The following is a 72089-nucleotide window of genomic DNA, read 5'->3' on the forward strand; positions in this document are numbered from 1 at the left end:
GTCATGCATGATCCCAGGGTCCTGGGATCAAGTACTGCAACAGGTTCCCTGCTCAGTGGGGAGCCTGCTTCCCCCTCTGCCTGCTGTTCCCCCTGCTTGTATGTGCTCTCTCTCTCTCTCTGACAAATAAATAAATAAAATCCTAAAAATAAAATAGAAAGTTAATAAATATTCAAACCTGAATAAGGTTATTTACGTCTATTTTCTCTGTGTAGTGGGAATACCAAAAAAAAATTAGATTATTACATTTTCCTCCCAATTCTGCATTTGGTAATAGCACCAAAGAAAAAATCTTCATGATCTTGGACTTGGCAATGGATTCTTAGGGATGACACCAAATGCACAAGCAACAAAAGACAAAAAATTGATAAATTGGACTTTTTCACAATTAAAAAATTTTTCATCATAGCACACCATCAAGAAAGTGAAATGATAACCCACAAAATGAGAGAAAGTATTGGCAAAGCATATATTTGAAATGGGCTTGGTATCCAGAATCTATAAAGAACTTTTACGACTCAACCACAAAAAGACAACCCTATTAAAAATGAGTAAAGAACTTGAATACATATTTCTCCAAAGAAGATATAAAAATGGTCAATAAACATATGGGAAATGCAACTCAAAATCGCAATGAGATACCACTTCACACCCACTAAGATGGTTATAATAAAAAGCAAGAAAGAAAGATAAAAAAGTACTGGCAAGGATATGGAGAAATTGTAACTCTCATACATTGCTGGTGGGAATGTAAAATGGTGCGATTATTATACAAAAACAGTTTGGCGGTTCCTCAAAAATTAAACGTAGAATTTCTATATTGAATAGCACTTGTACTCTTAGGTAAGTACATACTCAGCAGAAATGAAACAAGTGTTCATACAAAAACTTGTACATGAATATTCAAAGCAACATTATTCGTAAGAAACTCTACGCATGTCCATCAACTATTAAAAGGATAAACAAAATATGGTATATCCCTATAATGGAATATTAATGAAGCATAAAAAGAAATGAAGTTCAGATACATGCAATAATATGGATGAATCATTCAAAATGTTCTAAGTGAAGAAGCCAGTCAGTCATAAATGGTCCCACATTTCATGATTCCATTGATATGAACTGCCCAGCAGAATAGACAACTTCATAGAAACAGCAAGCAGATCAGCGTTTGTGGGGAGCTAGGGCTACATGGTGTGGGAGTAACTGCTTAATGGGGATGGTTTCTTTTTGGGGGGGGACAGTGATGAAGATGTTCTGGAACTATATAGTGGTGATAGTTATCCAATGTTGTTAATATAATAAAAGCTGCTGAATTGAATGCTTTAAAATAGCTAAAATGGTGAATATTACATTATGTTAGTTTTATCCTCAATAAAATAAAATAAAAAATAGAGGTGGGAGTATCATGTTCATTACTGATGGAGGAGACTGGAGGGTGTCGGAGGACTTGGCTTGGCATGAGAGCCAGATCTGTTCAATAAACCCCGAATTAGGCAGATTTACCTCACCCAGTCCCAGGCAATCCTGGGACTGGGAGGATTTAGAAGAGGGAAGAACAGAGAGGAACTCATCTAATGGCTCCTTCCCCAGAGGAGGAGGGAACTGCTTAGCCCAGAATGCTGTGTTTTTTTCCCCCCCCAAATTATCGATCATATACAAAACTGTCATGCCGTAAGTAAAAAAGAAAAATGGGGCAAAGAGTTGTATTCTTGGAACTCCCTACACAGAAAGGGTAACATCAGGAGAAGGGATGACTTTTCCCTCACTCAATATGCTCTCAAATGTAGAAGTAGTTTTCTTAGTTTAATACAACAGTTTATACCTTTGTGTTCTTGGGGAGACACAGTAACAGCAACATTCAGTCTTGCAGTTAAATCCATTCAAGTAAATAGTCAACCATTTAAAGTTCACCTCCCCACCAGAGCTCTTCTCCTCTTCTCATTCTTCCTCCTTCAAAATGGCGCTCTTTGCTGGGAGCTCAGTAACGTCATGGAAAGAGGGGAGAAGCTCTGGAGCTTCATGTTGGTCTATGGTCTTTGCTGGTTTCTGATGCAGCGGGATGTTTAACGTAATCTCTGGGGGTTTGGTCCTGGTTCTGCTCCTGATCAATGGAGTCTGTGGCCAGTGAAACTGGGCTTGCTTCTCTCACCATGCATGGGGAGAAGAGGTTTATCTAGCTCACCAGAGCATGCCACGGTGCTGGAGCTGTGGACCCTTGGAATCTCAGTCACATCGTTGGTCAGCCCCCTGCCTTGGGTGTCCATGGCAACCTTTGCTATGGGCACCCTGGTTATGTTTCTTTCTCCACGGGGCTGGTGGGGCATGGCAGGGGTGGGGAGTTGGAGGCAGGTGGGAGCATGTGGGGAAATATCATCATAAGATTGCGGAGAACCTAGAACCACTAACACTTTCTTAGATGTATCTATCCAGTCATATGCCTCCAAAACATTATTCTACCTCTCATGCCGTATTGGATTTGAAGGGAAGGGAAGTAGAGTACCAGCTACAATATTCTTTGACTTTCCTTGAACATATCTGGGGTCCCCATTGGATTTTGGATTATCTCATCCTGTGCCAAAATATTTTAAAAATCCATGCTCATCCTCTTGCCAAGTTTTGTTTTTTGTTTTGTTTTGTTTTTACTCTGGACCAGAACTTTTGCCACCAATTTCCTAGTCTCCCTCCCATATTTTGCTGCCTCCTCCTCCCTGTTGGGTGAGCATGACACAGAATCCACAGATCACAGTGGAGGCTGATCAGTCTGAGTGCCTATGGGCTGATGCCCATGGGCTCTCTGCTGAACCGTCGTGACAGTGCTCAATGGTCTGACTTGAAGATAGAGCTGTCACAATTCAGACATTCTGCTTCTCTTTTGATAATACCTAACTTTCAAAACAATTGTCTTACAATGGACTGAAAAGAAACTGACCTCCTGGCTGGCCTCTCACTCTTCAAATCATTGAATGCCATTATCCCAGGTATGGGGAGTCCCAGAACATCATGATTAAAGCAAATGAAAAATACATCCATTGATATTTTCCAGAAGTACGGGCCCCTGGATGGCTCAGTCGGTTAAGCGTCTGCCTTTGGCTCAGGTCATGATCTCAGGGTCCTGGGATGGAGCCCTGCATTGGGCTCCCTGCTCGATGGGCAGCCCTCTCTACCACTTGTGCTCTCTCACGCATTCTCTCTCTCAAATAAATAAAATCTTTTTATTTTTCAAAGAAACTTTCCAGAGGTAATATTTCATTATAAAGGGTCATCCTTTAAAAACCCATAGTTTTAACCCACTTTTTTTTTTTAGATTTTCATTTATTTATTTTACAGAGATCACAAGTAGTCAGAGAGGCAGGCAGAGAGAGAGAGGGGGAAGCAGGCTCCCTGTTGAGCAGAGAGCCCGATGCGGGGCTCTATCCAAGGACCCTGAGATCATGACCTGAGCCGAAGGCAGAGGCTTAACCACTGAGCCACCCAGGTGCCCCTTAACCCACTTTTATATACCCAGTTACCTTCTGCACTTGGCCTCAATTCTCTACAGGTGTTTCAAATTCAGTACATCTCTAAAGTGAGCTTGCCAAGGGCTTAACCGAATTCGCTACTCCCTCTATACTCTTCAGTTAAGTAAATTGCAATCCAAGGATCTGGTTAAGAATGTGGATTCTGGGGTGCCCTGATGGTGCAGTCCGTTAAGCATCCAACTCTTGGTTTCAGCTCAGGTCGTGATCTCAGGATTGTGAGATGGAGTCTGCTGGAGATTCTTTCTCCCTCTGCCCCTTCCTGCCCCACCCCAACTCCTGCCAATGCTCTCTCTGTCTCGCTCTCAAATAAATAAGTAAAATCTTTTAAAAAATAAAAAAATAAATACATAAAAAAAGAATGTGGATTCTGTACTCAGATTGCCTGAGTCCAAATCCTGATTCCATCACCTACTAGCTGTGTGACCTTGGATAACTTACTCGACCTCTCTGTGACTCTGGTTCCTTGTTTACAAAATGGGGATAAGAGAAATATCTCGTGTAAAAAAAAAAACAAAAACAAACAAACAAAAAAAAACCCCAGAAGGATCAATTGAATATCTATTTAAAGAGTATTCAGAACCCCCAGTTCCCTCCTTGCTTCAGCTGGGTATATGGCTGTCATGTCTGTTCTCATCCCAGCAGAAGCCTGGGGTTTTATTCTCTGGAGAGGTATCTGAACTGCAGGCTACCAGGCATATACCCTAACCCCTAACCCTAACCTAAAAACAACAAAAAAAGTATCTCACGGAGTTGTTAAGAGGATTAAATGGGCCAATTTCTGTTAAGTGCTATGTGATATTCTGTTAAGGGCTATGTGATATTAGCTCCATAAAACTGTACCACTACCCACCCAGTTACCCGGACTAGAGATTTGGAGTTATTTTCCATTTCCTGTTGTCCCATCACTAGTCACCAATGTTCATTGACTTAACACTTCTTGAGCTCATTCTGTCACTAACTCACTTGCCAGTGCCTTAGCCCAGCCCGTTATCATCTCTCATCAGTTTCCTGCAACAGCTTCCTAAGGGATCTCCCTCCCCTTTATCCTTCCCTTTCTGTCTGTTCTCCATGCTCTGGCCAGAATATCCTCTCTAAGATACAATGCTACTCATTTCCTTGATGAAAATGAATGACTGATTCCCCACTGCGCTCAGGATGGAATCTTCCACCTGAATCTTATGCCAAATCTGCTCTTCCTGCCCCTTCCCCCACAGCGCCCGCGCACATTGCCCCCCCCCCCACACCCCGAAGACTCTCTCTTCAAACTCACATCACAAGCCTCACCCTATTTAGGCTTTACTTCTTTTGTGCTGTTTACAGGCCCTTTGCTCCCTTTATCAATGATTCCTTCTCCCCCTTCTCAGCCTTCAGAACCCAGCATAGTTTTCCCTCTCCAGAAACAGCTCCCTGAACCCTGAGTCTGGCTTAAGTATCCCTCCTCGGTACCCCACAAGCCCCCAAATTTCTCTATCCTGACAGTTCTCTCACTGCACCAGAACTTTCTTTCTTTTTTAAAAAAATATTTTTATTTATTTGACAGAGATCACAAGCAGGCAGAGAGGCAGGAAGAGAGAGAGGGGGAAGGAGGCTCCCCGCTGAGCAAAGAGCCCGATGCAGGCTTGATCCCAGGACCCTGAGATCATGACCCAAGCCAAATGCAGTGGCCCAACCCACTGAGCCACCCAGGCACCCCAAAACCAGAACTTTCTTGAATGCCTCACACAATGCTTACCATATAACTGATGCTCAATAAATGTTCGATGAATGAATGGAAGTTTGTTGGGTAGACACGTAGAGGTAAGAAGAGAACTTCCAAAAAGAACAGAGATCGTTTGTTATAATGGGAGAGAATGGTGATCAGGTGAAAGGAGCATAGTCCAAATCTTCAGCTACCAACATGGCCTCTGGTCCATCAGAGGGATAGATGGGATAGAGATAAATGTCTGGAAAGGCCAGTTCTGCCTGTATGTGACTGGCAGGAGATAATTCTAGAGGGATGCCCAGGGGCCAGATTATAGAGGGTTATGTGTGTTGTAAGCTAATGTCTGAGCTTCATTCGGTCAACAAGGCAATGCCAGTGAAGGTTTTTGACGTGTCATTCAGGTTTGGTTTTAGGGAAGACTAGTCTGGCTATGGTGTGAAGGGTGAATGGAAAGTAGAAAAGGGAGTAAGACTGGAGGCGGGGAGACCCATGAAGAGGCCGACTGTGCCACCGTTGTCCTTACAACATGGTAATAGATACTGCTGGTGCTTCGTAGAGAAAACGGGATGCTGTCTCTTACTGTGGAAATCTCAAAACACAAGGACCCAGACACTCCCTCATGTGATTACCCCATGGTGAGATTAACCTTGGGGGTAAAGAGGTACACAGATACTCAGATTACCAGGGGGAACATTCCAAAAAGCAGAAGCAAAGTCTTCAATGGCCAATCTCCCTGCCATCAGTGGGCTAGCCTAGCTCTATTTGGGACAGAGTATTTAAATGAAAGCATCAAGCTATTGTGGTACGGTTTTTTAAATTTCAAGTTCCAAGTTGTTTGAATGGATGTATTTAACATCTGGGCGAAAAAGCTGTTCTGAGAGATGCATTGAAATATCTGTTTCACCCAAGAAAAAGGGCTGATACAGAGCCAACCAAGTCTCTTTTCAGACTCCCTCAGAACCATAGAACTCTTACCATTCTGTGGCTTGCCTCAGAGTTGAGACTCCCGTGAGGGAGTGAGGTAGGGTTCAGACGCGAAGTTGGTTGTTAAATCTGTAAAATAATGCCTACGCTCTCATTTCCCCAGTCGACCCTACAAGGGCGTGAATGGTTACTCTTCCACCGACAGCTGTGAGGCCTTGGCAGTCATTTAGCTTCTGTCTGCCCCTCAGTTTGTTCATTCATGAAATGGACTTAAAAGAATGGTAACTGCCTCATAGAGTTGTCATGAGGTCTTAGTGAGACACTGTGTTTAAAGTCTTGGTCACCACGTAAACAGTCATGCCGTATTATTTAATTTAGAGCGTCACTGTCATCTTGGGCAAGCCATGTATCCCCTTTGGGCCTCAATTTCTTCCTTGATAACGTGGAGATAAGGTTCACCATTGTTTCTTTAGGCCCCACCACAATGCTTGGCACATAATAGATGTTCAACCCCCGCCCCCCAAAACACATTTGTCAAATGAACAAATGAATGAATGAGGAGGAGAGCAGGAAGGAGAGGCATGTCTTCTGTAACTGTCTTAGGGATTGTCCTGAGGGTCAAGTGACATAGAGCTGAAGACAGCCTTCTGTGGACAGTGAAATGATATTCAAAGGTAAGCTGGTAATAATATTACCATTTTAGAATAAAGATGTTCCCTTGAGCAGCATGTCTTTCCAGGATTTTATTCAGTATGTCTCATATGTGGGCCATTGGTCCTTAACATTAGTCAATTAACTCTCCAAAGGTCTAACTATTTGGCCCCTGGCAACTCAGAATTCCTAGGCTGAGCTCCCTTCTGGGATATCTTTGTGGTACATGGTCGTGGGCAGTTGGGGGACCTTCCTGATCCTTAGTTATTTTCTTTATCCTACTGGGTATAGCCTTAAATGCCAAAAAGAGAACTTTACTCCTCAGTTTATTGAACAAGGGATTTGCCCTTACTGAAAAATGCCCAACCCTGAGTGAATTAGCTCATTCTTTCCCTTTCTGGAAATGGAGTTTGATACAAGGAATGCTGGAGTGCAAGAGATTTGGAGCCACAAGGAATAAAAGAAGGACAATCCACAGGGCCCAGGAATTCCTAAAGGTTTCCTATCCCACCCTCCGCTGTGTGTGCTGGTTTTTATTCTTTCCTTTCCAATGACCTTTATGGTGATATGACTATTAGGAAATAGTGTAAACTTCTAGAAGAAACAAATTAAGTCCTTACAAATTGGGTATATGATAATTAGCCCCCAACCCCACTACCCACCCAGATACAAACCCTTGTCCCCAAGTCTGAAGTTAGATAATCTGGGTTCAAATTCAGACTCTTCACTTACCAACTATGTGACTTTGGGGAAAGTTATTAAGGCTCTCTCTGCCTCCCTGCTTAATAGTAGCAGTGATCTCAAGTATGAGAAAAATGACCCATGTGAAACTAATCTATGTTGTTAGAGGTCAGAGTGGTGGTTACCCTTGGGGAGCAGATGGGGACTGGATGGGGCCATAGGGGTTTCTGGGATGGAGGTTATGTCTCTAATCTGGATGCTGGTGACATGGATATACTGTTTCTGACATTCTTCAAGCTATATGTGATATGTGCACGATTCTAGATCTACATTATTTTTAATAAGGTTTTAAAAATCCATGTAAACTACATGATTTGATCGCATGGAAGTTACTGTGAACTCATTACACTGTTAAATTTTTCTTACCTCTTGCTGAATGATTACCCTCTTAAGTCTTTAACATTATTTCCAAGCATAAAGAAAACGAATAACAGGAAGAAATACTCACAGAGGGCAGGAGTATATTTGCACTTTGGTGTTAGGGAATGATGCAAAATAGATCATTTTCTCTATCATCTCTTATGCTCTGAATGCTTCCTTCTAGAAATGCTGGAGCCCATTTAGACTCGGCCACATTTCCAGAATTTCTTAGGGGCGCATCTTATTTGGAAAGGGGAGATTAAGTGCCTGTCAGGAGCTGGGTTTACTTAGCACCTTATGTAAGATTGAGAAAGTCTCAAGGGGCCGTATTTGAATCAGGGTTGGGGTGAAGCTGGTGAGGCCGGTAGAAATAGCATTTCCTGGTGCCACCACTCTTTAGAATAAAGGTCCTGAAAACAGAGAGGAAAATTCCCTGCAAAAAGTAAACTGGCCTGGCCCAGTGTTATCATAATACCATAAGCTCAGAATGTCTTGACCCAGGGCCCCCTAGCAAGGTCACCTCAGAAACAACTGGACTTCAGCAACTTGTCTTACCTGCCTCAGAATGACTAAGGCCTATTTAAGCCTCGTGGTTAGTTAATCATTAATGAAGATTTTTGACAAACAAAGTAGAGCAAGCCAAGAAAGAGGGATGACTAAAAATTAGCTCAGGAAAGGTCATATTTTTTGCAAATGCAGGGTTTGGTGTCCCATTTGATTGCGGGTATAACTGTGTGGAACAGAGTCACAGGAAAATATAAGTCCCCCGAGGAAGCCAGTAAGGCTTGGAATATTCTCCTTGGAACCCTCCTCGGCCCTCACAGTCCTGCGGAGGACTAAATTTAGGCCTCCCTCATCTTTGCTGAGAAGTCCGCCTGTCTGTAGGGCTGCCAGGGGCAAAGTGGGGAATCCCTGTCTGGCACATGTAGCTGCAGTCTGATTTCTCAGAGAAGAGGGAGGAAGGGTCCAAAGGCTGGAAAGTGGACCTGAGGAAGGAGGAGGTGGGGAACCCTAAGAGCCCGGGCTGCCCTACAAACTCTGTGCCATGAGCTCAAGGTTGGTGGGCATCACCCGGGACCAGGAAGACAGAACGGCAGGAGCTGCCCACTAGGCCAGTGTTCAGAGGCACCGTGCTGTTGATGGAGAGAAAGCTCTGTTTCTCCGTGGTTTAGTAAATGCAGGGCGCTGCCATTTTCTGGAACTCAAAACTCTAAGGAAGAATGATTTAGGGTTCTTCTCACTTCCTTGTGTTAGGGGCCAAATCTCTTCAGTTTACAGCTAACACAGGCCCATGAACCCTGTTTAATGCTGAACGGAACAAAGGTCGAGTTTCTTCACTGCACACCCTTTCTCTTTCTCCAAGACAGCCCTACTCAGCTTGTTCCGGGTACCTGACAATTCCACGTTTTTTTTTGGTGGCGACTTCCTGTTCCCTCTTCTTTCTGCTCAGCTGCCCTGACTCCTACTCATTCTGTAGATCTTGGCTCAGATGCCACCTCTTTCCCTGAGTCCTTCTGAACCCCCTGCCCAAGCCTGCGGGGCCGCCCCCTCCCACTTCAGAGGGCTTGTGACCCTATCTTACCACGCCTGGGACAGAGTCAGTTTTGTTGGCTGGTGTCTCTCCAGTACCTCACGCTGTGCTGGCACACAGCATTCAATAAACGGTTACTAAACCAGTGAAAACAAAGAGGAATCAAAAGGGGTAAAATGGAAAGGCTTAATGGAGTTAATATAGCAGAATGCATTCACCCTGCAGGGGAAGGGGAAGGGGAAGGAAATGGGTTTCTTGAGTACCTACAACAACTAGGCTTTTTTAGATTCATTAATTCACCTGATTTACACAATAACTTTGTTGAGGTCTGGACTAGTATGTCTATTTTACCAGTTAAGAAACTGGTGCTCAGAGCGGCGAGGTGTCTTTTCTAAAGTCACGTGTCTGGTAAGTAGCAAAGCTGGGGTTTTACCCCGCAGGGAGGTGGCCTACAAACCCGGCCTTGTTCCACGAGGCCACGGGGCTTGCCCACAAAGACAAGTCTTTGGGCAACCAGATTTTTTCCAGGTATACTGGTGTGAGAAGTTAAGAGACAGAGGAATACTGAGTATCCAGAAAGGGATGATTGAAGAGGGAAAAGAGAAAAAAAGGCTGTATCCAGTCTGACAGCATAGAACTTGAAGTTGAAGCAAAACCCTTTGTGGAGGTCTCCTAAACCTAATGAGGTATTGTATTAAAGCTGAATCCTGCCCTTGACCTGGGGTGGTCAGAGATGGGGAATGTGTCAGGAAAGTGATTGGAATGCAAGGATAAAGTGAGTACGTCTGTATCATCCTACCCGGTCATTTTTTTAAAAGCTGAAGATGTAATTTTTTCTTAAGGGTCATGGTGTCAAAAATGTCATTTCGTCAAAAGAGCCATGCCAAAATGTCACATTTCATGTTAACCAAACAAAACCAACTCTGGTAGAAGCTGAGTGCCCAGAAGACTTTACAATAAAGATATAATATCATGTAATAATTGAAGTAATATACTATGTATTTCTGTTCAATAGTCAAGCCCCCTAATATCCTTGAAACAGAGTTTGATAAGCCAGGAAGGTCAATTACAGCTAACAAAACACACCCCACACTGTCCATACGCCAGGTAACAGAACCCAGTGAATGTTGCACTGGCCTGGGATTAACCTTCACTAGAAAAGACAAACCAGAACTTTGTTTCCTAACATTCTGACTTTCAACTAGATAACTGTTTACATATATTGTCATGACAGACACTTTTGGAGTAAAAAAGGGGGCACCTATTCCACTGAAGAATCAGAAGGGTGCAGCTGACTTCCTATGATAGTTCTTGAGTCTTCTCTATCATCTCTGGCCCAGCCTTGTAGGTAGAATTCCTTCAGTCTCCCAGCGTGGACATTTCCGGCAGCTCCACTTAGAGCTGTGAGGTCTTGCAGGCTGAGAAGAGGCATTTTCAGCCATTCAGCCTTCGGTTCTCACCCAAGAGAAGAGGTCGCCTATGGAAACATACTAGAACCCAATGGAAAACTGCATTATAGAGAAGCTTTGCTTTTCTCTCTCTGAGCTCTGAGGTGGGATGTTGGCGTGACTGGTTTTACCCACTTCCAGAGTCAGTGTACTGTTCGCAAGCATCTGGGACGTGGAATCTGAGCATAGACTGCAGTCCAGGTCCTTGTCAGCTGTGTGACCTTGGCCAGTCACCCTGATTACTTCCCTGAGTTATTGTGAGGTCCACATGAGATTATGGAAGCCAAAAAGCCTAATGAGTCACGTAATCATAACTTTTGTCCCTGCTCACCATGCTGTTTATCTGTTCAATCAGTCTGTGTTCTCCCCCCGCGGAATGTAAGCTCTACTTGTGCAAGATTTTGTGGGTTTGCTCAAGCTGTGGTTGCTACAGCACAGAGCCAACCTGGCACCTAGTAGAGGAGTGATACACATTTTGTACAATTATTCTTTTTCTAATGAGATCAATCAAACTGATTCTGTAATTTGCAGGGCGTCTGTACTCTTCTCCCAGAACAAAAAGAAATCAGCAGATCTTGTTGCCCTTGAAAATATTGCCTAACCATCTGCCATCTTGGGACGTTCGGCAGCCCCTCCTGCCTCTGAAAAAGGGCTTTATCTTTTTAAGAGGAAGCAACAACTTATTATTCCTAGAAACGTGAGAAGGAAGGCCATAAGCCAGACTGCCTGAGACTGAAAGGTAAAATTCTTAATCAATGGTAAAGCCACATGGGGCAAGTTTTTTTAGAAGTAATTCCATTGACAACCCATCACCTGCCCTTGAATCATTTGACTGGCTTTGCTAATGGATATTGTCTGAAGTTAGTGATGCTCTCTAGAGAAAAGGGAAGCAAGCTTCCTGCTAACCTTGCTGTGCACCGAGAAAATGAGGAACACAAAGCTTTGGTTTCTGAATGCAGTGATGGACCTTCAGGTCGCCCAGCACTTTCACGAGATCACCTAACAAACTCAGTGTCTCGTCAGTGGCCTCCATTTAGAGGTCTGAGTGTGGAGCTCTTGAGATCATAAACTTGAGGACTGACAGCAGTGACAGGCTTAGCCACACCCTACCCAAGTCCAGATGTTGAATATAATTTGGGTGATTAGCCTTCAACCACCTAAGCTCAAGTCTGAGGATACGGATAATTCACAATTTTTACTTAAAACCCATCTTCACTGTAATTCTAAGCCAAAAATGTGATAGTAACTTGTTGGTTACTCTGGCTGAAAATACTGAACTAGTTGTTTCCTTCCACTTTGTGAGGGTTTCTCTGGTCTTGTTAGGGGGAAAAAAAAATCAGTATAAAGAAAACACAATTTAAAATAAGGTCTGGAAACTGCTTTAAAGAAAGCTTTATTTACTACATACATCCTAAGAATGTATTGTAAATGGAGGAAGATCTAAATAAATTTAAAAGCTTTTCAAATACAAAGCAACTAAAGATAACTAAACTGCTAACATGTTTGAAAACAGAGAACACTAAAGCTTTTTTAATATTTATATAGTTTGTTCTTAACCCTAAAAAAAAAAAAGTTCACATTTCAAGTTATAAACTTACCTCAGTAGTGTATGTGAAATGGTTTTGAAACAGAAACAGACAGACCATAGAGAACAGGCTCACCAAAATCTGTTTTTAGGGTAGTTTGGTAGTTGCCATGTTGAGATATCAATTTTTTTTCTTTTCTTCTCATTATCTTTTTTTTTTCTTGCAAATAATTTACAGGTATATGTAAAATACAGTAAGACCGCTGGGTCAGAGTCTCATCCAGTGAACCTCTGCGACAATCCTTCATTGGAAGGAGTTCTTTCGCACTAAGTCAAGGGACGAGGATCTGATCCAAATTGTATTTAGTTGGATGACACAGTCCGAAAGGTTCGATGCAGCTTGCTGGGTACATCATCAGGAACATTGCACAATCATTTTATGTCATTTAAGAACGATGGAAAGAAATGTTAGAAATGTTTAAAGGCCTTGGTAGGCACTCAATAATTTTATAGAATAGTTAAATAAATATTGCTTATATATAAAAAATTCATCCCACCCTAAGATGAGGGGGAGGGAAAAGGCATTTGGGAGTCTCTTAATTTAAAATTTAAGACAAAACTAAAATATTTGCTAAAGGCGTGATCCTATTATTAATCCATAAATAAGAATTCAGCCATTAGCAAAAATTCAGTGAGTTCAAAGATTTTATAGATCTCTAATGTGACATAAACACACAACTGTGTCCTTGCTACCTATTGCACAGCTTAATTCCTTGATGGAGCCTTTTAAAAAAGTTCCAAGTTGATGTATTTCATAAAGCAGATGACACTCTTAACATTTTACTGTATTTTACATTCACTCTGCTGAACAAAAGCCTGGAAACAGGCACAACACTGCAACAATACATTAACTTCCTAATAATAAAACTTTTTAATAACATTGAAATAAAACGGTTTCACTCTGCATTAAACTCTATACCATGAACTTCCGCAACATAAAACAACTAAAAACCAGCATTAGATTATGTACAAGCTATCTTTTAACTTCTACAGGTCTCTCCTCCTCCTCCTGGATGTGCACGTCCCAAGTCAGCTCACCTACCACGTGCACAGCAATGGAGGAAAGCCCTGCTCAATAAACACAGTATTACCAACACCCTTGACACCACAGACATTTTGCATTGAAACATGATAAGTCAGCTAGAAGCATAACTTTCTGCGACAAGAGTCTCTGGGGGCCTTGTCGACAATAACATTCACTGTCTCTATAAACTCATACTTCAAAAATGAATAAGATAAAAGCGTTAGAAAAGGAACTAAGGTCTTATATGAAACATTAAATAACTATGCAAAGATATCTTATGGAAACTATTAAAATCTTGTGCTTATGCATACTCTGCTATTGGAAATACCTCCCCAACCAAGACTAAAAAAACAAAACAAAACAAAACAAAAAACCCCCAACAAAAAAAAAAAAGCCCACAAAAACCCAGAAGAAGTATAAAAGCTATCAATGCTTTCTCTATCAGAGTAATTCATTTGCCCTAGACTTGCCAGACTCAGAGGTGGGGGTGGGGATAGGAAGGAAGGAATGAGTAGGGGGGTAGGGAGGGCAAGACACATGGAGAAGAAACGGGAAACAGGGTAATGTGGCAGGTGAGAGCTTTCCAGTGTTTGGACTCAGAAGTGTGACAAGTCTTTTCAACGTGGGCTTAAGGAGAGATCGAGTGTTTCTTTAAAAAAAAAACCAAAACAAAAAAAACAGAGCCGTCATAGATAACACATGGTAACACCGTCACCCCTTAATGCCAGCTGAAATAGAGATTCTACTCACTTTAAAATTGCACTTTCCAGTATAACTTTTAAAATAACATTTTATGTAGTATTTTAAAGCACTATTGTTTGTATCTTTAAATATTGAATATATTTTTCAAAATAGTTCCCTAGCTGCTCAAGTGTGCTTTTCCATATACAGTTGATATATTATTGAAGGTACTACAAAATAGAAATCTCTGGAGTGCAGAAGTTAAGAAAATAACCTTCATACTGAAAATATATCCTTAAAAATACAAAAACAAAAACCTCTATACAAATATACTAACGGCGTACAAATTTCTGAGAGATGGTATTAAGGCACGAACCGTCGCGAGTCTCTTAGAAATGTATGAACAGGGTCTGCTAAGTGGAAAACAGTCTTTAAAAAACAACAACAACAACAACAACAACAACAACTAGTGGAAACTTCATGAATATAAAATCTTTCAGGATGATACTGGATAACATTCTTCACTTTCAGGTTTCATGAGTGCGGTAATGCTGCACATTCTTTCTTCATAAATAGTAAAGTGTTCCTTCAGGGGTAGTCTGTGGTCTGCCTGCACTCTCCTCGCCAGTGTCAGTATGTCTGGTAGACGTCGTGGATGGGCACTGGGATAGCAGCGGCGGGGAAGGCCTGAGGTATGTAGCCCGCGTAGCCTCCGTACACGGCAGCGGCCGCATTCTTCTGTAGTGTGGCGATCGTGGCAGTGGCCGGAGCAGCGAACGGGACGTAACTGGCCCCATAGATTCCAGCAGTGGGAATTCTCTGAACGTTCGGAGCCACCGTGTACACGGGGGTAATTGGGCGGCCCTGAGGGGGGAGACACAGAAAGGCCCCTTAATGACTGCACCCATGGTGCCCTTCCCATGGAGTCAACCCATGGACTCATTCTTCCCATTCCTGGGGGGCTGGAAGGGGACAGGAAGAGGTGAAGGCAGACGTTTTCATTCTCAGGGCAAGGAGGTAGACGGGTAAAATAAATAATTGTTGTAAGGGAAGGTGGTAAGGGCCATTAAGGTAAGCTGGAGATGTTGTGCCCTCAAGTCAAGGTTCCTTTGAGTTCAAACAGTCAAAGCGACAGAACTGCCAAGCTAAGTTTAAATACTTCGGAATCTTCCATCTTGCCATTCCTTTCCAGTGGCAAAGGAGTTGGGAATCTACCCTTTGCTCAGCTGATCTCACTGTAATTAAAAATATGGTCCATAAAATACATGCCAGTGCCTCCACTCTTATTTAACTGAAGGAACATGGTGCTTCAAAAACGGGAGAGGACAACTGACTGTGACAATGTTACGGAACCCAGTGTACAGATCTCCACAGGGGCAGCTTTGGAAGCTGTGACCTGAAAACCCTGCAACCACATATAATTTTCAGCAGGTGTCATTGATGACTTCGACCATCTCTCACCTAAGATAGGACACCCACGACGCGTACGGTTGACCCTCAAACAACCAGGGTTTGAACTGAGTGGGTCTACTTCCATGTGGATTTTTCCCACTGTTCAGCCCAGTACCTATATGTATTTTCTCTTCCTTATGATTTTTCTTACCTTATGACTTTCTTACTGTAAGAATACAGTACCTAATCCATGTAACATACAGACGTATGTTTCATCGACTGTTTATGTTATCAGGAAGCCTTCCAGTCAACAGTAGGCTGTCAGTAGTTACGCTGCGATGGATCAAAAGTTACATGTGGGTTTATGTACAACTGCGTGGAGGGTGGGGGGAGGTGGGCACACCTAACCCCTGCATTCCTCAAGGTCAACTGTGCAGATGGTTGTAGAGGCTCAGAAAAGGAACCAACTCACTTGGGAAGTTGGAGAAAGCAATGTTGGAAGCAGAGACATTTGAGCTGGGTCTTGAAGGATGAGGAGGAGTTTCTGCAGGAGAAGCCAGTAGGGAACGGCTAGCTCACTCACTAAAGCTTCCTTACCGCGGACACCACCTCGGGCTCCATCAGAGTCCCAGCTACTTGCTCTCGTCTACCTGAAAGCCGAACATGCTACATTTCCTGAGCCAACAGGTGTAAAGAGTAAAGACTGCAGCTCAGTATTTCCCAAATGGTTTGCTCCGGAACCAGTGCTGTGAGATGCTTTATGGCAAAGGGGATTTTCAGTGAAAGAAACACACGCTTAACCAAATATCTAGTACACCTTATGTTTCTCACGGCGCCCTGCAGTAAATGCCTATATGGCCTCTCTGTCTTCATGCATCTTCAAAATAAACAATTCGGGATATACGAAATGGAGAATTCAATTTTTAAAAATGAGTTCTTCCTGGATATTTATAAGGGAATTAGTTATCTTTCCCTAACAAAATTTGCAAATGAGAGTCATAAAATTACGTTCAAAGGCGACTCACCATCAAAGAGCCATTTTTTCCACTGTAACCAAAATAATAATTATACTAAATGATAGTAACAACCGAGGGACGGTGGTCTGCTGGGCACTATTCTAAGTGCCTTATTTGTATGATGTTCTGGAATCATCCCAACCACCAATGAAGCTGGTACTATGATTATACGGAGAGGTCTGATGTGTTAAATGACTTGCACAAGGTGACACAGCTTTTAAGCAAAGGAATGGTGACTCTGGAGCCTGCACTTTTAGCCCTGTGTTAGCTCATCTCCTACAACACTAGAACAGCAAAGATCTCATGGGCAAGAGAGAAACTTCAGAACTGGGAAGATGGTGCCTTATAGCAAGACACAAGCACTCTTTTCCAAATGGGCAGACATATATTCAGTGACAAATGCATAAAGGGATGAAATTGCAGGGAAGGGGACATCCGAGAGAAACCTCTCCATGTGCTAAGGTTGAGCTCAACACCTAGGCCTGGAAGGGTTGAGCATGGGAAGCTGGCGGAGGAAGGAGGAGAGGAAGAGACCTCATCAAGGGGAAATGCCTATCCCTGTTCTACTTATACCAGAGGTTTGTGAAGATTGAGAACTCCTTGAGAAATAAATTTTAAAAAGGTCTATGCCAGTAAATGTTTTCTTCAATTACTTATAAAGCCTTTATGAAGTGGAGAATATAAAATGGCTGAGCAGGAACATCCCTGAGCATGTGCAAGATAGAGGAGTACGACCGAAGGTGTTCCACAGGAAGGTTCTGGAAGTAATGCTGGGAGCAGATTTCTAGTGTGGCTCCACTTGGAAGAGTGTTCTAGTCACCCATCAGCAGCGCTCAAAATGCTCCTTCTGCTGCTGCAATTTGGCAGAGAATACAGGGGTGGGGACAGAGAGCCAAACGTTCAGAGAGCCCAGGGTAAAGAACTCAGAGGGAGGATGCAGAGGACCGAGACTGGTGGGTGAGCACAGAGGCCACTCATAAACAAAGAAGTCATTCTCAAGTTCAAAAGTAATAGCTCCAGATATGTTGAAGGACGGGGTTTGGGGGGGGTGGAATCTTCATCAGAATAAACTGATCATCACTGTCTACTGAACAAACTCATAAGCAAAGACTCGGAACAGAGACCCTGATGGCAACACCGAGTTGAGACTGATGAAAGACTGAGAACAGCCTGGGACGGTGAATACGAGAACGGGAATCTGGGACACCACGCGCCATGGACAAAAGTGCACGAGTTTCTTAGTCAAGGGAAATCTGACATTATTACCAGAATTCCACTAAATACTATTTGGAGGTTATTGTAGATATTTACAGTCAGGCCACAAGCCGTAGCTATGCTCAGTTGCCATTTAGAGTGTGAGTCATTTACGACTACTCCTTTTCCAGGCTTTCGGAAGTCCAGACTCAAGGAAGGCTTGACGACACAACGACACAGGAATATACTTCAACTGGCGTGACCCTTTCTGAATAGCACAGTAAGACTGTGCGAGGGCAAAAGCGACACGAGGGCCGTGTGATGGGTCCCCCAGTCTGGCTCTATCTCAGCATCACTGGGTTCTAGAACCCCAGCCGAGTTCTACCCAGTGGGAGTCTTCAAGGTGGGAGTCTAAGAATCTGTTCTGTAAATATACTCCCTGCATAGTTCTGACCCAGTGAGGGAAGAGACCCCCAGCCTGGGTATCTGTGCTTCTTGACTAAAAAGGTATTTGAGAGCCTCATGAAAAGCAGCTTTAACACGATTTTTTTGTTTTGTTTTGTTTGGGAGAATGACGTATCATCTATAGGTATTCCCTATGTGCTATGCACTGATGGTAAAAAGAAAATACAAGATGTGACTCTCAGTCTAGGGGAGCTTCATGAGTTGGGAGACAGAACAAAGCGGCAATCGTTCGCCAAGGTATAACGTGGGTAACGAGACATACAGGGGACAGGATTTCCAAGGCTATGGTGGATGGGGAAGGTTCCACAGAAGTCACGAGACTGAAGACACCACAGAGAAGAGAAGCTGTGAGCAAAGGTGGGGAAGGAGGCTGGAACCGTGAGACTGGACTGGGAGGAGGAGGAATGGAAACAGCTGGGTCTGGTTGGAGGAGAGGGTTAAGGACAAATTTTGTAACGTTTCATAGATCTCTCTCTCTACAGGCAGTTCTCTCTCCACACACACTGTATATGGGTATATATGTTGAAATATTTATACACAGAAGGGGGCAGAAGAACTTTACTTTTTAGAGATTTTATTTATTTATTTGCGATAGAGAGTGTGAGACAGAAAGCATGAGATGGGGGCTGAGGGAGATGGAGAAGCAGACTCCCCCACCCAGCAGGAAGCCTGATGTGGGGCTGGATCCCAGGACCCCGGGATCACGACCTGAGCCGAAGGCAGACGCTTAACCCACTGTGCTCTGAGAACTGTATTTAAAAAAAAAAAAAAATTACTGAGAGAGAGAGAGAGAGAGAGAAAGACAGAGCTCAGGGTGGGAGTGACAGAGGGAGACAGAAAGTCCCCAAGCTGAAATGAAGAGTCAGACACTTAACCGACTGAGCCACCCAGGCACCCTGAGAGAGAGAATGGAAAAAAAGAAAAAAGTCTTCCTCGAACTGCAATTTGGAATGTGAAAGCGTGAGCTATCTCCCTGGACTTTGGGAGTTAGCCCCTTAGCAGAAAGAACAGGAGTTAAAAATTACCCAGCGTCATAAAAAAAAAAAAAATCGTATGTACAATATCATGACACTGTGAAGAATTACGTGTGTCATTTTTGCATATGCTTCCCATCTTTAATCCAGTGATGACCCTGGGGTAGTACAATTAGGATTTTGAATTTTTCTGTCCTGACATGATTTATAGGACCCATTTCTCCCGTTGCCCAGGGTTTATCAGAGAGCGAGGCACACAGCTGATTGTCCTGCCGACCGGGAAATGAATCCATGCTAAAGGGAGGCCTCCCACAAGGACGTCAAGGACCCCAGCCAGAGCTCTACCTGGAAGGGTGGCGGCGTGGACACAGTGGGAATGACGGCGGCGGCGGCAGCTGCGGCGGCGGCGGCTGCGGCGGCGCTGGCTGGGTCTGGCTGCACGGCGATGGGGCTGATCATGTGCTCCATTGTGTGGATTTTCCCGTCCTCGATCATTTTAGGGGCTGGCGCTGCCTGAAACATGGAGTACTGGGCCCCGATGGCAGGGATGGCCACTGCAAGAGAAGGGATAAGGGAAAACGCGTGTCGCTTGAGAGTCCCTGAGGGAGATCCATCCTTTCTTGTTATTTTGCAAAGCCAAGTGTGGTGATCATGGGCCTCGCCGGCTAACTAATGCTCCCTGAGGCCAGGTAACAAGGCATGACCCAGGAGGAAGAGAGGGGAGCTGGCAGGTATGCTCTCCAGCTCCCTGCTCATCCTGCAGAAGGAACCACGTGGGACCAATGGTGTCTCCCAACAGATGCTCACAGAGAGATCTCCAGAGTTAGGTGTCGGCACCAACGTTTTTCCTACTGCCTCTACAGAGAACTCTAATCTGGAATCCCACTCTTGATTTCCTACAGCACAGGCAAGGGCCTTCTGACCGAGAGGAGAGGCTCAGAGTGAAACACGAAATCAGAGGCTCGAGGCCCCACCAGGTGCGAGGGAGAGGGAGCTGGCCCGCCCTCATCCCCCACCCGGCTCATTACCAAACCTGCCACCCTTTCACTTTCACGTTTTTTTTTTTTTTTTTAAGATTTTATTTATTTGACAGAGAGAGATCACAAGCGGGCAGAGAGGCAAGCAGAGAGAGAGAGAGGAAGAAGCAGGCTCCCTGCAGAGGGGAAAGCCCTATGCGGGACTCGATCCCAGGACCCTAAGATCATGACCTGAGCCGAAGGCAGAGGCTTAACCACTGAGCCACCCAGGTGCCCCTCACTTTCACGTTTTAAGAAACAGGTGCTGCTGAGGGTTTCCTTCTGGGAATTCAGAGGTCTGTGCGTGCCTTCCCCACTCTGTTTTAGCTTCAGCATTACTGATTCAAGCAAAAATACTTAATAAAAAATGGCAAATTCCCTCATCTTCTAATGTCCACTCATAGCAGTGAAGCAGGCAGAGTGACTGGTTTGGGGACGGGCCCCTCCAACTCAAAGATGTGATCTGTGAGTGAAGTCCCTATTTTAACCAGGGCTCAAACAGACAGCAGGTAATAAATGCCGACATCTAATAAAGACAGGTACAAGGAAAAAATTCTAGCTCTGGTTTTGGAGGAGTCTGAGTACGTGGTACGTATGGGTGTGTTGAAGGGTAAGCAAGAACATAAAATGCATACACAGAGTGGGCTTTCACGTTTTTTCTACAACTGTAGGTATATTTATTCTACTACAAGCTCACCTGACATCAGGTAAAGAGACAAATGATTGCAGGCTAAACCACGGTACGATCTTTCAATAAAATGGACCTAAAACTTTCACCAAATCCTTCACCTGCCTTTTCAATCACAGGGTCTGTGGTCACATATTTCAGCATTACCCTGGTGTTTCTCCTAAAATATAAAGTTCTAATTTTCTGGATGAGTTAGAAAGAGAGGCCATGGGGATGGGGACCTGATGTGATTAGGAGTTTAAGCAACATTGGGATTTTACTGAGTAACTCTGGATTGTTTTGGCTGTCAGCCTGCAGGAATTTCTATTTCAGGCCCCAGGACATGACTATATGCTTAAAGATGGTTTAAAAGCTCTTTTCTCGGGGCACCTGGGTGGCTCAGTGGGTTAAAACCTCTGCCTTCAGCTCAGGTCATGATCTCAGGGTCCTGGGATCGAGCCCCACATCGGGCTCTCTGCTCGGCAGGGAGCCTGCTTCCCCCTCTCTCTCTGCCTGCTTCTCCGACTACTTGTGATCTCTGTCTCTGTCAGGTGAATAAATAAAATCTTTAAAAAAAAAAAAAAAAAAAAGCTCTTTTCTCTAGTTAAATCTTAAATTATCACAACTTGCCAACAGAAGTCCCTTTTCTAACAGGAAGAAGTGACAGCTCCCACATCTAGGCTCTGTCTTAAGGCATTAGGGACATCCATGATCAATTTAACACACTTATAGTGTCAGTGGCATTTATAAGGAAATCCAGTGTAAGGAGTCACTTGACGGAGAATTTGCAACACTTTTTCACAGGCAAAAATAAATAAATAAATAAATAAATAAATAAATAAAAATTGCTGGATTATCAAAAGGAAGCTCTACTGGGAAAACACTTTTTAAGCCCTACGTGGCAATGCAGATTCCTGGGATCTCTTAGCTAGGGAAAGGAGCGTACAATCCTCAACCAGAAGAAAGTTGGAGCAGCTGAGCTTTAAGGGGAGGATTCTCTCCAAGAGCTTTTCAATCTGCCCTCCCTGAAACCAGGAAGAGGGCTGGGGGAGGATGGCTCTGACTGTCCACGAATGAGGCTTCCCTACATTTGGACACCTGTGTGGTGTGAGCTGGTGTTACTCTGCCCTCGGGATTCGAGTTCTGCACAAGTTTGGATCAGAAAGAAGACCTGCCTCCTGTTAGGTTGACCAATGGGCACTAATCACAGGGGCAAACTGGTTTGTGGGGCTTGCAGGTGAAAGCAAAGTTCAAGGCTTCTGGCTTGAATTATATGTGTCCCTACCCCCGATCTACTGCTCCAGCAAGATGGGGAGAGAAGAGTGCTGGGAATTGGAATCCAAGAAACGAGCAACTGCCATTTTATCAATGAGCAGCTGCCATTTTAAGCTGCCTTGTTCCCAGGTTTTCTGGCTTGTTCTAAGACCATGACAAGGGACACTTGTGTTTTGTGCTCCCGAGGAAATTTTTTACCCTTTCCACCAACTCTTGGAACCAGTGATCAGCGGTACCTTGTGGCTGCTGACTGCTGGTGTAGCAAAAGGCTTGAGGAGGGAGAAGACAGTCTGGGCCAGAGAAGATACAGAAGGGCCTCCCAGTTTTCTGTGTCTTCTGCCACCCCTCCTCACCAGTCCAACTCGGTCACAGATTGAGCAATAGGTTAACCACTGATGACACCCATTGGAAAAACCCACCACTGGAAAGTTTGACTTGAACATGATCCGAGGTAGAAGAGCCCCTTAAGTTCTAGAGAAAGTGGCTCAGGAGGCCATAGTCTTTGCCTGACCTCTGGCTGCCTGTAAGAAGGGGAATGCACGTGTCAATGAAGGAGCCCGAGGAAATCTTGGGGTCACTTCAAAGACAGCGTTGGGGTTTCAGCTGAGTGGATGCAGGCTATCTCTGGTTTATACTGACCTGTACCAGGTTTAATGGCAACGGGATTGACAGCAGAGATTTCCAAATTCGGCACAAGCTCAAATCCTTTTTCTTGTTGCTTTCCTTTCCCTTCATGATATCGGCTATATATACCACGGCCAGCTGAATATCCCCCAAGGTAGGAACCCCTGGGCCCTGGGGCTCTGTTGCCAGCTGCACCTCGACCCCGGCCTCTTATGCTGCCTGCTTGGAATAACAACACAAAAAAATGGTGAGCATCCAACAGCTGATGGTACAAGAGGCAGATCTTAACTCAAGATTCTCGGCGTTCCAGTGATTGCCCTGAGTCAAGTTGGAGGTGGTGTGTAAGCTGCTCTAGAATGAGCTGGTAAGAGGCTTCCAACATTCTATTCCATCCTAGATTCTTATCCTAAGCACTTACACTCATGCAAGAGATGAAGTTACATGGCAAGTTCCTAGGACTGTGACTGCAACTTCAATAAAGAACAACATTCCCCAGCTGCAAAGATGTTATATCTGGAAGGGGATCTGCTGGTTCACCTTCCTCATCGTGTGGGTGAGAAAACTGGCGGAGGGAGGGTCAAGGACTGATGAAAGTCACACAGCCAGTCAATCTGATGACAGCAGGACTCGGAACCTAGGTATTGGTTTCCCGGTGTAATGCCTGGTTTCACTCTACCCTAGCGAGTAAGTTAACTACCACCACCACGCCAACAACATCCTAAAGATGAATTTCACAAGGAGGCTTTAACCTAAGTACCCAGACACTGGCGGACTAGCCCCAGATAGGGTAGGTCCTGCAAAGGTAGTGTGCAAGAAAATGCTTGCATGCCCCCGTGATTTTAGGGCTCATCCCATACAGAGGAACAACCTGCGTATCCCCCAATGCTATGGAAGCAAATGCTCTACGTACCTGTGAAGAACAGACCCCAGAACGTACACCCAAAGGAGGGTGGGTGAGTAGCGGGGAGGAGCCCATCTAGCAGCTCAGCAAATTATAGCCACAACACCCCTGACGCTGCCTGGGCCATGCGGCTCTCGGCCCCCTTTCCCCCCACCGCAGAAGAGCCCCCACTAACCTTTCACAAAGTAGTCTCTGTTGGGCCCGATGAGCGCGTTGTAGGGGTAGCCGTAGTAAGCCAGCGTATAGGGGTCGCACGAGTACACGTAGCTGGGCTGCTGCACAGCCGCCTCTGCCACGCCGCCGCCCTTGGCCGCCTTCTGGTAGCGGGAGTACTGCTCCTTGTCCACAGGCTTGGCCAGCGTCACCTCGAGGCACGAGCCCTCCAGCTCCGTGCCGTTGAGGTTGTTCATGGCGTGCACGGCATCCTCGCGGCTAACGAAGTGCACGAAGGCGTAGTCGCGGATCTTCTTGACGCGCTCCACGCAGCCGGGGTTGAACTGGCCGAAGCTCTTCTTGATGGTGTCCTCCGTGGTCTCGATCATGAGGTTGCGCACGTAGAGGATCTTGACGGTCTCCATCACGTCCTCGTCCACGTCGATCTCAGGCTCAGCCCAGTCCACGGCGATCTGGTGGCCCCAGAGCTGGATGCGGCCGGGCATGAGCTTGCGGCGCGCCATGGCGGCAGCGCGGTGGCTCTCGTACTCGACGAAGGCGAAGCCGCGGTTCTTCATCTTGTCGGCCGCGCTGGCGTAGACGATCACGTCCAGCACGCCCTCGGTGACCTTGGCGATCTCCTCCAGGATCTCCTCGCGCTTCTTCATCTTGGGGATGCCGCCGATGAAGAGGCGGCAGTTGTCCACGCTGCAGCACACGCCGAGCAGGCGGCCCGGGCGGATCTCGTAGTTGTTGAGCTCGCGCACGGCGCGCTTGGCCTCGCTCTTGTGGCAGTACATGACGAAGGCGTAGCCGCGGTTCTTGCCGTCGAAGTCCATCATGAGGCGCAGCTCGTAGATGCGGCCCACCGCCTCGAACACGGGCACCAGCTCGTCCTCGTACACATCGCGCGGGATCTTGCCCACGAAGACCTCGCAGCCGCGCTGCGGGTGCGGGCCCTCCCAGCCGGGCGGCGGGCCGCCGTACTTGCGCTGCCCGTTCTCCTGCACCATGCTGTAGCCCGTGCGCTCCATCAGCGCCAGCAGCGCCGCCTCGTTGGGTGCGCCGGCCACGCCCTCCGGCACCTTGGCCGAGGACGCGGTGGCCGAGTCGCTGCTCATGGCTGCGGTGGAATCCTCTGCAGTCATAATGTCAAAGGCATCCACGGCTGCAGGAGACCTGGGGGGAGGAGGCAGAAGGCAGGGTGAGTGTGGAGTCCGCACCGCCTCGAGCCTCAACCTGGCTACTTCATTCTTTTAAGACCTGCGAGACTCACGCCTTAACCAGCAGGTGGTTAGATGAGAAATAAATACAGCAGCTCGAACAGAGTCTAAATTAGCCAAGTTGTTTTGCCGGAAAAACCAGAAGGGACTCGGGAAAAAAAAAAAATTTTCAGAACGAGTAAGGACTTCCGCTGAATCAGTACCCCCAACAGCTTTGAAGCACGGCGAACCTGCTGTAATTGGGAGTGAAAAACCTCACGTTCTTGCAGCAAATGGGAACATCTTTTGCTCAATTCCTGCACTGTCGACTCAGACTGATTTCCTTTTCGTTATATAGCATTTTACCCCATTTATTTCTTGGGGAGACAAAGGCTCTTTCTTTGCTTTTTTTTTTTTTTTTTTTTTAAGACAATCTTGTCCCTTAGGAATGGACATAGAGCAGTGCATTTAAGTTGTCAAGGAAAACTTGGAGGAGGTGTTATTCTACAGGATAGAGCCGTGTGCGGAAGCTTTTTACAAGAGAGAAATGGAGCATCAGCATTGCCAAGGACGTGGCCTAGGAGCTGTGTCAGGAGCTGCTGGTAAGTCGGATTTTTACGGTGTCATTTAGGTAAAAATTTGGGTAGGAACCATGCATGGATTTGGGATCAGTCTACAAAGAGCTAGATTAAGTTCAACTGGGGGAGGGGGTTTGAAGCAGCTACAATCCTGTGAGCCACAGTACAGGTTTTTAGGGAACTGTCACACGCATTATCTTATTCCCGATTTTCTTAATCTCCTAACATGGAAAGCCGTATTATTATTACTCCTAATTTGTCTGTAGGCTCAGAGAGGTTGAGTAAATTGCCCATTTCACACAGCCAAGAGTCATCTCCTACCAGGATTTGATTCCAAGTCACCTGGTTCCCAATGCCACATTTTTTCTTTGAAAGCAGTGCTGTGCAACAGAACTTTCGGTGAGGATGGAAAAGCTGTCATTAGCCACTTGTGGCTACTGAACACTTAAAAGGGGGCTAGCGTAACTGTTGAACTGAGTTTTTTATTTTACTTCGTTTTAGTTAACTTAAAATTAAATAGCCATGGGGTGCCTGGGTGGCTGAGTCGGTTAAACATCCTACTCTTGATTTCGGTTTAGGTCTCCATCTCAGGGTTGTAGGATGGAGCCTGCATGGGGCTCCATGCTCAGCGGGGAGTCAAGGACTTGAGAGTCCCTCTGCCCCCCCCCCCCCACTAGTGCATGCGCACGCATGGGCAGGCTCTCTCTCTCAGACCTTAAAAAAAAAATCCATATACAATAGTGTAAACCATTTCACTTTTGCTCATACAGAATGGGGCTCTGTGGAGATGATTTTAACTATACAGTAAGGTTATCATTAGGGGCTTTGTGCCGTGCTTTTGTAAAAAGGTCCTTTAAAAAATGAAGTTTATTTCATTTTTTGGGCTACACAAGTATTCAGGTAAATTTTATGGAAAATTAAGAAAAGTAGGAAAAGAAATCATTCCTGTTATTCCTACCCAATGATAGCCAAAATTAAACTCTCCCATATATATTTTTTTTAATATGATTTTTTGGGGGGTGGGGATGGAGCTTGGCTTCCAACAAATTTGCATCTTGTTGCTTTGCTTCATTTTATAAGTATCCCTCCAGATTCTCAAAAACTCTTTGTAAAAACATATTTATTATTTAATGGCATAAAGTTTCATCATTCAGCAGGAATCTGGAGCATGATCTGTAAAAATTCACCAGTAGAAACCATATAGAATATTAAGGGAAATTTCAAGAATAATTAATGTAAGTTTGATCGTTTAAAAAAAAACACACACACAAAAGAAATTGGAGGGCCACGACTGAAATCTGAGATGTGTATTTGCCAGCTGGCTGAACAAGTACTTTCTTGGTTCACCTGCTGTTAACACCAAGGGGCAGTAGGATTTCGTGGGGAACTGAGTGGCCCCTGGAGCCAGATTACATGTTTTTTTTTGTTGTTGTTGTTTTTAAGATTTTATTTATTTGTCAGAGAGAAAGAAAGCACAGCAGGCTGAGGGAGAAGCAGACTCCCTGCTGAGCAAGGAGCCTGATATAGGGCTCAATCCCTAAACTCTTGGATCATGACCTGAGCCAAAGGCAGCTTCTTAACCGACTGAGCCACCCAGGCATCCCTAGCCCAAGTCTTTCAATTTCAGGGTAATTTGACACTTTCTCAGTTCTTTTTTTTTATATATTTATTTTTTAATATTTTTAATATATTTTTAAAATATTTATTTATTTGACAGAGAGGCAGGTAAAGAGAGAGAGAGAGGAGGAAGCAGGCTCCCTGCTGAGCAGAGAGCCCAATGCAGGGCCCGATTGCAGGACCCTGAGACCATGACCCCAGCCGAAGGCAGAGGCTTATTAACCCACTGAGCCACCCAGGCGCCTCACTTTCTCAGTTCTTTAAAAACATCTGTTTCATATGGCTTCTATTCTTATCTTTTATTTCTTTTGCTTTTTAAGTGCTTGAGACTGGTTTGACAACATAGCCACTTATCATGAAGTCTTTTTTTCTATTACAAATTTGAAAATGATACTTTGTTCCTGTAGTTTCTCACTGAAACAGAAATTTCAATATCAGATTTGAACATGAAGTTCTTCCCTTGCTTCAAAAGGGAGATAAGGATATATTCTTAAGAAGACTATTGGTACAAACATGTATGTGTTTATAATTTGTGACCTGGGAAGGAAATGCCAGGACATACATAAACATGTATGAGGCAATGCAAGATCTTACATGTTGTGCTACATAAAACGTTAACTAAAGTCCAGAGGAAGACACCCTATTGCTCTGAGATGGGCAGAGTTGACTTTGTGTTTTCCTAATTTTACTCTGAAATGACCATTTTACACCGAGAGAAGTCTTATAAGGGTCAAGCTATGAGAGTCATTTCCAGTGGCAATTCCATTAATTTTATAAAAATTTTTGTTTGCTTTCAGTTTGAAATCTGATGGGTCAGTAATATAATCACTCTTTTTTAAAAAATCACTTCCTTTAAAATTGTTATAGCTGATTTCTTACATCTATAAGTCAAGAAGTCATTTTTCCCGAGCTTTCATCATCTGGAATAAATGAATCGTGTTATTGTCCCTCTTTCCCCTTTTTCTTTGGCCACTAGGAAGTTCAGGATGAAAACTGCCACTTCAATTTTAGTAATCATCAAAGACATTATGACACAGTCTCAAGTTTATCTAATTTCGGCTATAGTGTCTTTTTTTTTTTTTACTCTTCTATATACCCGGTGCCATGAATTTAGCTATTTGTATTATTCATCTTATTGTTCATATATTCCTGGAAGTCATCTCACTTAATTTTGGAACTAGGAGAGGGATGAAAGCATCTACACACACACACACACACACACACACACACACACACTAATTTGCACCAGACATTGATGAATGTAATGTCTAAATGAACTGTCTTTTACACTAACTAAAAACATTGACCTACGAATAAATGAGAACCACAGTGGTTCTCACTTATTAGCATGGCTATTATAAAAAACAGAACAAAACACAAAATGAGCATTAGCAAGACCGTGAAGAAAACTGGAACCTTTTCACATTGCTAGAAGGAATGTAAAATGGTACAGTTACTGTGGAAAACCATATGGTGGTTCCTCAAAGCTTAAACCTAGAATTATATAATCCAACAATTCCACTATTGGTTATATACCCAAAAGAACTGAAAACAGGATTCAAACAGATATTTGTACACCAATGATCCTAACAGCGTTATTCCCAATAGTCAAAAAGTAGAAACAACCCAACTGTTCATTGGATGCATGGGAGGACAAATGAAATGTGGTAGGTATACTTAGTGGAATATTATTCAGCCTTGAAAAGGGAATTAGAACACATGTTACAACTTGGATGCACCATGGAGACATCATGCTAAGTGAAATAACCCAGCACAAAAGGACAAATATTGTATGATTCCACTTATATGAAGTACCTAGAACAGACAAATTCATAGAGACAGAAAGTAGAATCATGGTTGTCTGGAGATAGGGAACGGGAGAAGGGAGCACCAGTGTTTATGGAGTTTCAATTAGGCATGATGAGAAAGTTCTAGAGGTGGACGGTGATGGTTACACAACAATGTGAATGGACTTAATGCCACTGAACTGTATACTTAAAAAGAATTTAAAAATAGTTAAAATGGTTAATTGTTATCTATATTTTACCACAATTAAAAAAAAAACTCAAAAAGAAAGTGAGAAAGCTCAGAGATGCCAAAGGGACAAAAAAAAAAAAAAATCCCATAAAATTAGGATTTCATTAGAGGCCTTAAAAAAAAGCACAACGAGGAAGTTTAACACATTCACAAAAATCTTGTCTACAAACTCCATTCTCCTTATCTTTACGTCTATTGTACTATCGTTAATTATATGGTGTGCTGCTCAACGAATTTTTAAGGCCAAAGGCTTCGATATATAAAAGCGATATATGATTTATTTAATGCCTTAAAAAAGGGTACTATATATGGCTAATACGACTCTTCTCTCAGAGACGGAACAGAATACCTGATTTATCACAATTAGACCAGCTTTAGAACAAGAGCCTGGCAACTACGACCATGGGCCAAATCCAGCCTGCCATTAGTTGCTTTTTTTTTTTTTTAAATATTTTATTTATTTATTTGACACACAGCAAGAGAGATGACAAGTAGGCAGAGCAGCAGCAGGCAGAGAGACGGGGCAGCAGATTCCCCGCCGAGGAGACAGCCCGATGTGAGACTTGATCCCAGGAACCCCAGACCATGACCCGAGCTGAAGGCAGAGGCTCAACCCACCGAGCCACCTAGGCGCCCCTGCCATTAGTTTTTTATAAATAAAATTTTATATTTTATTTATTTACATATTTATTTGTCAGAGAGAGAGAGAGAGAGAGAGAGAGAGAGCACAAGCCGGCAGAGGTGGAGAGAGAAGCAGACTCCCTGCCGAGCAAGAAGCCCGATGTGGGACTCCATCCCAGGACCCCGGGATCCTGACCTGAGCCGAAGGCAGTGGCTTAATCTACTGAGCCACCCAGGTGTGCCTATAAATAAAATTTTATCAGAATACAGCCATACCCTTAAAGGAAATATTAGCTGTGGTTGCTTTTGTAGTACCATGGCAGAGTCAAATAGTTCAGACATGATATGGCCTGCAAAGCCTAAAATATTTGCTGTCTGGCTAGGGAGAGACCAAGTATGCTGACCTCTGCTCTAGAAGATGCACAGAGAACATCAATGGGGGTAAGTAGCATAGATTGCTACTGCTAAGTATTACAATCTCTTCTCCCTCAGTGTCCTAGGCTGAGCAACGACTTTATTTCAGGACCAACTTTTAAGTTCTAACATATTTCAAAGAAGGTCGTCTTGATCTTCCTTTTCCCGTCCCCAGTCTAAGTTACTTGCCCTTTAAATATGTAGCCAAGTTTATGAGACCTAGAAGAAGAGAGAGCTGGTGAAGGTGGCTGGCTCAGCTTCCAACACTTATATATGCACAAAAATAATTTTTTTCAAAGTTTCATTTATTTATTTGAGAGACAGAGTGAGTGAGTGAGAGAGCACAAGCAGGGGGAGGAACAGAGGCAGAGGGAGCAGCAGACTCCCTGCTGAGCAAGGAGCCCAATGTGGGGCTTGATCTCAGGACCCTGAGATCATGAGCTGAGCAGAAGGCAGATGCTTAACCAACTGAGCCACCCAGATGCCCCAAATAATTTCTTAAGAGACACAAACACAGAAGTTCATTTATATTCATTCATTCTGCAAATATTTCCTGAGCACCTACTATGTGACAGCTATGGATAGACCTCGTTCTCATGGAGCCTACCTTGGAGTTAATGGAACTAGAGAATTACGCTACACATCCCAAAAAGCTGAGAATGAAGGCATCTTGTATTTGTGCTCAATGACCAGAGACTGCTTTAAAAGAGCTGTACCTCTTAGTTATTAATTATTAATATTATTAACAGTTTGTTTCTAATAAGGCTATCGTTTAAAGGCATAGCCACCATCACTACTGTGTTTTAAAAAATTAGTTTAGAATACCCTCTTTGGAAGGGTGGAGGTGTATGTATGCATGTGTGTTTTTTTGGGGGGGTGTCTAAGTAGTGAGAAATACCATCTTTTGAATAACAAGATTCTTGTAGTAGAGACGTGGACACAATGAGTAATAAGTACACTTTATAAGCTGAACTTTGTAAGTAAAAAACAACAAAAATTTGGATAAATGGCACAGAATTATCCATTCAATATAAGATAGGGGTTTTTTTGTTTTTTTTTTAAGATTTCATTTATTTTGCAGGGGAGAGAAAGAGAGAGAGAGCAGGTGGAGGGAGGGATAGAGGGAGAGAATCTCAGGCAGGCTCCGCGCTGAGCCCAATGCGGGGCTCAGTCTCACAACCCTGAGATCGTGACCTGAGACGAAATCAAGAGTTGGACATTTCACCCACTGAGACACCCAAGTCTCAGTGCCCCAAGTCTCAGACACCCAAGTGCCCCAATATAAGACAGTTTTTTAAAATCGGATAGTCTGATTTGGGTTGTCTAGCAGAGACCTAGGGACAAAACTTGGCTCCTCTGGTTACCAGTTGTGAACCGTGGGGAAAGCCACCTAACCTCTTAAGCCTCAATCTTCTCATCTTTAAAATGGTGACAAAAACAGCTAATGTTTCTTAAACGCCCATTATGTGCCCGGCAGTGTGCTAAACTCTTTATTTAACGCATTAACTCGCTCTAACCCTCACCACATCTGTACGGGGCATTATTACGCGCTTCACTTCACAGAGAAGGAAACTGAGGCACAGAGAGATTAAGCAGATTCTCAGTTCATGAGCCTCAGAGCTGATATTTGAGTCACTGGCTCAAGTCATAGGGCATCTGCCTTCGGCTCGGGTCGTGGTCCCAGGGTCCTGGGATCGAGCCCTACGTCAGGCTCCCTGCTCGGCGGGAAGCCTGCTTCTCCCTCCCCCTGCTCCTTTCCCTCTCCCACTGTCTGTCTCTAGGTCAAGTAAATAAATAAAATCTTAAAAACAAAACAAACTGTTAGAAGAAATTTGAACTTAGGAAAAAAAAATTGAATTTGAGATGAGACTCTTGCTTCTGTGTAGGAGTCTTGTGTATGCGGGGAAACAAGTGCTTATCCCAGCCAACCTCATGCCAGTTAGTGTGGGAAGCCTAGCCCGCGTGTTCTGGTGTGGACTGGTGTACCAGATTCTCCCAGATTCCATTCCTAGCAGGTAAGCTGTCTGGCAGTGTAATTCTCCACTGGCAATGTGGCTCAGGCATCCAAGCGTAAGCCTGTTTTGCACCTAAACTTTGGCTACAGCAGTCTGCGGAGACTTTTCCAGAAGGAACCTGAAGAGACTTGTGCTGGATGCAAAGGGTCCAGTCATCCGCACGGATGCCAGGTCCCCTGAGGCAGGACCATCCCGACATAACGCCATCCTTGCACACGCTAAAAATGCTTCTGTCTTCAAGGAGGGCTGCTGGCTTATAAACGTGGCAATATATGTGAAACATTTATTCACAGCTGGGCATATAAAACAGCGCAGAATATATTTTCAAATCCAGCCATTATTCTGACCTATTAGCCAGAGTTTTTGTTGTCTTTGTTTTAGGCCAAGTTCGAGCTTGTCAGGGTAAAATAAAATTTCAGGGCTAACTCAGATTTAATGAAGACATAAATCAAGGATTTAAATTCTTAGTAGTGGTTCAGAGTATCTTTTGGGAGGACTTTAACTTTGAACTGGGACATTTTAGAGGGCGAGGAATACCACAGTACTGGGAAAATATTTCCCATGTTTGCCAACCAGTCTTTACCTAGGATTAAAAACAGAGTGCGTATACTCTAGAATTATCCAAACTACTAGTTAACTCTGCTTCACGGCTGTGGGGATGTATGTGTGTGTGCGTGTGTGCACGTGCGTGTGTGCACATACGTTATGTACCTGAGATTAATGTGCAATCTGGAATTCACAGGAGAGTTTTATTTGCTGGTGAATGGACACACTGCAATTTGAAGATCATATACAGTGGTAAGCAGTGTCTTCCAGCAATGGCTGGAACTTAGTTCAGTGGGAGGTTTTAGAATGTATTTATCCAAGCGGTAATTCTATCTCTGCTTGTGGTTAGCTTTCTATTTTGATGTCCCTTATTTGTATCACAACATTTTTGTCTTTCCTGACAGTCACTTCTTAGGCATGGCCTCACAGACTGGTAAAATAAACCGTACAATATATTAAAATACATAATGGAAGGTTCTAGAAGAGTGAAGGCTTTAGAGTCAAAGAAACAGGATTTCAAAAATTCAGATTCAGAAAATATCGAAGGCCAGCTTCTGCAGAAAGCTGCCAAGGTCTGGCCTCACCCTGAGTGGTTATCATATTGCCCTGGGCCCACATTACCACCACCCATTAGAGTAAACAACAGAGAACACTCCCACCACCAGGCAGGCCTCTGGCACTGGGACATTCCTGTTACCTCAGGGTTTGGAAAGCAGTAAAGGAGTTCCACTCAAAATGGAGGCAGACTATCTGGAATTTACCTGGAGGCCGGAATAGTAAGCTCAAGATTCCAGCACAGGCTCTCCCCACTGCCACCCCTCCCCCCATCCCTACCAGCAACCCCACGCTATTTGAAGGCATGGCACTTGGAACACATAAAAATCCTTCCACGACTCTCTCTTCTTTAGGTAAAATCCCAAAAGGATAAAGAGGCAGTAGAATAGAGTTATTTTGGGCCATACTTCTGTCGGCTCCCAGCTAATCTGAGAAGAGTTAATTCTCCAAGGGTCTCACACTGTGTTGATGGTTGTACAGATTTTGTTATGGCAAAGCACACCATTCAATGAATGACTGTTTGATAAACAGATGCAGAAGCCAAGAGACTCACTTTTCCCAGGCCATTTCTATCAACACATCCCCCCAAACGAGGCATTTTGCTGTGGGTTCCCAGGGGAGCTGGCTGTATACCACAAGAGGGGAAAAGCCACCCGCTTTTGCAGTGGGAGTGAGTTTTCTACGGGTATTTGGCAGCCCACAAATACTGTTAAGGATCTGTTATCAGGTTCCCTTTAAATAGACGTTACACGCTTGTATATTTTTTCTCAACAGGTTGATGGGGTAATGCCGAAAAAAATGAATCCCACAAAGCTGGCACACATCCTTCTCCTGGATTAATGTTTTCCCAAACTGTAAACAAGCTGTAGAAGAGACTTCGAGTCTCAACCCTTATCTTGGCTCCTTTGACCCAAACCTTTGAGGGATCTAGCAAAGAACAGAAAGGCCGACTGGCAGAGACAGAGAGGAGAAGGACGAAGGAGAAGCAGCAATGCTTTGATATCATATAATAGTATGTTGTGTTCTGCAATTTGTAAAATTCTTTCACACAGATTATCTAATTTCACAAAATCTCAGAATCTGAGCTGCAAAGGGACCTCTGGTACCCTTTAATCCAAAGTTTCTCAACCTTGTTCCCGCTGACATTTGGGATGTGATAATTCTTCATTGTGGGAAGCTGTCCAGGGCACTGTACCATGTCCTAGCACCCCTGACATCCACCGACTTGATGCCCATCCCCTCCCATGTGTGACCACCCAAAATGTCCCCTGGGGGTGCAGGCAAAATTGCCCTCTCTTGAGAATTCCTGATTGAGTCTATTTTTTCCTCCTAAAAATCTTTGTATTCATTTGAGAGAGAGAGAGAAAGGGACGGAGAAGCAGGCTCCACACTGAGCAAGAAGCACAATGCGGGACTCCATCCCAAGACCCTGAGATCATGACTTGAGCCAAAGGAAGAGGCTTCACTGACTGAGCCACCCAGGCGCCCCAAGTCTGACTATATTGTGGATTGATAACCAGATTATATACTTGTACATGGCAGGTATTAATTAAATAGTAATAGAAGTTATTTTATACTCGCCACTCATGGCACGGACTTGGCATCTTGACCTGGCTCTTACTGCTGCTGAGACTGAGAAATGTGCAACATCCTTCACAGGTCCAGTGTGTCTCTGACACCAAACTACTCATTTAATTTGTTTCAAATTCTATTTAATTCTTCAAACCAAGCAACTACCACCATACTGCCCTATCAGATGGATTCTTTCATCAAGCTGATTTGTCCCTGCAGGCCAGCCGACAGGCGTGGGTCCCACAAACACTATTTCTGGAATCAGCCTAAGGATCTGCCAAGCTGTAGAAGTGCTTCATTTAAATTCAGACCTCTCTACTACATGGCACGGGAAAACTGCTAGCATCTGGTTTTTAAGACCCGGACCCTTCTCAAAGGTCCCTGCTGGTGTCTTCAATAATGTAGGAAGCCTTCCTTACTCAAGAGTCAGCATTTTGTTTTTTAAAAAGACATACTATGAACAATCACTAAAAATGTTCTGGACCCCAGTTCACTGGTACTATTATCAACACTTGCACTCCTGAGGCAAGAGGCAATGATCTGATGAACTAGATGATTCAGCAATATTCATGGATGCATTTATTCATTCATTCACTCATTCATTCAAATGATGATGGGACACATGGCTGTGTGCCAGGCTGTGCTAGGTCTTGGGGATATGGTGATGACTGGCACAGCCCTTGGGCTTCCTAGTCTACCAAGGCTAGATGAAGAAGGAGGAAAGAGAGGAAAGAGGGCTGAGTGAAACCCAAGAGCCAAGATGGGCGGCCACATAAGATGACTCAACTCTAGGAGGTCACACTTGTCCTTTCAATGTTTTATCGAGTGCCAAGGCTACAACAGTGGCTTAAGCAAGTGCACCAGCAAGAAAGACCATGGGTCAAAACAGCAACCAGGGAGTTGCCCAGTTGTAACAAGGACTGAAAATCTGCATGTATCTGCTTTACTTATATTTACGGACCATTGGAAATTCTTCAAGAGTGAAGTTCTCCTTATCCTCCTATACTTAGAACTAATACATTATCATCTATCACCTATTACAAATCTAATATATACCCAATGACACTGTAATCCAGTAAATTCATTAAAATTGTAAAAACCAAAATCCATTTTATCGAGCATCTTTGTGACACACAACCTCTGTTGACTGCTGTCTTTAGCACAGTGGGGATTTCGGAGGAGGACACCACTCCCCAGTGTGCTTCACTTACATGCCAAGAAGAGAGCAGCCCTGAGGGAGAAACAGGACTTAAACGCAAGTATCTCCAGAGGGAAAGAGATGGACTAGAAATAATATCTCAACGAGTTTCCATAATGTTTAAAGACCCCTGAGTTAACGATAGCTGCCATTTTGGAGCACCTGTTATACGTATAATATACCTTTAGGAAGACACTTGATTTTTCATGTCATTCCTATGAGTTGAAGTTTACAATGTGGGCTCTAGAGTAGAGTAGAGTAGGCTCTAGAGTAAGTTTTGTTGGAACATGGCCATGCTCATTTGTTTAGATACTGCCTATGGCTGACTCATGCTTCAATGGCAGAGGTGAGTTGCTACAACAGAGACAGTCCAGCCTGTAAAACCTAAAATATTCACTGTCTGGCCCTTTCCAGCAAAAGCTCCCTGCTCCAGGGTCAGATTTCCTGGGTTTGAGCCCCAGTTCTTTCCCTGTGTAGGTGCATGATGGTAAGTCATTTAAGTGTTCGCTGTTTCTGCCCCCTTTTAAAAACGAGGCGCTTGAGACTCAGATCAAATAGCTCGAGTAGGATCACTCAGAACTAAAACTTAGCAGATGACACACCCAAGCTCTCCCTACCCTAGTACTTTGTTACTCTGTTTTTGTGTTTTCCCTAGTGATAGCAGGGTTAGCAATAGCCAGTGTCACCAGAGTAAACCCACAATCAGTGCAAAGCAAACACTGGTTCAAGGAGCCCCAAGCCCAGACCCTTTCCCCCGCATGACTTAGTGCACCTTTCCACCCTCCCCACCTCTTCCTTGAGCTTTCAGATTCCCAAGGTTCTGTTCCATAACCAGTTTCTGGCCCTTTGTGAAATAGTGAATATATTCCAATTGTATCTTGGACTTAAAAATCCACTGAATTCAGTAAGTGGAAAGATATAAGGGCTAGAATTCACATGATCCAGATGCTTCCATGAGAAGGTGGGATTGTGATGAGGTGGTGGGGACAGTGGGGACACTGCCAGGCTCTGGGGCCAGACTGCTGGGCTTCATATTCTGGCTCCATCACTTCGTCTTCCTGACCCTCAGTCTCACCACCTATGAAAGACTGATAATGGACCTCCCAATGCTGTGAGGATTAAATGAGATAATACCTACGAAGCACCCAGAAAGGTACCTAGCTGAGGTAAATGCTCCAATCCCATCATCATCATTGTTGTTGTTGTTTCAACTACTGGGCAAAGCAGTAGATGTGTTTCAAGGATGTTCTCTTTGTAGAGAACTATAGAGCCACAGTTTAGAATCACACATTTTCTGCTTGAGAACATAATTTTAGAAGCTAAAGAATTTGAGGGACTTTGCTTCCAAATTGGTGTGAACAAACTGGAAGGGAACTTAGGTAGATACTGCCTTCTCTTTTATATGGAAGTACTTTAAGACACTACATATGAGGGACTCCTGGGTGGCTCAGTGGGCTGAGCATCTGCCTCCGACTCAGGTCATGATCTCAGGGTCCTGGGATTGAGCCCCGAGTCTGGCTCCGTGCTCAGTGGGAAGTCTGCTTCTCCTCCTCCCTCTGTTCCTCCCCCTTGCTCATGTATGCACTGTCTCTCAAATAAATAAAACCTTAAAAACAAAAGACAGTACATGTGAAATATGTGGTTAAAATCATGCATTTTAAAGCTAATGATAATGCAAAGTAACCATGTTCTTTTTGAGATTTGTCCAATTGTATATTGGACCTAAGTAGACCTACACTAAGTAGACGTACACTACTGCTTTGTGCCTACTCATTGAATGTAATAGGCCCTAAATACTGTTTGCTAACTATTAGATATTAACTGAAATTACTAACACAAATTTAAGAAAGTAACCTGAACACAATATTCTCAGAAAAACTTATGTGGAACCACTTGAATTTAAGAACTGGTCATTTAAGGGATGGTCATTTTTATTATAAAAATATTCTTTAATTCACAAAGGGATTAATACTAGAGTTCCTTTAGAAAGGAATTCCTCTATGCCATTTAGAATATGACTGAAGTTATTCAAAGATTGATTTCTCCCTACATATCCTTCCTATGTATATATCTTCCCTATGTATCTATATATACCTATAATACCGTGCAAAAGGATCAGTCCCATTTTCCTGATGGAGGAACTGAGAACAAGGGTGATCATGTCCTGAATCTCAAAACCCCAATTAGATAGTGGTAAATTCAGAATTACAATTTAATTGAGAAGGCTTATCTTTGGGGTGATAATCTCTAGTTTAACTTCTATTTGACACTAGTCTGTTTATATTCAAAAGCAAACCAAACCCAGGCAGTCAAATACAAGAGAGTTCCAGATAAAAATAAATAAATACATATGTACAATATATAAATATAAATATAAACATATATATATACATATATGTAGGCTTTTAAAAAATTCTAAAATTTGTGTGCAAAGGATATTTTTCATTCGTTGAGTTTCTTGAACTTATCTCAAAACAGATTTAGAAAGTGAATTTTCTCAAACATAAGCTTACACAGTCTTTATAATGATGTATAAATGCTATTTTTTCCTGCTTCCCAACTGCAAACAATATTAGTGGTTTGCAAGTAGTAGTTATAGAGTAATGATATGGTCTAGTATTGCTATGTCATATTGCACCAGGGTACATGTTCTACAGGACGTGTTCTTTTATTACCTCTTGGCGCTATACCAGATGTACTATACATCTTTGTAAGGAAAAGTCATTTTCCATGGTCTCTTTGTTTTTGTTTTTTTTTTAAAGATTATTTATTTATTTATTTGACAGACAGAGATCACAAGTAGGCAGAGAGGCAGGCAGAGAGAAAGAGAGGAGGAAGCAGGCACCCGCCAAGCAGAGAGCCCGATGCGGGGCTCGATCCCAGGACCCTGGGATCATGACCTGACCTGAAGGCAGAGGCTTTAACCCACTGAGCCACCCAGGCGCCCTGCCATGGTCTCTTTGTAAGGAAAGTCACAGGCATACTGCCTGTCTCCGAACAAAGACTCTGAAACAGAGTGACACATTAGCTTCAGTGTTAAGGTGTGACCTTCTGATTTATTTGGTTAACATTAGTCATTTCGGTTGTGACCAGGAAACATTATCCGCTCCCATAGGGTAAAAAAAAAACAGATCCTGTTTAACATGGATGTCCTTGCAGTTCACTGACTAGTATCTCAAGGCAATAGTTACAGTGAACTCGCATTTGGCCAATAATACTCTTAACATTGAGGAAGCCACGGATTACTATCTCCTCATTGTTTAAGTTGAATGTGGGTTTGGTTTTTTTTAAGATTTTTATTTATTTGACAGAGAGAGACAGAATGAAGGAGGGAAAACAATGTGGGTTTTTTTTTTTTTTTTTAAGACTTTATTTGTCAGAGAGAGACAGAGCACAAGCAGGGGAAACACCAGGCAGAGAGAGAAGCGGGCTCCCGGCTGAGCAGGGAGACCGATGTGGGACTCGATCCCAGGACCCTGGGACCATGACCTGAGCCGAAGGCAGATGCTTCACTGACTGAGCCACCCAGGTGTCCCAATACAGGGTATTTTTGAAGTTAAAAATATTTTCAAATACCACAACAATCTTTCTTGACAATGCGACCATCATGGGCTTTTTGTGAGAAAAAAATATATATATAAAACAAAGTGAACTTCCTAGTGGGAGACAAAGACAGCATGCATTAGAACGCATCTTTAATCAAAAAATACTTTTTTTTTTATTCATTAAATATTTAATGTTTTCCCTTTACTCAGCTTTCTAGCTTCATTTTATCTCTGGTGATGTTTGGACTTATCATTACTATTATATTATTATTTTGCATTCGGTGGAAAACAAAAATGATAGTTTACTGAACAGGTCCTTCTAGCAAAAGAATGGCTGAAGTCAAACCCTAATGCCCAATAGATTAATTCTTTATTATAAAAAACTTGGAAAAGAAAGGAAGAACCATGAGTTCATTAGCATGAAGGAACCTAAGTCATTCCGGGTGGGCATCTGTGAATATTGTGGTATGTTTTATCAACTTCATTTGGTTTTCAGTTTTCAAAAAGACTCAATGAGAAAAGGAACCATCTGAGAGGTCCTTTAATAACAGAAAAAGTAAAATTCACTTTCTTTTTTTTTTTTTTTAAAGATTTTATTTATTTATTTGTCATAGAGAGAGAAGCGAGAGTGAGCACAGGCAGACAGAGTGGCAGGCAGAGGCAGAGGGAGAAGCAGGCTCGCCGCCAAGCAAGGAGCCCGATGTGGGACTCGATCCCAGGACGCTGGGATCATGACCTGAGCTGAAGGCAGCTGCTTAACCAACTGAGCCACCCAGGCGTCCCTAAAATTCACTTTCTACTATGGAGGGATTTTAGGCTATTTCTACTTTTTCCTATACCATTTGAAATGTATTAGAAAAATCAAAACAATATGGTTTATTTCATTACCTGTCACTGAAGCTTTCCAAAGGCAGGGAGGCTGATTTCAGTATCCTAAGCACCTAGCACTGAATGGAGGAATGTTCCAATAAAAGCATGAATGAATGAAAGAATCAATGAATGAGCACATGAGCACTGTCTTTTCTAAGGAACATGGTAAGATAAAGCTACAAAGAGAATTTTACTATCATATATAATTACCAGCAAATTGCTTTGGACATTTTTTCCATTTATCTACTTACAGGCAACTTCCGTGGTTTACCTACATCCAGAACTGTGTACAAAGAGCCATATCAAACAGTGTATGGGACCAAAAGGAGTCCATTAAAGAACAGATAAGCCAGCTTTGGAACAGGAGCTGGCATTGCTGATACACAAGTTAGCCAACAGTAGCGTCAAGGGACATAGCTATTTGGAACCCATCAATGGAGGACACCAGATGCAAATGTTAATGAACCTCCTTAGAGACTTCTTGGTAGGGACGCCTGGGTGGCTCAGTCTGTTAAGGGTCTGCCTGCCTTCAGCTTGGGTCATGATCTCAGGGTCTGGGGATGGAGTCCCGCAGCCAGCTCCCTGGGGAGCCTGCTTCTCCTCCTCCCGGGAGCTCCCCCTTTTGTGTTCTCTTTCTCTCTCTGACAAATAAAATATTTTTTAATAAATAAAATCTTTAAAAAAGAAAAAAAAAAAAAAAAAAAGAAACTTCCCAGTAAAGGAGGCACTGGTCAGAGAGCTGTAGAACCTAAATGACCTTTTTTTCTGCATTAGCCAATATGCTTAGCTTCCACTATGTTGTTTCAGGGTAAGGATTTCAAGCCACAAGGAAACAGGCGCAGACCATGCCTGACCAGGAAGGCAGTTTCCAAATGCTCCTTGACACGCAGGTATTTCAAGAGGCTGCGTGTTCCAGGGCTTGAGCTCGTGAGCACTGTCTGGGAGCCGGTCCTTATCTCCCTGGTACTGCTCTGCTCTGGGGCAGTTCTTTGCCATATCAGTAGGGGGTCTTGGTGAATTGGAAAACAGATACAAATTTATCTGATACTGAATATAACACAGAATTTCACAAATGCTTATATGTGAAATCCAAGGCTTGGGATCCAGTAATGTCACTCATTTATCTGTCTTTCTCCTTTCCACGAATGTGCCACACAGGGACACCTCTTTCTACAGAAGGACAAAAGTGGGAAAGCAGCACCAGGACTTCTAGTTTCAGTGGGGGAAAAAAATCACTAACTGCTGCCACTTTTCCTCCTCTTTCATATTTCCCTCACCATTTTTCAGATTATTTTCCTCTCATTCTCATCTCAAATTCTCATTTAACAGCCCTGGTTTTCAAATGTAATCACCTCGGTTAATAAATACCCCGGAATAACATATAGAAATACGGCAATGCTGTGTGATTAGCTATTTGCTTTAATCCTTGTTTAAGTCACACACACACACACACACACACACCCTACTTTTTAATGAGTATTCACCATTTGAACAAAATATAGGAAGATATGGTTTAAAAGTAGGGAAGGGAAGAGAGATTGTCAATTATAAATTATTTAAATGCTATACTTATAATTTTTTTAAAAGATTTTATTTATCTATTTGACAGAGACAGAGATCACAAGTAGGCAGAGAGGCAGGCAGAGAGAGAGAGGGGGAAACAGGCTCCCTGCTGAGCAGAGAGCCCGATGCGGGGCTCAATCCCAGGACCCTGAGATCATGACCCAAGCTGAAGGCAGAGGCCTAACCTACTGAGCCACCCCGATGCCCCACTTATAATCTTTTGAGGTAGAATTTGTAGATATTTGGAAAGACACAATGTTGCTCTACTCTGAGCAAAGATATTCATTAAAAGAAGGAAGAAAAGAAAGAGAGCGAGGGGAAAGAAAACCAGTTTTCCCAGTCTCTATAATTTAACTAGGCAGTTAAAGTGAGTTGGAAATTTACATAAATGTTCCATAGGCTATAAAAGTTCCACAGAAGCACAACTATATGAATTAGAGGACTTCATAAAATATAGACTTAGATTTTAAGAATAGAAATGAATAGAAAATATATATCTAGAGTTTTACTGAGCCCAGGGCATTTAGAATGAAATTTTCAAGTGTGAGAAAGCTTATGATTTTCCAGGTGTATTAAACTCCATGGGATCATTTTTGTAGACATAATTGCAGGTCACATCTCACATACTCTGTAATTTCACTGTGTGCACTTGGAGTTAATATTTCAATTGAAAATCAAACAAACTGGTAAAAATGCCCCAAATTGGGCTGATCATTTATTCCCAGCTTCATAGAGAAATAGTGGATATTCTTTGAATTAATAAAGTGTGAAATGACTTTAATGCTTCAAGGGAAATACAGTATACCCATCTTGCACACGGTTTTCAGAAAGCATGGCTTATCTTATCCCACTCTGCATCAGAAAATTTAATGAGCTTATTTCCTTTTTCTCCAAATCTCCTTTTATGGCAAAGAGAAAATGAGGACCTACAATAGCAAACAGTTTATCCCTCATATATCAGTCCCCATGAAAATCAAGAGAGAGGGCAGACTGGGTCACAGTTTGCTTCTCATTGTTTCTGAAGCCGGAGCCTTAGCAGATTTAATAAGAATGTATTTGCAATCTGGGCACCCAGCTGCCAAGATCGTCTATGGCTAAGAATCGAATCCATGGCTAAGAATCGAATTCTGCCACAGTGGGTTAATTTCATGTGGCTTAGTGAGGCGTTCTTATCTCAAAGCCCGTGAGAACAGCCGGTCGGGCACAGACCTTTGGTCTTGGTGATACTAGGTGAGGCAGCTGACCCAGCCTGGGACTTTGCTTCTTATCCTCAAAATCCTGCCCATGAAGGCTAAACAGACCATCGCATTTCCTGCTGGAAGCACGCCTAAGTTCTACCCACAATAAAACAGACCCAGGATAACCGGAAACACGGTTTGCCCACGGAACCGTGGCTAACCTGGTTGGATTTCTCTAAAGTCACACGGAGAGAAATCTATTTGTGTACATAAACAAATAAATACTGTAGCTCAAAATTCACAGTCACATTCAGTGTGGAGTATCCCCCGTTGTTCCCTGTGCTGCCAGGTATATACACGTGTCCAACACACAGGTGTGCGCGCGTGCACACGCACACACCCACGCGCATCCTTTCTCCTATCTAGCCCTGCTGTTCTTTGGCCAGGGATTTCATCAAGCATGTTTACATCAGAACGCCTGCTGATCCCAGCCTCCACCTCACAGCCGTATCCTAGTTACCACAGCGGAGCCCTGAGGTCCCTAATCGCTCCAGCTTTCTCTCACCTGCCTCTTGGGAAACCACCGAAGCCGACACTGGGAAGAAAGGTAAGTGAGGATGAGCATTAGGTGGGACTATGTGTGCCATCTGCTTAACGAGCTGGCACACATCTACTGAGACTCCACGGGATTGAAAAGCACCGCTTTAAGAACCCTGGTCGGGGCGCCTGGGTGGCTCAGTGGGTTAAAGCCTCTGCTTTCGGCTCAAGTCATGATCCCAGAGTCCTGGGATTGAGCCCCGCATCAGGCTCTCTGCTCAGCAGGGAGCCTGCTTCCTCCTCTCTCTCTGCCTGCTTCTCTGCCTACTTGTGATCTCTGTATGTCAAATAAATAAATAAAATCTTAAAAAAAAAAAAAAAAGAAGAAGAAGAACCCTGGTCAGAGTCCTGAGATCAAGTCCCGCCTTGGGCTCTCTGCTCAGCAGGGAGCCTGCTTCCCTCCAGCCCCCACCTCGCCTCTCTGCCTGCTTCTGATCTCTGTCAAATAAATAAATAAAATCTTAAAAAAAAAAAAAAGAACCCTGGTCCTTACCACACACACTATTAAACTCTTAGAAGAAAAATATACCTAATATAGTTTCATATTTCTATAAACTATAGAAAATCATGACATTAATTTGGCATTAATTTCTTGGCTATGACACCCAAAAGCACAGGCAGCAAAAGAAAAATAGATAAATTGGTTCCATCAAAATGTAAAACTTTAATGAATTAAAGGATACTATTAGCAGGGTGAAAAGGCAACCCATGGAATGGGAGGGGGGGAAATCCCTTAAAATATTTAAAATATTAAGAAATTAATACCCAGAGGGTATAAAGAACTCCTACAATGCAACAACAACAAAACCAATTTTAAAATGGGCAAAGGGCTACATAGGCCTTTCTCCAATGATGATACAAAAAATAGTCAACAAGCATATGAAAAGATGCTCAACATCAGTAATGATCAGGGTAATGCAAATCAAAGCCACAACGATGTATTACTCATATCCATTAGGATGGCTATTATTTTAAAAAAACATACAGGGGCGCCTGGGTGGCTCAGTGGGTTAAGCCGCTGCCTTCGGCTCCGGTCATGATCTCAGGGTCCTGGGATCGAGTCCCGCATCGGGCTCTCTGCTCAGCGGGGAGCCTGCTTCCCTCTCTCTCTGCCTGCCTCTCCGTCTACTTGTGATCTCTCTCTGTCAAATAAATAAATAAAATAAAAAAACATACAGAGAGAAAATGAGTGTTGGCATGAATGTGGATTGGGAATGTTGCTGGTGGGAATGTAAAATTCCCATACTGTGCAAAACAGTAAGGGGGTTCCTCAAGAGTTTAAACATAGAATTAGCATATGATTGACCAATTCACTATTAGGCATACACCCAGAAGAATTGAAAGCAGGAATTCCAACAGAGAAAGGTACACCCACGATCATGGAAGTATTATGCACATACCCAAAAGATGGAAATCACCCAAATGTTCATTGATGCATGAATGGGTAAGCAAAATGTGGCATATACAGACAATATACATGACCCTTTAAAAGGAAGGAAACTCTGACACCTGCCATCGCACAGATGAACCATAAAGACATTATGCTAAGTGAAATAAGTCAGACCCAAAGGACAAATACTATATTATATAAAAACTTTCATGAGTTACCTGGAATAGTCAAATTCACAGAGACAAAGTAGAATGGTGGTTGACAAGAGCTGGTACAGAGGAAGAATGGGAGTTATTGTTGAAGGGGTACAAAGTTTCAGTCTGGGAAGATGAGAAAGTTCTGGAGATGAACGGTGTGTACAATTTGTACAATAATGTGAATGTGTTTAGTGTTTCTGAACTGCACACCTAAAAATGTTATTATGCCTATCTTATCACAGTAAAAAAACAGTCATGGAAAACCAGCAGAGTTAATATGTGGAATAAAAAGGAGGAAGGAATGAAGATTTTCAAGAGAAAATGGGAAAATGATTAGGAAAATGACGTCCTAGGTTACACAAACAGAGACAAATGACTGATACACCAGCTTTTTACCTAATGAGACTTTTAAACTCGGTGTGATCTAGTCAAAAAGCGTCCTTATTCCAAGGTTAAGATTAGAGCTAGTCTGAGAAGTATTACAATCTTTTCATGCTTTTAGATGTTGGATGTTTGTTCCAATATATACATGAAAATAACTTTTTAAAGTACAAAACAAACCAGTATTCCAAAGTGGTACAAAATCTGAGTAGGGATGAATCCAACAAATATTTATGAAGTATCTACTTTATGTTAATATGCAAAGGATGGGTGTCTGGGTGGTTCAGTGGGTTAAGCCGCTGCCTTCGGCTCAGGTCATGATCCCAGGGTCCTGGGATCAAGCCCCACATCGGGCTCTCTGCTCAGCAGGCAGCCTGCTTCCTCCTCTCTCTCTGCCTGCCTCTCTGCCTACTTGTGATCTCTGTCAAATAAATACATAAAATCTTTAAAAAAAATATGTAAAGGACAATCTATGTCAGAGAGCTAGATCAACTGGGCAGTGGCAGACTTTCTTGCCCAACTTTGGCTCGGTCTCCTGAAATTGTTCAGTAGAGCTCAGTAGCTGAGTCAGACAATATTAGCATTTCTGGTAATGGTGAAGGATAGCCAAATATTCATGAACTCAGTTACTCCTGAAACCTTTTGGTGTGTTACAGAGTTTGAAAATCTGATAAAAATCCATGAACATGTAAGCACAGACTTCTCCTTTGGGTGTGTGTTTCGGGACCACTGGTGCCAGGGTGAGGATGAAGATTAGACAGAACTGATCTGTAGATTTTATTACTTTAAAATTCTAATCATGATTCTGCAATGCTCTCTATGAGGTCAGGTGACCACTCCTTTGCTTTAGGAGTCCTTAGCTTCTGGTATTTTATTCATTACTCATGAATTATAGATGTTAGCACTAAAAGAAATTGTAGAGACCATCTTCAAGGAGTTTTCCTCTACTTTTTTTTACATTAAAAAAAAGATTAACTTGAAAACCTTTCCTGGAGTTTAAAATGCAGGGGAACTTTTCTCTTTTAAAGAAGAGAAGTGCTTTCATGGCTGGATAATGGAAGTTATACAATACATCACGTTGTTCAGTTATGTTTAAGGTTATCTACGTAATTGATCTTCATTGTTGTTTCCACCACCTGGGGACTTACATATGTTTACTAAAAACCACCTCAGATACTCATTAGATATAGACAAATTGAGCATCTCAGTTTAAAAAAGAAGAAACAGGCCATGAGAAGTTAAGTGACCTGTCCAAGGTTATTTTTGAGTTTGTTGTTTTGTTTGGCCTCATCGACTGAATTGGGTTTCTTGTAGACAATGAAAAGATCTTCCCTTGTTCTCCTGAAGCACATAGTTCAGAAATGGACAGAAGTGGTGATGACATATACCAAGTAGATGAACGTAAGCCTCATATAGGCTTTTCCCCAAAAACAGATCCAAGAAATGGAGGGTGGTACATGGCGGCAACTGGACAGCATTATCTTCTACTTTAGAAACCTGGTATTGGTTATGACTGGGGTTAGGTGGGCAGAGGGAAGAGACTCTTATTTCCTGAGCTTCTGTGATAACATATATTTTATTATTTTTTAAAGATTTTATTTATTTATTTGACAGACAGAAATCACAAGTAGGCAGAGAGGCAGGCAGAGAGAGAGAGGAGGAAGCAGCTCCCCGCCAAGCAGAGAACCCGAGGTGGGGCTCGATCCCAGGACCTTGGGATCATGACCTGAGCTGAAGGCAGACGCTTTAACCCGCTGAGCCACCCAGGCACCCCGAAACATATATTTTAAACAATAAAGTGATAGAACTCAATCTTTACACGTATACCTGAAATGAAGATCGTCATATACAATGGGTGAAGAGAAATGGGAGGGCAAGTATAATTTGAGATGTTTCTAGAAGACAGTCTGATGATATTAAGAGCTTTACAGTGTTCATTAAAAATAGTTCATTTTCATTAGCCCAATGATGCCACGGATAGAAATTTACCTCAAGAAAATAATCAGAGACAAAATTTATAGTCAAGTATGTTCATTACAGTGATATTTTTAATGTAATGAACATAACAGAACATATTTATATGTGAATGCAACCAACAATGTACAGTGGTATAGAAATGGCTAAATAAATTATGGCATAGTTGTAGGCTAAAATATCGACCTCATGTTCTCAACTATGTTAAACTTATTAAACAGTATTTTACAATATATATGAAATATTTTTAAAAAACAGAAAGAGGGGTGCCTGCATGGCTCAGTTGGTTTGGCATCCGCCTTTGGCTCAGGTCATGATCCCAGGGTCCTGGGATCAAGGCCCATATCAGGCTCCCCGCTCAGAAGGAAGTCTGCTCTTCCCTCTCCCCCTACCCCTCTTCCCCTCTAGTGCTTGTGCTCTCTCTCTCTTACTCTCAATCTCTCTCTCAAATAAATAAATAACATCTTAAAAAAAAAAACAGAAAAGGAATAAATATACCATAATGTTAACTGTGGTTATCTTTGGATTGTGAGATTATAAGTAATTTTTCTTTTATTTTTAAAGATTGCATTTATTTACTTATTTGAGAGAGCATGGGCAGGGGCAGAGGGAGAGGGAGAAGCAGGCTCCCCACTGAGCAGGGAGCCCAATCCTGGGGCTCGATCCTAGGACCCTGAGATCATGACCTGAGCTGAAGGCAGATGCTTAACTGGCCAGGCACCCCATAAGCAATTTCATACTTTAAATTTCCAGGTTTTCTTTAATGAATATGCTTTTATTTTTATTTTTTTTAAGATTTTATTTATTTAACAGAGAGAGAGAGACAGCAAGAGAGGGAACACAACAGGGGAAGTGGTGGAGGGAGAAGCAGGCTTCCTGCTGAGCAGGGAGTCCGATGTGGGGCCCAAGCCCAGGACCCTGGGATCATGACCTGAGCTGAAAGCAGACACTTAATGACTGAGCCACCCAGGTGCCCCATGAATATGCTTTTATTTAAACAACAACAACAATAACAACAACAAAACCCTCTCTGAGTCCCTGAATTCAGTAGATTAAGCCCAGACCCCAACCTAGAGGGTAAGAATATAAGGGACCTGGGGGATGGGGGAGGTGCAGGGAAACCATTGTCGGGTATGTCACTGTCACCCCAGCACCACCACCCTGACACACAAGGATTTACTGTCTCTACCTTTTGGAGCTTAGTGAGGGCTGTGGCTGGGGCTCAGGAGGGCCGTCCGTCCAAGGTTCAGCCTCTTTCCTTCATGCTTGCTGCATGCATAGGACTACCGCTCACATAATACTAATACCTTCTATATGTAGAGAATTCCATCCTTGGCAGTGTGCGTTTACATGGGTTGTAATTCACTGGATTGCCAATATTTGGGGAGTCTGGTATGACAGTTATTTTTACCTTATATGAAGGCAAGGAAACAGAAATTAGAGAATGCCATGAGGATTGTTCAAGAACATAAAAGTGTCTCTTCCAGCTTATGCAAAGGCCCCTTCCTTGTGTCCCACACTTTCAAAAGACCACTCTGATGGAAATACCCTTGACCTCTCCCTTGGGTGGTGTAAGAGGGAATTTATAAACAATACCTAATTATTCCTTGTCTCTTAACTCCAAAGATGCTCACATATACAGACAGTGGTGGTAATCTTTCCTCTCGGGTCACAAAGATATAAACTGAACAAAGATAAAGATTTCTGTGGTGGGTTTAAGATGAATCATCACGTTGTATAAACTACCAAGACTGTCATATAAACATACACCAGATACATACTGCCTAAGTAGCTGATGTCTTAGTTGCTAGGAACGGAAATTTAAGGTTTTCTTCAAGTGAAAAAGAAAAGAACACTGGGAGAGTAGTCAACCAAAAACCCACTACTTTTGTTTGCCCGGTCCTTTATAGGATGTAGAACAAGAACATACAGGAAAATCCAGGCAGCTTGCTTGGGACTTTTCAGTTCAAGGCATGCCCTTTGAGGCAAATTCTGAGAGATTAAAAAAAAAAAAAAAAAAAAAAAAGCTAGGAATGTCTTCAATTTCATTATCATTTTCATAAGTGTGTTAAAAGTTGGGGGCCATTTTCTTTAAAAAATGGACTACCATTATTCTATCATGTTCTCTACAAACCAAGAAACACAACCATTTATTCTTTCCTTATTCCTGAAGGAAGCAGGGAACAGGAAGAAGAAACTGTCCAACTTCTTCCATCTTTTGCATTTTTCCCTTCTGCCTTCTTTAGAGTATCCATGACTTCAAGATGAACAACACAATGTTTAGGAAGAAACAGCCTATACTTTATGCTTAGAGGTTCTTAAAAAGAAGAGGTTGGTGCCCTGTTTACAGAGATGATAGTATCTAGCTGACAGCATCATTAACACTGTCTCCTCCTGAATCCAGACAGGGTCTCAAAACCCACCAAAATAAGAACTGTGGACATCCACCACCAACCAAGGTCACTATGAAGGCAACTTCCTATTGTGCCCGAAAATGCGCAAAGACTCTTTGGAGAATGTTCTTTACTCGGAGTTCTACAAAAACCAGGATTTGGGATCCTAGGATCATCTTTAAAGTCATGATACAGAAAACATCCAAAGTAAAGAGGGTCAGGTTCAAGATGAGGGTATTTCAGATGAGACATTAAAATATACACTAAGCACAAAACTTTTACTTTTATTTCACATCTGGAAATACAAAGTTTGCTCCCCTGAAGACAAAGGAGCTGGATTACCAGTTTTCAAATCAGTTTTTAATTTTTTGTTTTGTATTACTTCTTTTTTTTTTTCTTTTTTCTTTTTTTTTTTAAGATGCAGCACCCTTTCTTACACCAAAAGTCTACCTGGGTGCGAAAACAGAACTGATAAAACAGAAAGCTGGAGTGCATGGGTGGCTCAGTCAGTTGAGTGGCTGCCTTCGGCTTGGGTCATGATCCCAGGGTCTGGGGATCGAGCCCCACATTGGGCTCCTGCATGGCGTGGAGTCTGCTTCTCCCTCTCTGTGCCTGCTGCTCTGCCTACTTGTGCTCTCTCTCTATCAAATAAACAAATAAAATTTAAAAAAAAAAGACCAAAAAAAAAAAAAAAAAACCCAGAAAGCTGGCTGAAGTGCAGGCAAGGGAGGCATCCCCATTCATTCTGCTTCATAGTCGACTGTGGCCAGGTGGGGGGCCTGTAGGACTCCAGGCCTGTAGGACCTGTAGGAATACTGAGGGCACGGTTTGGAACCTGCCAGTTAAATGGCCTCTAAAGTCAGTTAAAGTTCCAAATTGTTTTGCCTTGACTATACTGCATATTGCCAAGAGTGGCAAAGCTTTCAATGAGATCCATAAGCTTATGGCAATACTAGCAGTAAAACTAAGCCAGGAGCTGGTTTTCACCCTTATTATCAATGATCTATGAAAGAAAGAGAGAGAGAGAGGGAAGAAGAAAGGGGAGGAGGAGAAGGCAGGCAGGAAGGCAAAACAGCCATATCCTCAAATAAATCATAAAGTAATAGCTGTTAAACTAGTTCTCAAAGCACATAATCCTTACCCAAATCTCTGAGGACAGCTTCCTAAATGCTGTTATCCTGGGTAATACCTAATGATCAACCTCACAGTATTTGATCATTTTTAAAAATGTGCAAATTACAAGGGGTGTCCCCAAAATAATTTTGCCCTGTTGAGGCAAAAGAATACAATTCAGATTCTTGCCCTGTTCTTTATTAGCTAAGTGAATCCAGAAAAATGTATTCCACTTTTCTGAGCCTTGGTTTCCTTATCCATATAGTACAGATTTTATGGAGAACAGAGATTGTATGAGAACAGAGGAACGACTGCGTGGAGAATAAGAATATCAGGTACCATTCCTGGCACATACCAGTTATGCAGAATTGTGAGTTTTCTTTCTTTAATGGCAAAAATTCCCCTTTAAAAAATAACATCATGGGAAAGGACATGTAAACTCTATGAACTGAAAGCAAATTATTAACCTATAAATGAAATTATAGGCTTTATATAGTTTTGTGCTATATCCTAATGAACAAAAGAAGGATTACTGATGTGCCTCTCATGGGTATTCAAACAACAGAAAATTTCCCCCAAATAGAATACTTAGGCTCAACTGTTAATTTCCAGAAAAAATATGATTTTCCAGACTGACTCCAAACACAACCCCTTTCATAAAATATTTTAATATTGTTTTGCAAAAATCTTCAAGTAAGACCCATATGCCATCTCTGTCCTACGGCTTCACATTCCTCCTGACACTATATTGGGTTCCCCAGGGCATCGAGTTTGAAAATTCTGCCTCTAGTACCATTCCTGGATTTTAGTGTGGAGGGGACTGTCTTACTGAAGGCCACATGATTCGGCATGTTAGTAAAATTTGCGGGGCAGTTCCTAGAGAAAAGAAATGGTTTCCAGACATTAAGTGGGTTGCTTAATTCACTTCAGCCTCCCCACCCATGCTACATTCTCTGAAACAGCTGTGGATACCACTCACTATATCTTAGTGATATAGTGACCTACTCGGGAAATCTTCCTAGATTCTGGAAGAAGGAAAAGCTATTCTGAGAAGAACACCTGATTAATGTTTTAATTGTGGAGGGGGGCACGTGAATCTTAGGGTTGCTTCTCCCTCTTCAACAAATGGCGGGTCTGAGGGTGAACGTCCGGTGGATTTATGACGGCTGTGGTTCCATCTGTTCGCCCACCCTGATTTTTACCCTTTCTTCTTAATCTTGTCATACCATATGCAGTTTAGAAAGCTGTTCCAAATTCAATTTAGGAATGACAGATACCTGAAATTAATAAATGCATTTTTTCCAAAAGGACACCTCAGTCTAATATCATTTTCCATGTCATGTTCTGCTTCTCGACTCCATCACGAACCTAGGCTAAAAATAACTTCTCATCCTTTCTTAAGATAAGCCAATGGCCTACACTCAGGGATGCTAGTACATGGGCCTACAGCTACCAGGAGACCATCAGAGCAAGAGTCAGATAAGAGTTCAGATAACAGAATCCTTACTCGGCCACCAGCAGCGTTTGACCACGGGCATGCCACTTAACTCTCCGGGTCTCAGCATCTTCCAGGTGTCCTAAACCAGTTATTAACACCCCACGTGAGAGCTGTTACAAGGATAAAGTAAGATACTACAAAAGCATCATGTAAACTGCCATCCATTGGCTTCCACCTGGATGGACTGCATCAGCCTCCCAACGGACTCTTGTTTTATCCTTCTTTGCCCACTGCAAACAATCTTGCTCTTGTGGCAGGCCAAGAGATCTTGAAAAACAAAACAAAACAAAACCACAAGCACAATTTGAGCAGGACTTGACACCCTCCTGCATAACCTCCACCCTTTCGTACGATATGCCCTTTAAACAAAGTCAATATCCTTAGGACAGCCTATAAGGAAAGCTTCCGGGTCCTCTTCCAACCTCATCTTGCGCTCCCAATACTTCCAACCCTTACCAGTCCCCCTGCGCAGTGTGGCTTGTTCTCATCCTTAAAGATCACTCTTCAGAAGCCATCTCTGGATCCCCTAAGATCTGTTTCCACAACACCATATAGTCTCTCCTTGTACTCCTCTTAATACTAAACTGAGCTATACGAGATCGCCGTTTTGAAGGACAAGAACAGTAGAACAAATTGGCAAATTTATATGGTTCAACCTTACAGTTGTTATTGGTATAATAATGGGCTTCCCTAGTCGGTTGTAAACTTTATCAAGGCAGAATCTACTACTATAATCCCAGTGCCCTACAACCAATCCTAACACACAGTAGGTGTTGAACTGTTTGATTAGTGTGAGATGTCGACACTACCTTTTTAATGCTAACTAAGCGCATCGTTCATACATGGTCACTGGTGGTAAAAACCATGCTTTTATTCAAATGATACTTCTACCTTCTATAGGAATAAAATAAAGAAATGGAATGAACAAAATCATTTTTTAAGATCATCACTTCTGCCATCTCATGAAAACACAAGTTTCTAGTAAGTGCAACATACTTCATCAGATTTGTGTTTTTTCACTCAAAATGTTTCTCACCGAAGGGAAGAATGAAAACAACTCTCAAGGGAAACCAGATGATTTGTGTTCATTTCTTTTTACAGCTTTTGCCACGTGACAGCAAATCAGCTAGGGGGGAAAGGAGAGCATCCACAGGAGTGCTGGATTTGAAACTGAGGAATTTTAAAATACACTTCCTTATGATATTAAAAAAGAATGCATCCTACCATGTTCCCAGATCACCCCACCCAACTATAGCCTGGCTTATATCCCTAATGAAATGAACAGCGCGAAGACCAAGTATGAGCCAAGGTTGGGTGACGTGCAGGATAGGCTACGCTTATTTGCAAGTAATGTAACTTCATAAAATTAATAATGTTAATAACAGCTAATACTCACTGAGTGCTTATAATGCATCAGGTACTGTGCTAAGCATTTTGTGTGTACACTGTCTTATTTAATCATTACGGCAACCCCATGAAGCGAGTGCTCTGGTAATAATCATCCTGAAACTGCCCATTGCCTAAGGTCCCTCAGCCCTAAGTGATGAAGCTGGAATTCAAACCCAAGAGGCCTGAGACCAGAATCTGCACTCTTAATTAATTTGCACCATGGCAGAATCTGATTGCTTCCAACTGCATCCTCGTCTGGAAGAGTAGAAAACTAAAATTTGTACTTTAACAAAAATGACAAATTACTCTGTGTATCCGTATTGCCGTGTCAGTGTCAATTTATGAAGTCAAACCTGTGAACGGCAAATACCCGATTTGTCAAAGACAACCGTCTAAGAATTTTTTCAAGAGTTCAAATATTCAGCTTTAAACAAGAAAAGGTATTTTCAACCTGGGTTAGAAATAAGGATGGAAGTGTAACTTTTTGGATGAAGAGTAGAGAATGTTAGATACTCGTATATATCACAGGCTTAGAAATCCTGGTTATCTGATGGGTTCCCTAGATTCTTGAAAGGCTGTTATACTCTTTGAAAGGGTAATGCTTGGGGCACCTGGGTGGCTCAGTCAGTTAAGCATCTGCCTTTGGCTCAGGTCATAATCCCAGGGTCCTGAGTTTGAGTCCCACATCGGGCTCTCTGCTCAGCGGGGAGCCTACTTCTCCCTCTGCCCCTCCTCACACTAGTTCTCTCCATCTCTCACTCCACCCCCCCCCCCAATAAATCAATAAAACCTTAAAAAAAAAAAAAAGAAAGAAAGCATAACACTTTGGGAGGTTTTCGACAAGCCAGAGACTCCACGAAAGGAATCAACAGTCTCCAATTTCACTTTCTACTGCTCAGTCAACAATCTCTAACCTGACTATTGTCTCTTGCTAACATTTAAAAAAATTAATCTACCCCTTTTAGTAGCAAAGAAAATGAACACACATTCACACCACAGAAAAACGATTTTTAAAAGAAACACAAATTACAGTTCTTAACGATTCCCAGGTAGCCTCACTCCCTGCTCCCCTCCATCTTTGTGCATGGACATTTGACCTTTTTTATAATATGCACCTTGTACCAGTGAAATCTAAGGCACCAGCTAGTTACTCATTAAACTTGGGTGCCAAGGGCTGACTTGTACAAATTATGCTGTTAACTGCCCAGTCTGGCCTGTGCGCAGAAGTGGAAAAAAGCAATCATCCTCGCTGTGAAATTCTGTCATATCGGCAGAATTGAACTACAAATTGTAGCAATTCGTGCCTGACCTCTGATCTGTGAAGTTAGTCTAAACCTTTGAACCTCAGCTTGGAATTGAGGAGCAGCACTGACTTGTACTGGGGAAGATGGCTAGTAAGTCTTCTCTGCTGTGAATAGTTAACTGTGTGACTGCTGGTCAACCCGCATCCACCTCACCTAGAGTCTACTTCTTATAGAACGGCATTTTAATAAATAAAAGTGGAAAGTTGCAGGAGTGCAAATTTATAAATAAATATGTAAAAATGAAAAGAAAGGAGGGGACTGAGATAACTTGAATTACTGGGCACTTAGGGGTATGTACACTAAAAAAAAAAAAATCTCCTTACAAGTTGGACATAAAGAGTTTTAATTAAATACTTAAAAATTTTTTCCAACGGTGCCACGTCTTGTATGTTAAAATTTTAAACAAATATATTATTTAATTTCAACGATAAAATACAAACCCATATTATGCCATCTCTGGGAAAAAGCAACTTTGGGAAATCAGACCTTTCCTTAAACCCAAACTTAGTTTCTATAACCAAGCATTAAATGAAGAGGAATGAGTTAGTATAATAATATACATTTCTTATGTATATATTTTGTCATAACACTGATTCACCACATTTTATTCATAATGAGGAAGTTTTTCCTTTTGAGAATTACCTTCAAATTCTATTCAAATTGTTCCATTTCCAGGTAGAGAACAGTGAATATTGTATTTCTCTGGTTTCTCTGAGTTAATGTTAGAACAAGTAGGACATAAAACATAACTAAACTATTCTTTATAATGAAAGTGAAACTTACGTGTAGTCTTTAAAGCATGCAACCTACCCTTAACTAATTCCATTTCATAAACTTAACTACTGGTTTGAAAAAATCATTCTACAAGACAGTCTTCTTATACCAGACCTTTTTTTTCCAAGAGGAAATGTCATTACTGCTAAATTTATGTAGCACTTAGCGCAACAATAATTCCGCTTATTTCTCTTACCTTTCGTGATCACATTTCTTAAAATCACAAATCTCTTCTCTACAGACTGACTGAAATGACTTTGGAAAACGAAGGTGGACATTACTTATAAATTCCTGCTACTTATCCCATCGTTAAAATAGCAGCGATCTGTGAAAAAGTGACTTTACTTTGTGAAGGCCTCACTTTTTCAAGTATGCAAAGTGAAGAGCTTCTGGAAGAACTAATTTTTTAAAAAAAAGTTCTTAACTTAAGAATTTGGGTTTTGTTGCCGGTAAGGCAAACGGCAGTATTTGAAACTATGATGAAGCTCTAATTTCCCTTTTTTGCCTTCAGTTAAAAAAATGGATCATTTGCTTATTCAACCTGATCTAAATTCCTTTAACCAAACACAACCCTTTCATCCTCTCTTTTAATTAAAACAAATAAGGGTGTCCCCTACCTTTCCAGTCCTGAAATCTGGATGCGACAAGCTAATAGTAACAAAAGCTTTGCTTAAGCAACCTTCGCTCCTGATCTCAGAAACTGCGGAACACACGTCTCCTCATTGGTCAGTGAGCTTTGGCTATTTAAATGCCTTGGGAGTCATTTGCTAAGGGCACTTGGAATGAGCTTTGAGTGGGTGGTACGGAACGCAGGCAGGTGTTAAAATCGCCAGATACAGAATGCTCAACACCAGTCTGGAAACTGAATGAAAACCTACTGTAACAAAGGGATTCGGGGAAGGCCCAAGAAGACAAAAACTCGGGCATTCCACAGAGAAAGACATGTATCTGAGATCTTCTATTCCAACACCACTGACTACAAGGAAACAAACGACCTTTTAAATCCATTTTCCTAGAATAAGACAGGTGCCCATGATCTTGAACAGAGATGCAGAGGAGATAACCAGTAGTTGCTACATTGTTGTGGGAATTAAATGAATGAACACATGTAAGTGCTTAGATACAAATAAAAATGACACAGGAATTAAATCCTCATTTGATTTTTACTTTACTTCCAACGTGGAGCTGGCAAGGGATTTTCTGGTTGGAAGTGGAGAGAAATAGAAGGGCTATAGACAAAGACGCCAGTGGTTAAACATGATTCATGGTAATGAAGATAGCTCATATCTAACAATGGATTAGGAGGACCGGAAGCACCCAAGCAGAGTAAATACACTCCTTTTCAAGCAGTTAAGAGATGGAACCTCACTGAAAGTCTCTCCAGAGGCTGGGCTTGTCAGTTCGAGCCGCTGAGAGATCAGGGGAACAGGGAAGAGAGGACTGGGTGGGGGAGGGGGGTATCCTGAAAGTGAGGTGGCATCTGGGACCCAAAGTTTCCTAAACAAGGATTAAAATAAGCTCCACAGCATATAAAGAGAGAAACAAATCTGTGATTTCAAAGTTGTGGTCTCCAGTTTTCCCTTAGTGGTTATTCTGTAATTGTTAATCTTACTAAATTCCAGAACATCTTCGGGATTTGAAATCGACAGGGGAGTAAAAAGTCTGGGGTGACAAGAGAGGTCTAAATCCAGGTAACTGGCCATTTATCTACCTCAAAAAAAAATATATATATATATATTAACAGCATTATTATTCCTAAGTAGAATAATCTAAAACTATCAATAGAGACTAGAAAACACCAGCAGTTTACTAACGGGCCCAAATCCAAAATAAGCCTAAGGTTATCATCATGTTAAGTATCATGTAAAACTAAACTGATTGGTTCTGGATGGAGGAAAACTGAAGCAATCTCTCAACAACACGAAGGCAGGGTTTCCAAAAAACTGATTTTAGACCAAATTCTTTTTGACTACAAATGGGACTCTTTTGACTACAAATGGGACCCAGGATATATGAGCAACCGAGTATTTTATACAAGAATTTTTACAAATTCTGGGTGCATGGCATGCCTTAAGCCTTAGGAATATAGTATATTTTGGTGAGTGGGTGTGTGCATGCCCGTGTGTGTATACACTGGTATGCATTCTTATTTTGAACATTATCAAGAAGGCAAAGACTCAGGAAAGAGTCTTTCTCAAGAAGACACATTTTAAAAGTAAGGTGGTAAGGCCAGGGCAGCTTTTCACTAAATACCTGAAAGCAGGAACCACAATTACAGCTTGCCCTATTAAAAAAATCAACAACAACAACAATGCTTTCCTGCTTTTGCTTTGAACAAAGTTAATTTTAAAATACAGGCAAACATACACAACAGATATCGATGGTCTTTTTAAAAACCATGCACACTAGTTATAACACATTCCAACAATACAGAAAAGTACACAGAGAAAGTAAAAGCCATCCTTCTCCCACTGCCGTTGGCATGGACTACTACTACGGAGCCAGCGATGGAGGCAAACTCTAAAACCGGAAGTCAAGGCCATGATGGCAGACACATCGTGCTACCTTCGCTAAGTTCACTTCTGATACATCCGGCTTGCAACAAGCCAAAGTTGTCCCCAGAGGAGTGATCTTTGTCTCAACAAAGCACCTTTGTTTTCAGAGTAGAGTGACAGCAGGCAGATCTGAGGTCTGAGACTGGAGAGAAGAGGAAAAAAGGGACACAAGCAAAACAGAAGCTTGAGACAAAGACAAACTCTAAGGTATTTTGGAAAAAGGAACAAGAAACAAGGTCTCAGGTCTGGGAGAGCAAGAAGTGGAATACAGGTGTAGATATGATATGAAGCCGGGAAGCTATTATGTGGGGTTATTTTAAATATAGGTGATACCTACTAAGGTCATTTTTACATGCTAATAGAGAGCATTAGGTTTTAATTTATCTAAAGACAAAGATAGGGATGCCTGGGTGGTTCAGTCAGTTAGGCGTCTGCCTTTGGCTCAGGTCATGATCCCAGGGTCCTGGGATCGAACCCCACATCGGGCTCCCTGCTCAGCAGGGAGTCTGCTTCTCCCTCTGCTTCCCGCTCCCCGCTCTCTCTCTTAAATAAATAAATAAAATCTTTAATAAGAAAAAAAATTTTTTTTAAAAAGGCTGAGATATAGCCAACACAGAGATCAAGTGAATGTGTATTTGCTTTGTAGAAGTAAATAGTTTTCCAGAAGTAGATTTTATACTACTTAGAATTCCACTATTTAGAATTTCAAAGTCTTTGCTGTATTAACGCACGACTAAGGCATAAAAAGAAGACACATTCACATACACAGGCACACACTCAAGTACCAGCTTCCACGTGAAAAGGCAGCAGCCGGCTTACAAAAGCCACGTCATAGCCTCGGTGGTGTCAGCACCAACAGTGGGCTGTGAAACTAATGAACCCCCATTGGACAGGTGAGCTCAGAGGGGTTAAGGGCACACATGGATATGTATAGGAGAGTCCTTTTTTTTTTTTTAAAGATTTTATTTATTTATTTGACAGATAGAGATCACAAGTAGGCAGAGAGGCAGGCAGAGGGAGAGGGGGAAGCAGGCTCCCTGCCGAGCAGAGAGCCCGATGTGGGGCTCGATCCCAGGACCCTGGGCTCATGACCTGAGCTGAAGGCAGAGGCTTAACCCACTGAGCCACCCAGGCACCCCTAGGAGAGTCCTTCTAAAGAATGCATGTGACACACAGAACTCACCCCGAGAATGGCAATATGATAGCAAGGGTTTGTTCCTTCAAGACAGCTTTTGGTTTCACATACACACAACCCGTACAAGGACCTGGCCTCCGTGAGGCATTGTTGAAATCTCTCTACCCACCCTCTTCGACCACCACCGGGGACCAAGAAGCCTTCCTTGGCTTTTATAGACCAGAATCCACAAACCTGTATGACCAAAAGCACCACTGGATTCCCTTTTGATTAACTTGACGAACAGCCCATTGGGATATCAACAGGAAGAATTACATCATGGACATAGCCATATTGGGGATGAAGAGTTTATCTTATGCAGACATTAGGAAAGGGCTTTAAATATATGGTGTCTTCAGTACAACTGCTTTAAAGAGTAAAATGACAATAGTAATAAATGGGTGTGTTTCAGTCACTCAATATTTATCACCACCTTCTAAGAGTCAGGCACTGTTCTAGGTTACTAAGGCTTTAGCGGGGAACAAAACAGACAAAAATCCTTGCCCTCATGAGCCCTCGAGTCCTATGGGGCAAAGGACATTTAATAAGTAAAGCAGTAAAATATACAGCATGTTAGACTCTGAAAGAGCTAAGGAGAAAAAAACAGGAGGGAAGGAGCGTTGAGAGTGTGTGGCGGGAGGGGGATGAGCAGTGTCCTGCCTGGTCTCTGACTTACAAGTAAATTTACTATTTATTACTTATTATAGAATTTAAGCATGTGAATTCATTATATTTCTAGTGGGATACACTTTTAACCTAAGCATATAGCTACACTCATTTAAATCATACGTCAAGTCCTTCCTGTTTACATAGTAGTCGCTACTTAATGTGGACAAAGGCAAAGCAGCAGACATTTCTTTTTAAAAGATTGATTGACTGATTGATCTGAGAGAGAAAGAGAGAGAATGAGAGAGAGAGAGAGAGAGAGCATTTAAATAGAATAGGCTGGGGTGTCAGAGAGCTTCACACACCCTTACTCTGGCTCATTCCCACCCACATCCCACTGACTGTGGATGTGCTTGACTGGGTGACTGTCCCTTAGAAATGTTAACCATGACAGGGACACCACTCAGAGAGAGGAAGAAGACAGAAGATCGGGACCATTCACTTTTCTTCAGAGTCTAGGGTTCCAGCCTCCACTACGGACTAAATTTATCCGAGAGCCCTGTCACATTGTACATTACTATGCCCACCGCAGGGACTCTCTGCCACTTCTCCTGCAACTCCAATGAGAGAGTTATCCAATAAATTAAATCAAACACAATCCCACCCCATATCCAACCAACTCCTTCCCTCCAAAGCTTTCCTCAAGCAAGGGATGTTTCTGCTGTTACCTTTAAATTTAAATGTGGCACAGAAGCACAGCCCCTCTTGTGCTCTCTGCTTTCCAGAAGAGGCAGTCAGTGGAGAGCTCACAGGCTTCAAGCAGCTGTGTTTGTGACAGGCAAGAGGACATCTGGGGAGGCAGCCAACGAAGGGGTACAACAACATGGAATCATCACCCTACTCCTGTCTAATTTTCACTGAAATTCATCACCTCCTTCTGTAATAAAATAATGGTAGCTACCTCCCCTCTATTGTCCTTGTCACATGCCAGGCACTGTTAGAAGTGTTGGGCATATATTAATACATAGAGTCCCCATAAATATATTTTGAGGTTAGGGACGAGTAGGATCCCTGTTGTACAGAAGAGAAAACTAAGGCACAGGAAATAAAGTAACTTGCCCAAGACAAGTTGGCAATGGTGGAGTAAGGATTTGAACCCAGGCACTCTGGCTTGTAGAGATCACACTTTTTTCCACCTCTGGATAAGTAGACAGTATTCCTACCCACCCACCCATCCCCGCCTCCTTTCCCCCTTCCGAATCATTGCTTCTCTCTCGACTCACACATCCTTCCCCTTGCTGCTCTGACTCGGCCAGTCACGCGCATTTCTGCACTTAACAGGAAAACGCTCTGGAACTTTGGAGATGCTACTCTGAAGCTGGGGGAGAAATCTTTGAGACTTGGTGAGCAAAACCGTAACTTATAAAAGCCACAGAATCTCATTTAAATCTAAAGATAATTCTCTTAGCGTTTTCTCCCTAAACTCTTCCTCTGGCCTAGGCAGCATTCTTCGTTAATACACAGAACCCTGTTAGATTTTAGGGCGATCCCTTTCTGGCCCTCAACCTAGCAAACTGTGGCATCTCATAAGCTAAGAAATTACCTATCTTTACCCTTTGTATCCTGTGGTCATGGTCACAGACTTTTTCTTTTCAAAAGAGGAAGTTCAGAATAAATACGGAAGGCGGGTGGAAAGGAGATACTAATTATGAAGTCATAAATAATGTGTAAAACCCAAGCCCTCTGTTTATCTTTCACCAGAGAAAAGCCAGCTAGATTAAGTCACGATGTAAAAAGAAGATTTCCTCCCGTTTCGAATGTGCAGTCAGGTTAACAAGCACTCAGGAAGCGTGTGGTTTGGCCAAGTATTAGTGAGTTTTGCTTTTTAATAATTACTGGAGTTTTAATAATTTCCTCCAAATTACCACAGAAATCCCCTACCATCCTGGCTATACCAAGCACTATGCTTTTCCATTTCAATAGGTATTTCCTGAGCGCTTTCCATAAAACTCCAAGATATGCTGCAGTACCGGGGTGGGGGGTGGAAGGCGGGGGGGTGGTGCTGGGGGTGGAGGGCTAGCTGCGGAGGGGTACCACAGTCAAAGACCTGGACCCTGATGTGGTCTCTATTAACTAAAAAAGAGCTAACCATCTTTTGTATATCACATGTATATATATGTTATATGTATGTATGTTAGGGGGAAGGGGCATTGAGAAATGCAATGAGGGACAAGAAAGCAGGGTTAGGAGGAATGGCGGGGGGCTGTTGCTTAGGGCAGTCAGGGAAGTCCTTCCTCTCTTGGGCAGAAACCTGATGGAGTAAGGAACCAACCGTCCGAAGAGAGAAGGCATTCCAGAAGAAGGAAGGAAGGGCTACACAAGGGTAACAGGCTTCGGGTATCTGAAGAAGAACAAGAAAGGGTCAACACGTCTGATGGACATTGGGTGAGCCAAGAGGGTGAGGGTCACGTGAGGGCCTTAGAAAGGCAAGGACTCTGGGTTTTGTGGGGCCAAATGGAGGATTCCAAATAGAGAAGGAGCATGATCTGATTTTTCTTAAGATCACTCTGGTGTGGTGAAGAAGAGATCACAGGAGAGCCAAGGAGGGGCAGGATGGAGGCTGTTCCGGTCCTTCAGGGATGGGATGATGGTGTAAACCATCACAGAGTGCTAAGCCTGCGGTGGTAGGAAGAGAAGCTGACCTTGCATTATATCCTAAAGGCAGAGCGGACAGAACTGGCTAATGGACCACCTGGACCATGGCAGGGTCCAGGATGACAAACATTTTCAGCCTGAGCCATCAAGAAAAGGGCGGTGCTCTATGACTATCTCAGCAACACGGGGCAAAACCGTTTTTATGGCACGGCCTTCAGTAACAAGCAGTAAAAACACCAATATATAGTGAGTGTTGTTAATCACCAGGCAGCATATTGGAATATTATTTCTTAAAAAAATCTCCGTTTAGCCAACCAACACCCTGAGTCCTTAACTTCCCTGCTAACTATATCAGGCATGAACTCCGCAGACCTCTCTGGTCTAGTTTTCTCTAGCACTTTTAAGGTCTTTTAATTCAAAAGGAGGCAGGCACTATGGAAAATGGACCATGGGGCCAAGCAACAAAAAAAAATACAGAAAATGGCCTCAGGGACCTGTGTTATTAAAAGCAATAAACCACGCATTTAAGAAACACACTGGGTAGGTGGGAGGGGAGGGGGGTATACAAAAAGTCCATACTCTGGAAACCCTGCCCAACTTTAAGGACACAAAGACTTACGTAAACAAGCACCTTCCCAGAAAACTTCCAGAAAGCTCCCAAGCCTCCCGGAAGGTGGAGTTATGGGGACTAAGGAGGAGGCGCCCCCCTCACTCTCCAGTTCCAAGGCCTGTGCCCACCAGCTGGCCTTCAACTCCACCTGGCTTCCCCCTCCCCCACCTTAGCCTTCTGCTCTTTGGCTATTCCATACTTTTCCTCTCTTGGGCTTTATGACCCTGTTCTTATGTAGCTCACTCATGACTATCATCGCCTTTTTTGATAGTCCATGACCGACTGCCCTTCCTTCTGTCCGCCAACACAGACTGTGACCTACGATCTTCTTCCCTCATCCTCCTACATCCCCACCTCACAATTACATCACTTGGCCCCTGCTTTCCATCTTCCCTTTAAAAAGAAAATGCTACAGTCTCTTCAGATGTCCTAGTTGGCTAACAACATGAAGCAGGCCAATTCACTCATGTATCATATATGCAAGATACGTGTTTTTTTTTTAATCTCTCACTTCTATGAATTAAAATGACTCCCAAACCCAACAAAACGTTCAACCTCATTGGTAAGCAAATAAACATAAATTAAGGGAAAATATATAAACAGTGTCATTTTTAATCAGTAAAATCAGATCTTTGCAGTGAGTAGTGCTAACATGTCACTCTTCAGGAAGACAAGTATCAAGAGGTCAAAACTGTTCTTTAAAAATAGTAGTTTATAATCTACACGAAAAGCCTTGAAAACGTTCATTCTCTTCACTTAGCAATGTCATTAAGAATTTATCCTAGAAAAATAATACAAAAGGAAGTTTACACACAAAGATGTTTATCTCAGAATTCTTTGTAATAAATTTAGAAACTATCCAATGCGTGACCTTGAGGAAGCGATTAAATAAAAAAAATTATATTAATTGCACAGTCACTAAAAATATATTTATGAAGAATTTTACTGTCACGAGTAAAGGTTTATGACATGTGAGATTAAGGAAACAGACAGTATGGATAACTGTATGTACAGCGTGCCCTTGGCTGAAACTAGGGAAATGAAAGCCAGGCGCATGTAACAAAATATTGACGGTGGTTTGTCTCTGGCTAGTAAGAGTACTGAATACAGGTGATTTTACATTCTCTTTTTATGTCCTTTTGTATTTTAACGTATTCCGCACAAACATTTACATTATGTATCTTTGACATATAAAACTTTGATCATCAGAAAAACTTAAATGATTTGATTCAACAAATCTTTTTGTCCTAGACCATTCTCCCCTTTTCAGCTGATCATTAAATTCTGCCAATTTTTTTTTCCTTTCCTTCCTCACTGATTTCGCTCAGCACTAACCATGCACGACCTTCCACCTCTACCCCTTTGCTTCCCTCCCTGATAATCACTTTCCTCACTAACCATCCCCCAAGCAGGAACAAGAACGGTCTACCTTAAGTATGGCTGGGATCATGTTACCCCTAGGAAGGGAATTTGATGTGATCCTTGGTCATCCATAACACTCCAAGCTTTTGATCATGAACTGAAAATCTTTGGTTAACTTCTGACTACAACCCACTGCATAATTTCCCTTTGTTCCTCTCAACCTCGACAGACACACACCCACATGCAAAATCCCCCAAGACTACCTCTCTACCTTCTCTAATATGTCCTTGTTTTCTTTCCTAACTCTTCTCTAGAATCATCTAGAAAGCCTTCTCATCCAGGGATCTACTGTTTTCCAAACAACTTTACTGCCACACAGCTTCAGCATCCCTTTTTTATATCCATACATTTAGCAATCGTTATGTTTGTCATTTGCAATCTGACTTGCCAAATGGAGAGAAATTCCTGTTTTACCACAACACTGCCTAAATAGCAAATGCTCCTAGTATACATAAACCATAATTCCACTTCTGAAAATCAAAATTTACACACAAAATTTAAGATCATCTCTGATGAAAAATGAGATACACCAGGAGTCAGGTTTTTTGTTTGCTTACATAGTCATCATCTGCTTGCATGACAAGATGGTAGTTCCTGGGGAAGATTCCCCAGGCATTTGCCTTCAATCTCTGTCCCCTGCCCAGCACAGACACACAGGAATTCGCTAACTCAGGTGCTCAATGATCACTCTTCACAAGAATTCCAAACTATTGGTAAAATATTTTTGACTTACAACATGGAAAACTTTGTTTATGAAAGGATCGTTGTGAAATGCAGCCCTCACAGCTCAATCTCTTGAGCTGTTTGGTGAACAACTATGGAAACAGGAAGAAGGCAGGTTACATGAACAGTTGTTGTCTTGGAGTCGTAAAAACGTGCACATGGCTGTCTCCCCAGCCCTCCTACTATATGGGCCAGGCTTCCCATGTGAAATCATCGGAGTCCCTGGCACCTCAGCGCTCTGTCCAACACCTCATTTCTCCAGCTCTGTTTTACAAACAAGGAAACCAAAGAAATGTCCACGGTGTGGCTTAACACGTCGTTTCAGAGATGCCAATGCTGACGTGCCCATTCCTGAGTTCCAAGTGAAGCCATGGTTAAAACCGTGTTGAGAATCATTTTGATCCGAAGTGTTAATAAAAATGACAATGTCAGTCATGACTCCTGATAGTCACTCGAATGGGAGAATTTTTTAATTGAGAAAACACGTTACTATGGAAACCTACTCTTGTGAAGAGAAAGTAGACATGTCCCTCAAACATACAAATACATGATTTACAGTTACAGCTTATTACATTTCTTATGAATGGCTGACACCTAATGCATTTATTGGAAGTAAAACTATAAAAGGATAATAATGATTAACTGAAAAAAATGGAATACCATCAAAGGTGTTCAGTTCTCTTTCAGAAATAAATAAGGAAAAATTATCTCCACACTAGTCTCCTTACGCACACATACATACGTGCCAGAAGACATAATTGACCTTCAGGATGGTGGAGTAAATAGCTAAACACAACATCTCAGGTTGAAACTAATAATTTTTTTAAATTTCAAAGTGAATTAAAAGTTGATCTCATTACTTTTCTTTCTACCAAGAACTGAATATTAAATGGAATTTAGAAATATTTCTTAAAATGAACTCAAAGACAGACTATGAATGGAGTGGGTTAAAACATATATAATGAAGAATCAATTTCCTTCCTATGTAGGAGCCCTTACAAGTCAATAAGAAAATATAATCCAAAAATATGAGCAAAGATATGAACAGGCAGCTTGCAGAAAAAAAAAATTCTATGGCCAATAAACATAAAAATATGTTTAACTTTATTCAAACTGAACTTTAGATTTTCATTAAATAAGTGGAAATTTAAAGAACAGGGGTTTGGGTCCATTTTGCATCTAAGAAATTAATGCCAGTTCTTCTTTAAGAACTCACTAGAGTGGAAGGGTCCTAAGATTTTAAAAGCCACCTGCTCCCCGCCCCACCAAGAGGGAATTATACCATGAACAACCTTAGGATGGTCAAGACTCATTTCTTAGCTCTTTTATGCCATAGCGGAACTTTTATTAAGAACTGGCAGATGGAACTGAATAATACAAAAAAGAAAACAATAAATCAGTGTCTTAAGAACTGAAATGTTCCTTATGGGCTCTACCATCTGATGATGTAAGGGTTTTTACCTCTATATCATCTATTTTCTTCTTATCCAAAATCCAGTGTCTGAATTTGATATATAATAAATATACTCACACACACACACACACACAAACATACACACACAAACACCTTTACACCTGCCTCAGTGTGTGCAGCTTACCTTGACATCTTAGCACTCTGAAAATTATTTAACGTGCTAGTGGTCTCTGTTGAACTAAAAGTTTTGGAAAATAGTAGACAGCCAATAAAATTTATTGACTGATAATTTAGAGCTACAAAATGCACTTAACCTGACAACTCTCAACACTGTTATTCTCAGCAGATCATAGAACCTTCTCTTATATTTTTAAATGTTTAAGAAGCCAAAACCTGGAGTGGCGCCTGGGTGGCTCAGTCGGTTAAGTGTCCGACTGTTGATTTCAGCTCAGGTCATGATGTCAGGGTCGCGAGATTGAGCCCCTCGTGGGGCTCTGTGCTGACCATGGAGCCTGCTTGGGACTCTCTCTCTCCCTCTTCCTCTACCCCTATCCCCTACTCCTCAAATGCTCATGATCACTTGCTCTCTCTCTAAATAAAGTGTTGTAGTTATTTAAAAAAAAAAAAAAAAAAAAAAAGCCAAACCCTGGAGAAGTATTTTTGCTGCTGATTCCATGCCACTCTGTCTAATTTAGAACCCACAGCCAGCCAGTCTCCTGAGCACCCCCTGTGCCCCATCTTTCACATCCTTGTATAATTATTTGTAAGCATGGCTACACAAGGAACAAGCTATACAAGCTCCATGAATTCATACTAAACTCAGTCTTCCAAAAAAATTATCTATTTTAATCTGTCCTTGGATAAAATTCATCTTCTTGATGTATGTAGAGTTTAAAAACCTGATTATCAATTTGTAGGCTCATGAGTTATTGTTTTCACTTTTTCTCAATGCATAGCCTAGTATTTTCTAATTTTTCTGGACCTACAGGGACAGAGAAAAGGGGAATCCACATCCTTTCAACTATTTAGTGATGTTCTTCATAAAAAGGTTTAATGGGAAAAGAGAGAGAAGGAAAGGGAGAGATAGGAAGGGAGGGAGAAAATTGAGAAACTGAATACTGGTTGTACTGATTCTACTATTAAATCTTGGGAGAAAAATTCCTTTTAGAACAATGGAAATAATTATTTCTCCTTAACAATCTCAGAGATGCTATGAGGGGAAAAACATACAGTATGAATGAAAATATTTTACATTTTCAGGAAAAGAATATATGTTATTAAAATAATGTTTGCCTATTGTTTTAATATTAAATATTAATACTTATATTCAAGTGGTTAACAAGCTAAAACTATTATCTAGTTACAGTTAACATTTCTATTAAAATATTACTTTTCTTGAAGATTTTGGGATAATCTTAGCTAACACTATTCATAAATAACTACAGGTTGGTTATATTTTCAAATATTTTCCAGGATGCTAACTGAAAGTTTCATAGTGAGGACTGATCCACACCTTTTTTCTTCTAGTAAAATTAATGGCCATTCTTTGGCTGAAGAATTAGACTAACAATGTATGGATTTTTTTTTAATCCCTGAGAAATGCTTGTGAGACACAAAAACAGGGGGCTCCTGGGTGACTCAGTGGGTTAAGCATCTGCCTTCGGCTTAGGTCATGATTTCAGGGTCCTGGGATCGAGTTCTGCATCGGGTTTCTTGCTCAATGGGGAGTCTGCTTCTCCCTCTGCTGCCACTCCCCCTTCTTGTGCTCTTTCTCTCTCTCTGACAAATAAATAAATTTTAGACACATAAGCAGCAGGCACAGTACATGTCTTGAAGCTGAAATGAGAACACGTGAATACCCACCCCCGCCATGGAGCCTCAGATAACAGGACTTAATATTAAGCTCCTCTGGGGAGCTTAGAGATGGGCACTTTCATCCCCGCCTCAAGAGGAGAATTTAGGATACCAACAAACTTGAATTAGAATTTTTTAGTGATACCATTTTAATAATTTATGGTACTCCCATCTTGAGTTTGTTTCCAATTTGTTCAGGAAAATACATTTCCTGCCCTTATCCTTATCATTATGATATGTGTGGACACTCAAATAAGTCAAGTCTGCAATCTTTCAGAGAAGGAAAAACCTCTTGTTTGGAAGTAACACTCCAGGAGGAAATGTGTCTCAGCACCTGGGAGCAAATGTAGGTGAGGTTCATCATGGTAGCCTCTGCGGGTAAGGTCACGGATGATTGGCAAAGAAGTACGAACGAATGGAAAAACAACTCCAGGCTCTGTAGTTGCTTTACATGGTGGTGGCCCTGCCTAGGCCTGTCTGACCTAAGAGCAATAACAATCAAGTGAGAACAGCTAACCCTTACTGAGCATCGGCCAAGTACCAACTCTGAGCTAAGTACTCCACACGTTCTAGCTCACCGATTCCGTGCAACAACAGTATGCAGTAGTAACCACCTTTATGCTTATTTTGCACATGTGGAAACTGAAGTTTACAGAACTGAAATAAGTTGTCCCAAATCTCACAGAATTCACAACCAGGCAGCCAGGCTCCAGAGTCCATGCTTTGAGCCCTGAACCACAGTGCCACACAGACCCCACTGGTAAGAAGTCACTGCTTCATCAACTGTTCTATGTTCTTGCCTCATGGATTCAGTTCCCTTGTAACTCTGGCCCCAGATGGAAGGTCTGAGGTACCCTGAGCCAGCTTCAACAATGGTCATTCACACTTACAAATTGTCTTGTGAGATGAAGAATGAAGACAACAGTTAAAAGGCAGTAAACAACCTAACCTCCCTAACCTTTAAAAAAGAAGAGCCAACTAAATCTGAAACAGTATAAGGGAAGAATGGAGATCAGTAAGAATAAGGATTCAAATGGAAGTAAAGGAAATGGAGAATAGAAAATGAATAAAGAAAATCAATGAAACCAAAAGTTGGTTCTTTTGATGAGATCAACAACATTGACAAACCTTTAGTGAGAATGAGCAAGATAATAAAAAGACTCAACTTGGCAAACTCAGAAATAAAAGAGGAGACATCACTACAGATACACATCAGGTTCAGATCATGATTACTACAGTAAAGTGAATATTGCAATAAAGTGAGTCAAATGAATTTAATGGTTTCCCAGTGCATGTAAAAGTTATGTTTATACTAAACTGTAGTCTATTAAGTGTGCAAAACAGTATGTCTAAGAAAAAATGTATGTGCCTTAATTTAAAAATATTGCTAGAACATGCTAACCATTATCTGAGTTTTCATTGAGTCATAATCTTTTTGCTGGTAGAGGTCTTGTCTCAATGTCTATGGCTGCTACCGATCAGGGTGGCAGTTGCTGAAGGCTGGGGAGGTTGTGGCAATTTCTTAAAATAAAACAACAAAGTTTGACACATCTTCCTTTCATTTAAACACTCAGGAGTCACTACAGTTATTTACTGGCCTAAATTCAATATTGTGTCTCAGGAAATAGGGAGGCCCAAGGAGAGGGAGAGAGATGGAGAACAGCCAGTCAGTGAAGCAGACAGAACACACACAACATTTATCAACTATGTTCGCCATCTTATAGGAGTGTGGCTCATGGAGTCCCAAAACAATTACAACAGTAACACCAAAGATCACTGATCACAGATCGCCCTAACAAATATAAGGAGAAAGTTTGGAATATTGCAAGAATTACCAAAATGTGACACAAAGAGACATTAAGTGAGCAAACGCTGTTGGAGAAATGGTGTTGACAGAACTCCTACAACCCAATAAAAAGACAAATAACCCAATTAAAAGATAGGCAAAGGATCTGAATTCAACATTGCTCCAAAGAAGGTATACAAATGGCCAAAAATCACATGAAAAATGCAAAACATAATTAGCCATCAGGGAAATGCAAATTAAAACCCCAGCGACATACCACTTCACAGCCACTAGCATGGCTTGGGAAAAAAAAAAAAAAGGATAACAAGGGTTGGCATGGATGGGAAAACATTGGAACTCTCATATACCGCTGGTGGGAATGTAACATGGTACAGTCACTTTAGAAAGCTGTCTGGGAGTTCATCAGATTGAACCCAGAGTTACCATATGACCCAGCAACTCTACTCCTAAATATATACCCAAGAGAAATGGATACTTGTGACCACACAAAAATTTGTACATGAATAATCATAGCAGCATTATCATAGCCCCCAAATAGAGACAACACAAATGTCCATCAACTGATAAATAAGCAGATAGAGAAATACAATGTCATAGAGTCACACAACAGAGTACTATTCACCACTGAAAAGGAACAAAGCATTGATACTTTCTATAACATGGATGAACCTTGAAAACATTAAATTAAGTGGAAGAAGTCACAAAGACCACATACTATCCTGATTCCATTTATAGGAAAGGTTCATAACAGGCAAATCTTTAAAGACAGAAAGTAGATTAGTGGTTGTATGAGGCAGGAGGTAGAGGGGTGGGAAAAAAGTGGAAATGACTGGTAGTGGGTACAGGGGATTTGTTAGGGAGGGGATGAAATGTTCTAAAATTGACTATAATGATGCTTACATA

General features: G+C 42.3%; 1 protein-coding gene and 1 long non-coding RNA gene across 3 annotated transcripts; one reads left to right on the top strand and one right to left on the bottom strand.

The window, feature by feature from the left end:
* Window positions 1-12246: 12246 nt before the first annotated feature.
* On the bottom strand, window positions 12247-25024 carry RBM47 (RNA binding motif protein 47). Of its 2 annotated transcripts, none has more exons than XM_047719161.1 (4): window positions 23868-25024; window positions 22807-23010; window positions 19555-19763; window positions 12247-15032 (listed from the first exon to the last, which is right to left on the bottom strand). In XM_047719161.1, the coding sequence occupies exons 1-4, from the start codon at window positions 24991-24993 to the stop codon at window positions 14799-14801; spliced, it is 1773 nt and encodes a 590-aa protein (XP_047575117.1). In that variant the 5' UTR covers window positions 24994-25024; the 3' UTR covers window positions 12247-14798. The 2 variants fall into 2 exon arrangements, with proteins under 2 accessions (XP_047575117.1, XP_047575116.1); XM_047719160.1 differs by having other exon boundaries at window positions 22807-23013.
* Window positions 25025-43701: 18677 nt separating this feature from the next.
* On the top strand, window positions 43702-50522 carry LOC125093663 (uncharacterized). Its single transcript, XR_007125309.1, has 2 exons — window positions 43702-43963; window positions 50300-50522. It is a non-coding gene; the product is annotated as an uncharacterized LOC125093663 (long non-coding RNA).
* Window positions 50523-72089: the final 21567 nt, after the last annotated feature.

This window comes from Lutra lutra, chromosome 2 (assembly GCF_902655055.1).
Source record: "Lutra lutra chromosome 2, mLutLut1.2, whole genome shotgun sequence".
In the NCBI taxonomy this organism is placed as follows: Eukaryota; Metazoa; Chordata; class Mammalia; order Carnivora; family Mustelidae; genus Lutra; species Lutra lutra.

Coding starts and splice junctions, on each gene's coding strand:
- RBM47 (XM_047719160.1), bottom strand. CDS start 24,993: ATGACTGCAGAGGATTCCACCGCAGCCATGAGCAGCGACTCGGCCACC. Junction 19,764..22,806: donor TGCCATTAAACCTGGTACAG/GTCAGTATAAAC, acceptor CTTCTCTTGCAG/TGGCCATCCCTGCCATCGGG. Junction 15,033..19,554: donor CCACGCCGCCACCCTTCCAG/GTAGAGCTCTGG, acceptor CTCCCCCCTCAG/GGCCGCCCAATTACCCCCGT.